At 35.7% G+C, this 72,089-nt stretch overlaps 2 protein-coding genes and 1 pseudogene across 14 annotated transcripts; all 3 read right to left on the bottom strand.

Moving 5' to 3' along the window:
- Nucleotides 1-32,780: 32,780 nt before the first annotated feature.
- On the bottom strand, nt 32,781-34,283 carry LOC112726895 (uncharacterized). Its single transcript, XM_025776450.2, has 2 exons — nt 34,035-34,283; nt 32,781-33,718 (listed from the first exon to the last, which is right to left on the bottom strand). Exon 2 carries the CDS (start codon nt 33,671-33,673, stop codon nt 33,017-33,019), a length of 657 nt encoding a protein of 218 aa, XP_025632235.1. The 5' UTR covers nt 33,674-33,718; nt 34,035-34,283; the 3' UTR covers nt 32,781-33,016.
- A 2,689-nt stretch (nt 34,284-36,972) lies between these two features.
- LOC112726893 (uncharacterized) lies at nt 36,973-41,602 on the bottom strand. 13 transcript variants are annotated; one of them, XM_025776449.3, is made up of 5 exons: nt 41,328-41,563; nt 40,984-41,052; nt 40,716-40,813; nt 38,449-39,676; nt 36,973-38,073 (listed from the first exon to the last, which is right to left on the bottom strand). In XM_025776449.3, the coding sequence occupies exons 4-5, from the start codon at nt 39,194-39,196 to the stop codon at nt 37,295-37,297; spliced, it is 1,527 nt and encodes a 508-aa protein (XP_025632234.1). In that variant the 5' UTR covers nt 39,197-39,676; nt 40,716-40,813; nt 40,984-41,052; nt 41,328-41,563; the 3' UTR covers nt 36,973-37,294. The 13 variants fall into 13 exon arrangements, with proteins under 13 accessions (XP_025632234.1, XP_072064939.1, XP_029146436.1 ...); XM_072208838.1 differs by having other exon boundaries at nt 36,973-39,676; nt 40,716-40,806; nt 40,980-41,052; nt 41,277-41,565; XM_029290603.2 differs by having other exon boundaries at nt 36,973-39,676; nt 40,980-41,061.
- Nucleotides 41,603-42,294: 692 nt separating this feature from the next.
- Nucleotides 42,295-49,680, bottom strand: LOC112726892 (uncharacterized; annotated as a pseudogene).
- Nucleotides 49,681-72,089: the final 22,409 nt, after the last annotated feature.

The following is a 72,089-nucleotide window of genomic DNA, read 5'->3' as shown; positions in this document are numbered from 1 at the left end:
GTCCAAATATAGTACTCGTTTATGCGAAAAATCAAATGTAAATTAATTAATAGATTATTTATGTACCTTATCAGTAATGGGTCTGTCAGGTATGAAATGTTCAAAATCTGATCTAGTTGCTCTGATTGTATCTGTTACCACAAGTTCTTTCCTGTATCAGTTAAAAACCAAAAACACATTAGATTGGTCCTCATTCATCGACAACACAGATAATATCAAATTAACTTATGATGGATCTAGCGAGGCTGAAAATGCATATGCACATGCCTTTATCTGATCTTCCAAAAGACGCATGGTTGGAGTTAGCATAAATTCACAATGCATTGACTACGAATGTTTGACACAAAAGTATTAGCAATACACAACTATATGATTAATTAGCAGTACTCATAAGAGACTATATAATTAAAGATTGGTGTCTAAATGGTAATTACGTCCGTAATGGAAAAGAAATAAACAGGTCTTCTATAGCCATTTGTGGATTGGCTCAGTGCATAAGACGCCTTGGATTTATTGGATAATTTGGACTCAATCTTTGGCTTTCTAATTCCGCCTGGGGTATTGAACGGTAATTTTTTCTGTGTCCCCATAGTGGTCTTACCCTAAAAAAAATAGATTCAATAAGTTCTTATTATCATATTAAGAATATAAGAGTAAAAAATACGAGTTGTTGTCCATTACTGCACATGCATTACCTTTGATATATTTTTCTTTTTTGTTGCGGCTCTTATAGTTGGGGATACTAGTTTGTCCATATTGATCTCAATTTTGAACGCATCATCGTGAATGAACGACCTCTTGTCCAGTTCGATAAGATCATCCTCATCGTATCGTCTGATATAGCAGTATGAATATCAATATCAGAACTCTTAGCCTTCAATCTATTTGAGAATGGACGTGTCTTTTGTACAGAACGCTTGGTCGGAGTCTTGAAATCATTGTTCAGACTGAGTTGTGAAATCATTGTCTCAATGTGGCTTACAGATTCAAGGATTTTATCAATCTGTTCGTCCCGAGCCATGTTTACAACTCATTGACTGCAAATATTTTAGGTAAAATAATGTCATATAAATGTAAAAATACAAAAAGAGGGAGGAAAAATGTTTATACTATATAGATTGTATGATATAATATAAATTGTATTATTGGTTGTCAAATTAAATTACCTCCATGCTACGGAGGACCTCTTCCACTTTACGAGACAATTCTTCACTTTTATTCAAATCCTTACTTTGAATAGCACCGTCATTGATAACTAGGTCATCCTGTAGAAAGAAAACATAAAAGATTAAATTACTCATAATACATTCTACTAAAATTTAAAAACTGATTACGTCTTACCTTAGCACTAGAAATTGTAGTTCCAATTTGATCACCAAGATCAACTGTGATAAAATCATAGTCTGTAGCCAATGACGTAATCTGTGTATTACATGCATCATTGAGGACTAAATCTTCGTTAGGAGAAATATCCATGATTATTATCAACCGAAGAATATTGTATGAGTAGATTTGATTGTAAGGCAAATACTTAAAATAATTTGTCAACGTATAATAAAATTAGTTGAATTGAGCACATATATATAAACCCAAAAAAGATAACCAAATTTTAATTCTATCTTTTATAAAATTTTTAAATTAAGTGAATAATCTTAAAACTGTTTAAGATATCTTATCTTTTGGTTAAAATCAAATACAAATAAAATTTTATCTTGATTTTTATTTACAATTTAACAAAGTAAATTTAATTTATTCATATGATTTTATCTTATCTAACATTATTTTTAAGTAGATAAATACTCAGATAATGATAATAATAAGATTAGAGCATCAGATTAATAATTAAATAAAAATAGTTTCAATACTGCTTGATAAGCATTATACGTAATCAAGCCCCCACCAATCGATTGAAATAATAATTATGGATACGTCAATCGATTGCACTTAGAAAACAATCGATTGAAATAGTAATTAAGTGTACTTCAATCGATTACAATAACAATACAATCGATTGAAAGTGAAATTTAGAATAATTCAATCGATTGCATTAAAATTCAATCGATTGAAACAGTAATTAACTGTACTCCAATCGATTACAATAACAAAACAATCGATTGGAACAGTCTTTAAGTGTACTTCAATCGATTGCACTAAAAAACAATCAATTGAATCAGCAATTGAGGGTACATCAATCGATTTCACTACCAAAACAATCGATTGAATCCAAACAAACACCTGATTGCAAGCATTCTTCAATCGATTAGTGTCAAGAACTGATTGCATCTTAATCTCAAGGATATAGTTAAACGTTTAAAAAAGATTTAGCTAAATTTAGTTCCAACAATTCAAACATACCTAGTACCTTTATGAACTCTCCATATGAATCATAAAAATGTACAAAAGTTCCACTGAATATTCAAGAACTCTACATGTGAATTAAGTTCCCAGATTTACATGCATAGATGAGATATTTTTGCTACTTTAGCTTCTTTGTATAATAAGAAAGTTAGATTGCAACATTAGTATTCACTAATCATCATGTTGGCACCACTGTTGCAATAGTAGCAGGCATCAATAAACTTTCACCATGGAAATAACTTGCAAAAACTTATGCTTCTGTTACATTTCATGAACCAGTGAGAAAGTTACAATCAATTCCAAAGTAAAATTCATAATATGATTTACAGGGATGAAATCATTTAAACTTGGCAAAATACTCAGTGAACAATAATACCTAGGACTCTCAAAAGTGAAATGACACATTTCATGTTACAGTGAAAATAACACCTAGATTTTGTCCTAGATTTTTTTGTAACTCAATAACATTAACTCTCATCCAAGCATCAATGGGGATCATAGGATCATGGGGAGTTCTAGATAACAATTTCTTCATGGTCCAGGCCTTGGGATGATGCCCCTTGGGTTTGTGATGCCTAGATTAGTGTATAGAAGATCAATTGCTTCTCCTTGACGATTGATAGCTTCAGTTTGCTTGTCTTGACGCTGCCTTATATCAGCAAAATGCTCTTCCACATATACTCTCATGCTTTGCAATTCATCCATCAAATCTCGCATTGTTGGCGAAGGAGGGGGTGGTGATGGGTGTTTCTGTGATTGTGCTTGCACCTCAGGGTCTTGTGGTTGTCCTTGGATCTGAGGTTCTTGGGCATCCGGATCTCTTCCCATCTGTCTTAGAATGCTGTCATCAATCTTGGCTACATTACTCAAGGAGACACTTTTCTCTTCACCCAAGTCAATTCCAAGCCAGGTGAAAATCTTGGTCCAATGGCAAGCATATCCTAAACCAACACTTGATTTTCCTTTCTGCATTTCAAGCATATGATGAACCATAAAATAAGACCAGTTTATCTCCTTTCCAGTCACCATATCCCAAAGCACTAGAATATCTTCGTTAAACAAAATTCCATTGTTATGTTTTCTTGTAATCAACATGTACGAAAACAAATTCATTAGTATACGCTGTTCATTACCCAAACTACTGCAACTTATATTACCTCTAGCATCCATATGTGGATTCTCATACTGTAGACTCTGCAAACCCACCATTATATTATATTCACCCCATTCCTTATCTGCCGCAATACCTCCAGTAAATTTTGTCCCATGATAAACTAAATTCCATTGTTCAGCTAATTGTTCCAAAGTAACTCTATAATGCCGTGACCCTAAATCAAACTCAATTAGCGGCATTGCCTCCTCACCAGTTTCATCAGGTTCAGGAACAACATAATTTAAAGTACTATAAACAGCCCTAACCAAGTGCGGGTAATAATCATCCTTAGTTTGTACAAAATCAGTCAAGTGTTGTGTTTGCAAAGCATTCCAGACTAAGTTATAATGTCTATCATGAATGAACTCGGCTGTTATGTACCTGGGAGGAACAATTGCCCTTGACTCAAACTTCTCCACATAGTTGTTCAGTACCCTTGGAGACGGCAGCCACCTTGCCATGTAATGTGATGAAGCAACTAGTCTGGCGGAAGCAGAGCTTTCTCCCTCAACCCTAGCTCTTTTGGCGTTCTTAGTTCTGGCCATTTTGGGGATATTGATTTGGTGGGTTTTGTAAGGATTTGAATGAGGATTAATAGTATGTATGTAGGACGGCGTGGATGTTAGTGAGATTAGAGAAGAAGAAGAGAGAAGAAGAAGAAGCTTTCTGGATTCGATGAGAGAGGAGAGAGGTGCAAAAATGGTGTTATGGTGTTTTAAAACATTATAGAAGAGTGAATACACATGGTTTGGGTTTAATAGATAGCAAATTTCAATTTTCAATCGATTGGATTACATTACCAATCGATTGAATGCCGAAAAAAACACATGTACATCACTTCCCAATCGATTGAATTTTCATACCAATCAATTTAATTGGAAGTCACGTACAAAATTCAATCGATTGGGTAACATAACCAATCGATTGAATTGTGAGACCTCAAGTTGCTAATACTCACTTCAATCGATTGAGTAACACACTCCAATCGATTGAATTTGGCATATCCATATTGTTTTGATGAATTCAATCGATTGGGTATCACAACCAATCGATTGAATTGTGAGACCTCAGGTTGTTTTGAAGCATTCAATCGATTGGGTAGTATAAACAACTGATTGAATTATAAAAAACTCACATTTTAGTCATCGTTCAATCGATTGGGTAATATGACCAATCGATTGATTTTTGCGAAAACCATGCTGCCTTGAAATTTTCAATTGATTGTTTTGTGATAACAACATGTAGTCCAATCGATTGAGTTATGGAAACCTGAAATTCAATCGATTGTTTTGATAATCCAATCGATTGATTTTCAGGGAAACACGATTTTATGGTTCATCACGAACGTCACGGATCAAATATAATCTTTTAATCGATTAGAATAACCAAAAAGTTTATTAGGATCAATGGAAGATTTAATTCGTTATTATTTTTATTCTTGATTGTTAATAAACATGATAGATTTATGATAAAATAATTATTTATAAAATAAAAATAGTTTTTATGATTAAATAAAATATACAGGGTTAATTTGTAATTAAAATTAAAAAAAGACTATTTAGCAGTTATTAAAAAAACTTAAAAAACATGTTTTGTTCTGGGACCATTTAATGGTCCAAACGTTCTGGGACCATCGAATCCAGTGCCATGTTAGCTATTTTCATTTGATGTTTGGTTAATTTTGACTTTTGACGAATAGAATAAATCATTCAAGATTATACATTAGTTTTCTTTCTTTCATAGTCAGATTTATCAATATTTAAATCTTTTAGGCTCAATTTTAATAGTTTAGTCTTTTAATTTCTCATACTTGAACATTTAAAAGATAATTATATTTTATTTTTTATTACAAAAAACTTGCCGAACAATTAGAGTGATTGACTATATATTTTAATTTGAAATTTTGAAAATGTACACTACAACATTTTAGGTTTGTGAGTACGATTTTTTTGGCCACGGTAAAAAACTGTAACTATAGAAAGTCTATGGTTACGATTTTTTACAATGACAAAAAAAAGTTATGGTCATAATTTTTTTAAAAAAGGTGATCATAGAGTACCTATGATCACGGTTTTTAATAAAAGAGTGGCCTAAAAGGGTCTATGATCACGGTTTACGGGGGTGACCTAAAGGAGTCTATAATCACAGTTTTTTAGAGTGACCAAAAAGGGTGATCTAAAGGGGTCTATGGTCACGATTTTTTGGGGTGATCTAAAGTGGTCTATGGCCACGATTTTGAGGAGTGACCTTAAATGTAGTCTATGGTCACGGTTTTTCAAAAAAGGGTGACCTAAAAGGGTCTATGGTCACAGTTTTAGGGGGTGACCTAAAGGGATCTATGGTCACGGTTTTAAGGGGTGCCTAAAAAAGTCTATGGTCACGATTTTACGAAAGGGTGGCCTAAAGGGGTCTATAGTCACGGTTTTGGGGGGTAACATGGTTTATGGTTACGGTTTTAGGGGGTGACCTAAAGGGTTCTATGGTCAGGGTTTTAGGAGTGACCTAAAAGAATCTATGGTTACGGTTTTACGAAAGGGTGACCCAAAGGGGTCTATGGTCACGATTTTTTGGAGTGACTAAAGGGGTCTATGGTCACGGTTTTGGGGGTGACCTTAAATGGTCTATGGTCACGATTTTTCAAAAAAAGGTGACCTAAAAGAGTCTACGGTCACGGCTTTAGAGAGTGACATAAAGGTATCTATGGTCACGACGCCGTATCGCTTAGAGAACATTCAGAAAGCATGCGAGTGCACCCCAGCCCCAGAGCCTCCTTTCTCTCTTCTCCTTCCTTCTCCCCAGTCCCCAAAGAAAAAGGAGGCCCTAGCCTTTACCACCGCCGCATCCGTCGCGCTCAACCCTAGCCTCTATTGTCACTGTCATTCTTCTCACTGCTGCCGTCCCTATGGTTTGGTTGTCTCTGTACTGTCCAATTGGTCGCCTCCAGCTCCTCTGTACACTCTCGAATCACAAGCTTCTCTGCGTCGTTCGTCACACATCGTGGGTCGTCATACTCGTCTCCCGTCGTTCGTCGTTACCCCGAATTTTTGAAAATTAAATAATAAATTATTTATAATTTATTATATTTAATTAAGATTATATTTTTAAGAGATTTTATATATAAATTAAGTATTTTTTTATTTATGATTTAAAGTTTTAGTAATTGAATAATAATAACGATTTTATATGCTTTAAGTTGAATAATTAGATTTTTAATTTTATTTTATAATTATAGAAAAAAAATAGTTTTTATTATCTCTAATAATTAAATTAGAGTATTTATTTAAAAATACATTTTAAGTTGATAATTAAATAGTATTTTTATAGATGTTATTATTGGATTAAATTTTATTTTAAATTAATATTCTATCTAAATCCTAATTCCTAAATCAAAACGTTAATTTAACCATAAATCCCAAAATTGAAACCATTAACCCTAATCTAACCCTAATTTCACTACCTCACTGCCACACTTCCCCTTTTTACCATCAACAGTCGGTATTACATGCAATGGATAAATTACACTTTATTTTGATTTGTGTTGTTTAGACAAAAAACATATCTAGCTTATAATATAACTTTTATGATATAGATGTCTTGAATTTCTCGTTTTTAGATTTATTTTGTAATTATCATCATTTTGGGATGTGATTATGCTTTAAAAAAAAAACAAATCTCTTAAAACAAAATAGGCTATGATCACGGCGAAAAACTGTTACCATAGATAAGACTATGGTCACGGTTTTAAGGTGCGGTGACCACCGTGACCATAAATTAACCTATGGTCACAGTAAAAATACGTGGTCTAAAGTGTCAGAATTTGAACACTACAACCGTGACCATAGATAAAAAAATCGTGACCATAAGTCTATGGTCTCGGCAGAATCAGCCACGATAAAAAAACGTGACTATAGGTTAAAAACCGTGACCATAGACCTATGGTCACTCTTTCATTAGCTATGGTCACGGTTTTTCACCGTAATCATAGACCTTTTTTTTTGTAGTGGTACAAATCCAACTTTAAAATTTTTTTATTATTATTCAAAGTATGTGAATTTCTACTAATCTTTTTATACGTTGATACCAAAATCAACCTCGAGGTGATAATTGCACTTCTGTTTTTATAATTTGTATGGCTGAGAAAAATTAAAATAAACAAAGTAGTATCAAATGTCAATTTTATTCTTTAGGCAAATTTTATAACCTAATAAGTTATGTTTAATAAATAGTAGTTTTGGAATAATAATAATAATAATAATAATAATAATAATAATAATAATAATAATAATAATAATAATAATAATAATATTTAGGAGACAATAAAAAATTAGTTTAAATAGTCTAAATTGTCTTATTTATCATTTATTAATTGTTGTTAGAATTAATAAATGATAAATAAGACAAATTAAACTATTTTTTATTGTCTCTCTAGTATTACCAAAATAAAAATTAGCCTAATTATTCAAATCAGTCTCTAAGGATATTAAAAGTGGATATTTTAATCCTAAAAAAATTAATACACAGATCAATCTCTAGTGTTTTTTCGTTGGACATAATAGTCTCTAGTCCATTTTCTGGCGTGACTCACTAACAGAAGACAAAATAGTCCTTGGTAGCTTTCTTCTTTCTCATCTTCTCCGCTGCCATCATCGTCTCTTCAACTCAGAAAATCATTCAGGCCAAAAGCATTGGTCATCCTAGTGACTACTGCGACAAAAATTACGTCTCCTCCACTTACTGTCGCCTGCTGCAATTTCGCCCAGTACTCCCTTGCTGGCTTTACCTCCTGCGGCACTTGCAACGCCCCTCCCGACTAGGATGCAACAACAACACCTACGGCCTCATATCAGACAACACCATCAGCCACATTGCCACCAGTTGCGAGCTCGCCGAAGACGTCGTGTCCGTTAGTGGTACAATCCACTAACGGCTTCAACCCAGGCCAAAACATCACCGTTTCGCACTTCCTCTTCTTCTGCGCTTTCACTTTCCTCCTCAAATTGGATTGTCCTACATCCGTCTCTTTCCATTGCAACCACCCTCTATTTTGGATTTCTCTATCATAGTTGTTAACAGAGATAATACTGTGTGCAAAGATGACGATGCCACCATGTATTTTTGGCTTGAATAATTTTTCAGATGAAGAGACGGTGATGGCGGTGGAGAAGAGAAGGAAGAAGAAAGCTACCAGGGACTGTTTTCTCCTCTTTTCTAGAGACTGTTTTGTTCTCCGTTAGTGAGTTACGCTGAAAAATGGACTGAAAACTGTTATGTTTGATAGAAAAAGACACTGGAGATTGATCTATGTATTAATTTTTTTAAAAACTAAAATGTCCTCTTCTAAAATTCTTGGAGATTGATTTGAGTATTTGGACAATTACTCTAAAAATTAAAATTCTCATAGTGACAACCATACCAAGTTCAGCATATGATTGTTGGGTCAAGGTGGGACCAAATTTCTGCGTAGATCAACGGGTTTGTATTACACTATTACTATTTTGATAAGCTTTTTTTTTTTGGGTAAGCTGGAGGCTAACTGTAACACCCTACCATTCTGAGCTTTACGCTTAAATCGTAAAGCAGAGGTGATGTGGTATTACGACCTCTAAAATAAAATGTGTACATATAATAGTAGAAAGATTATAATATACTAGGTGCCTTGAAGAATAGAGGGAATAAAAATCGCGGAATAAAAGCGCAACGCTCAAGAAATGAGTTAACTTGCGTGCTAAGAAAGCTATATCCATCAAACATAAGATTGTAAAAATAGGAATAGAGTGCCAAAGATACAAAATAGCAAGCTCCTAACTCAGCTCGCGAAGTTGTCAAACCCCAATTTGACGGTTTGTTTTGCCTTGAATTTAGAACATTTTGATAACCTTTGTCACATTTAGCCTAAGAATTAGCATGGTTTTGTTATCTCTTCCATGATTGTGCTTAAGTGTAAAAACATGCTTTTTAAGCCTTGTCTTGGTGAATTCTAGTTTCTGTTTGATTCCATACGATGCCTTGATGTGTTTGCTAGTAACCTCAGGTTGAAACTAGGCATGGATCAAAGGAAGCAAGGAAGGAAGCATACAAGTGGAGAGAAGCATAAAAAAGTCAAAGAAGCAAAGTCAGCCATGCACGTGCACGCGCACAAGGCGCTCGCGCGCACATTGCAGAACCGACCAGGGACGCGCACGCGTACCATGCGCGCACGCGCCGATGAAGGCACATGACCTCATTAATGCAACACGTGCCTGGCAATTTTGAGAGGTTTTCTGAACCCATTTTGGCGCCAAATTGCTAAAGGAAAGGAATAAAAGGATGAAGGATTAAGGGAGGAGAGAGATGGATGACTTAGGATCATTGATCACTTTAGAAGTTAGTTACCATTAGTTTAGTTTAGCTTTTTAGTTAGTTTCTAGAGAGAGAAGCTCTCCCTTCTCTCTAGGATTAGGATTAGGTTTAGGTTAATCTCTCTTCTTAGATCTAGGTTTAACTCATGCTTTGATTCACTTTTCATTTACCAATTCTTAATCTTCTCCTCTTCCTCTTTCTAGTTGTGTGCTTTAATAATTGTAATTCTTCATTTTGTTTTGGATATATTGTTGTTCCTTGGTTTTCTTTCAATAATGCAATTTGAGGTAATTCATGATAATTGTGATTTCCTTGATTGTTGTTGTTAATTCTTTACATTCAATTGTAGTTAGAATTCATTCTTGTTGTGATTGACTATACTTTTCTTTTGTGCCTTCCAAGTGTTTGATGAAATGCTTGGTTGGATTTTAGTGTAGATTTTGTTTCTCTTGGCCTAGGTAGAGTAATTAGTGACACTTGAGTTATCTAATTCCTTTGTTGATTGATAATTGGAGAGATTGCTAATTGATTTGAAAGCCTCCAAAGCTAGTCATTCCTTTAGGAGTTGATTAGGACTTGAGAAATCAAATTGATTCATCCACTTGACTTTCCTTTAATTAGTAAGGGTTAACTAAGTGGTAGCAATGAATAAATCTCATCACAATTGAAAAGGATAACTAGGATAGGACTTCTAATTTTCATACCTTGCCAAGAGCCTTTTATAGTTGTTAGTTTATTTTCATTGCCATTTACTTTTCATGCTTCTTATCCAAAACCCCAAAATAACCCATAACCGATAACAAGACACTTCATTGTACGTCCTAGGGAGAACGACCCGAGGTCCAATACTTCGGTTTATAAATTTTAGGGGTTTGTACTAGTGACAAACAACTTTTTGTATGAAAGGATTAGTGATTGGTTTAGAAACTATACTTGCAACGAGAATTCATTTGTGAAATTCTAAACCATCAAAAATCCATTCATCAAAAAATGGCGCCATTGCCGGGGATGAGCAATGGTGTTATGTTATTGGTTATTGTACATATGTGAATAGTGTAAATAGCTTGTCTTTTGCTTGTTTACTAGATTTTGTTAGCTTTATTTTTGTTTTTTCCCATAATGAATTCTCACTTTGGCTATGAGTTTGGCTCTAAGTGTGTTGTAGGAAATGTGGACTTTAATGGCAACATGTACCAAGGATGGAACACTCCAAGATGGGAGGAGCCTCAAGGAATTGATCACTCCTATTGGCATCAACCTCCGGACACTTATAGGTATAACCCTCATCCTAATGCATGTCAATTCAATGGCTATGGTGAATCACCTTGTGACTTCCAAGCACCACCACCATATGCCTATGAATCTCATCCTCAACATGAACCTCAACCATTCTCACAAGCCTTTCATCACCAAGCACCACCCTATGATCCATATCCATCATATAACCAATCATCCTTACCATATTTTTATGGCCATAATGAGCAAGAACCTCTAGAATCACCACAACCATGTCAAGACTACTCCCAAGAACCACCTCAATACTCATCATTTCCATACCCTTACCAAGAAGAACCACCTTCCTACTATGAACCCTCTCTCCAAAATAATGAACCTTCCTATTCACCCCAAGCCCCAGTAGACGATCCTCTCACTTTGTTACTCAAAGGACAAGAAGCCATGAAGCGGGATACACTTGAGTTTGTGACCAATTTGACCAAGGTGGTGCACACTTTAGCCCACCAATGCTTGAATACTCAAGGTACTTCCGTGACCACATGTGCAAAGTCAAAAGATGAACAAAGTATGAAGGTGAAATTGAAAAATTCGGTGGAGAAAGAGGAGTCAAATTTTGTATTGGAGCAACTAGAGGAACCTATAATCATTGACGAAAAGGAGGAAGTGGTTGAAGATTTAGGAGATGTTGAAAGTCCGAGGGAATGTAGCCTCATGGAGCACTCTTCCAAGGAGCTCGATATTAAAGTTGAAGAAGGTGCGCAACCTCCAAGGCATATCATCGTTGGAGACTTGGAAGAGGCTTATCAAGAGATGGATTCAATCATGGAAGAATTTCTCTCTACAATGGAATCCTCTCCCATTGGACATGGAATTGAAAGTATAAAAGAGTGTGCACAACCTCCCATACCCTTGGTGAGCAATGAGAAAGAGAGCTACCAAGAGGAGAACGTTGGCATGGTGTATATTGAAATTGAAGAATATGAAGAGGTTGATCAAGAGATGACCTCGTTCATCAATGAATTTCTATCCAAAATTGAATCGCCTCTCATTAAACAAGATGAAGTTCTTGAAGATAACACCAAGCCACGTAACAAAGAGGATGCGGCTGAAAGTGAGAAGAATTGTGAAGAGGTGGAAATACACAAAGAAGAGCAGAAGGAAGTAAACCTTGCATTGTCTAAGTATGGGGAAGACCCTCTTCCCAAGTCACCATCCAACACAACATTCAAGTGGGTAACATTCTTATCCATAAGCTTTACTTTCTCGCTTGAATATGGTTTGATTGAAACGGATGGACAACTTAGAGCTCTTTGTGGAATTAAAAGTAAGAATGAGTTGTGTAGTGGTTGCAAGTTAGGAATTAGGCTCATTGAGGTCAAAGCTTCAAGGTATAGGGATGATGGTGGGACAAGAATTACTTTATATGGATCTAGGAGGAAGCATTGGTGGAGTAAAGAGAATTCTATGAGTCAATCCCCTCTATGTCAACCGCTCATCCGACAAAACCATGATACTCAACTAACGGATGGGTGTGAAGACAAGATATGGGATCCCGGTTCGCTAAATGAAGACCAACTATGGGGACTCGTGTCTTGGGTAGAACTTTGCCCAAGTTTGGTGAATATGGTTGGAAATTCTGTCAACCAATTGAGAAGCAAAGATCCTTGGAGATTCAGGGATGAGTACAAACATAAGCCACCATGACAATGAGCCCCTCAAAATGTCCAACTTAAGGACTTAAACTAAAAGTGCTAGGTGGGAGACACCCCACCATGGTAAATTCTTTCCATTCCCTTTTAAATTTGCCTAATAAGTGATTTGAGTTACCATTGTAGGTAGATGTTTCATACAAATTTGTTTGTACAATTTAATTGTTAGCTTAGTCACATGCATGTTGTGTTTAGTAGTAGATGAATAATATCAAAAATTGCATTTTTGTGAATTGTGTGATGGTTGAGTGAATAAGAGTTGTGAACACTAAGGGGAGCACCCAGCAAGTTTTTCTTTCAAAAAAAAAAAAAAAAAAAAAAAGAGAGAGAGATAGAGATGAAGAAATGGGCATGGACGCGCGCGCGCAACGTGCGCGTACGCGTCCTGACGCGCATGCACCATAAGCCACATTCCAGAGAGTTGGGCCTCTCCTGGGCCAGCGTTGTGCCTCCGGCCCAACTCATTCCACGCTGACGCGCGCTACGTGCGTACGCGCACATACAGCTATGCGGAACTACACGCGTACGCGCACTTGCCGCGTCCGCGTCGATTCGCTAATGCAACTTCTGGGCCAATATCCAGAGAGTTGCGCTAAATTTGGGCCAACTTTAAGCCCCCAGCTCAACTCACCTCGCGCGGACGCGCACAGGCCGCGTGCGCGCAAATCTCGTGGCGCGACTTCCAGGCTATTCTCCAGAGAGTTAGGCCTGGGTTGGGCCAACTCTAAGCCCCTGGCCCAACTCCATGCACGCGTGCGCGCACGGTACGCGCACGCGTCCTTCCCTCTTTCGCTCACCCTCGCCTAAGCGCGTTGTACGCGCACGCGTAAGACCCCATTTTTCTTAATGGGCGCGGACGCGCAAGGTGCGCGCACGCGCCAATTCAAAAATCGGGATAACCCTACCTCACGAAGCACACTGCGCAGTCGCGCAAACCCACCCCCTCCAACGTTCCGGTTCTTCTCCTCGCCCCATCTGTGCTCGCAGCAGCAGCGCCGCCTCCGCCGCCGCGCCATCGTCATCGCCGGCGACTCGCCCTGCTCAACCTCACCTTCTCTTCCCCCTCACCCCCACCCATTCTCGCTCTCTCACTCTTCTCTCCCTCTCCCTCCTCTCAACCGCGCCGTGACTAACCCCTCCGCCGCCACCCCGTCCTTACTGCCGGCGGCTCGCTCCTCCCTCTCTGTTCTCCCTACACACCCTCATATCCTCCTTCCCTCTCGCCATCACCCCCTCCTCCCTTTCGGCTCTTCTCCCTCCGGCCAAACCACCGCGCCACCGCGCCACCGCGCCACCGTTCACGGCGGTGCCAGTCTGTCTCCGTTGCCCCGGCTCTATCGTGGTCCCCATTTCCATTTTCAGTTTTCCCGGCTCCCAGGTTCCTGCTCCATTTCTGCCATCTCTGTTTCTATTTTCCCTTTTTCTTTGATTCAATTATGTTAGTTCCTAGAGTTGCCTGTTAATTAGCTAAATTCCAATTTTGCATGTTAGGTTTAGTTAGAAATAATTGCGGTTAGGTAGCTAGGGCTGGACAGAGGATTTTAGGCCTGATAAGTGCTCCGTATGTGCTTACTTGCTGTTTATCTGTTTGAATGCTGTATGCTGGTTTTGGCTTGCTTTTTATGCACTTCTTGTTGCCTGATTGCTATACCACTGTTGCTGTGCTTCATTGATGCTGCCTTCTTACTGTTTGTGCTATTCTGTTATCCGGGAACGTCCAATTCTAAGCCGGAATGCTGCCCGATTTTTCAAGGAATTAGTTCATTTTGATCTTTATTTCAGTTTTGGGCGACTTTCCGTTTCCTTTTGACTTCCCGGATTTGCACAATCATTGTGAACATGAACCACAATCTCTAGTTCAATTGAGCCTATATATCATCATATCACTAATCCACTTTTCCTAACTCACTAATTTCTTTCACCATTTTACTTACCCTCACTTTTAACCCTCTTTAACAATTCTTTCATGACTATGATGATATTAGTGCCTTTTGCATATGAGGTGTTACCTTATGGTTTTGGTTCGGTCACTTATGCTTACTTGTTCAATTTTACATATTCAGTGCAACATCATGATTGCTCTTTGATAATGATATCCTGAACATGTCTTCTTTGTTACATGCTAAATGTTTCATATATTCTATCATATTCTTTTCAGGATGTCGGATAAAGGCAAAGCCGTAGCCACCACCTCTAAAAAGAGAAAACACTCTACCCCCTCCACTCCTTCCATCTACAAGAACTATGCTAGGAATCCATTACAGGACGAGGATAAGGAGAATCAGCTGTTACCTTCTACCAACCCGGGCAAATTCCCCAATCTCTACTGTGAGCTTCGGTTCTCTAGATATCGGACCACGAAGCTGAATGTTGAGAAGAAGTTGCTCCTACCTAATGATGTAAGACGAAGCATTAATGGCCGGATCCTTGAGTTAGGTATTGATTTTGTTGACCGGGACTTGGGTGACATCAATATCTCTTGGGTGAAGGAATTCTACTGCAACTTCTTCCGTCCGACCTTGGATTCGGTTCAGGTGCGGGGTAGAGAGATTCTGCTCACCGAGGCCGCCATTGGGGAGGCATTACATTGCCATCACATTCCGCTTGACCAGTGTACCCACCATCAGGCTGAGATAGCCATCCACACCATGACTTTTGATTATGAGGCGCTTCGGCGCGTGATTGGGATACCTGAGGCTTCTTGGGTTATGGATGCGGGCAACACCAAGCCAAAGGGGATGTTATTCACTCATTTGACCAGGGAGGCCAAGACTTGGCAGATGATCTTCGCCCACTACGTCCTGCCTACCACCCACTTTTCTGAGGTCCCCATGGAGATGCTTTTGCTGATAGGGTGTGTTATGGAGGGGAAGGATGTCTCCTTCCCTAGACTTATCCGACAGTGCATGTGGCGGGCGCATATTCGTGGCCTGCTTCCATTTCCTACATTGGTCACGAGTATGGCGGCCTTAGCTGATGTCCCATGGTCAGATGATGATGTGCGACCACCACCCGCTGATGCAGACGACAGGGAGGTTACTATCCCCTGGGGTGTTTGGGTGCACGAGCGGCCACCTGCTAGCCGCCGCTCTCGGGCTAGGGCTGTCATAGGGACACCTTCACCACCAGCCCCTGCAGCTGGCCCATCATCTTCTACAGCCGCAGCTCCTCCACCATCTACAGACCCTCCGGCAGCACCTGAGCCTACATATCTCCTGGTCCAGCGTCTCTTCCGGTTCCTAGAGCGAGAGCGACGCCATGTCAGACGCCGTTTGGATCGGATGGACCAGGCCCTTATCTCTCTGGGCGCCGAGCTACCTCCGCTTCCCGATTCTCCGGCCTCCGATGAGCAGGATCATCAGGAGGAGGACGCGGAGGCACCAGCTCAGCAGGATGCCCCGGACACTACAGAGCCGGCACATATGGAGGCACCACCTCAGACTCAGGAGGAGCCTGTTCCTCAGCCTGTTCCTCAGCCGGTCCCACAGCCACAGACAGAGCCAGAGCCTATCGTTGCACCTCCCACTGATCCTCCGGTTTAGCATCGAGGACGATGCTTGATTTTAAGTGTGGGGAGGGCACCGGTAGCATTATTTGGGAACCGGTGAACTCTTTTTCGGCCTAGTTATCTCATTTTGCACATTTTTGTATATATTTTGATGCATTTCTAGTTTGCTTTGGATACTTTTATTGCTTATTTTGGATTTTAGATATTTTGATGCTTTTGGATACTTTTAGATATTTTGGATGATAGATTCCATATTTTAGTTTGATTTTCCCTTATACATTTTTGCATATCTCCTTTTGTATATTCTCCTTTTAGTTTGTGGTTGTGATTAGAAATCATGTTTTAAGTAAAACTTAGTCACCCTTTTTGCATAAGAAATTGGTTTTGAGTGAAAAAAAGAAAAGGGTGAACTAAGGAAAATTTTTGAATTTTTCAATCACAACAATGCTTAGTCAAACATTGAGGTTTTTCAAGAAAGTTTAAATATAGGGCATTAACCCAATTGATTGAAAGAAAATTTTTGAAACTTGCTTGAAATTCATACCTTTTGAAGCATGTATTGAATTGAGAACACAAGCTTGTGAGACTTGAGCTTATTGATGTGGTTACATTTTATAACCACTTATTCTCCATTCTTGTGTGAAATTGTTCTCTTTCCATGATTGTGATCCTTAATTTGCTTGATTCTATATATCCGTTTATTTCTTGTGTTTGTGCATTTATATGATTGAGGCCATTATTTCATTTGCCACTTACCCAAATAGCCAACCTTTTACTCTCCATTGTTAGCCAATTTTGAGCCTATGCTTAACCAACTCATCCTTATTTTAGCTCATTACAAGCCCAAGGCGGAAAACCAATGAAAGTCCTTATTTGGATCTTTGATTAGCTTAGGCTAGTGAGAGTGTGTATTATTCAAGTTGGTGAGGCTTGGAAACATTGGACGGGATAAAAAGGGGCAATACACTTGTATGTTTAGGAATTGGGCACATACTCATGTATTAATCAAATATAGAGACCTTATGCATTGATGTTCTTGTATTTAGTTTGAAAGAAGAAAAAGAAAAAAATATATATAAGAAGAAAAAAAAAACAAAAAACAAAAAAAAATGAATGATGAAAAGAAAAGAAAAAAATGTATGTAAAAAAAAGAAAAAGAAAAAAGAAAAAAGCAATAAAGGGGACAAAATGCCCCAAAGTGAAGTCAATAAAAAGGAATCAATGCATAAGTGTGTGAAATGAAAAGAGAATGCATGAAGTATGTAAGAAAAAGTGAAGAATGGGTAGTTAGAATAGCTCGCATTTGTATAGGTCATTAATTAGGTTAGGTGGGAAAGTCTATGCTAATCAGAGACTCAAATCCTAGCCCACTTGACCATAAATGATCCTACCTTGACCCTAACCCCATTACAACCTAAATGAAAGACCTCATGATGAATGTATGCGCGCATTGAATAAATGTTGATTGTTAGAAGAAAATCAAATCTTGGAAAACATGATTAGAAGAGAATTGAGTGGATTAACCCTTAAACACTTGAGTGAATAGAGCGGATACACATCCGGTGAGGGTTCAAAAGTTCAATTACATGCATTTCACCTATATTATCTATATTCTTGCAAGTTCGAACTCCTTTTAATAATTCAATACAATTGTGGTTTGGACTTGGTCCTTATTACTTAGCTCTTGTACTTACACATGCTCTCTTGGGAATTGATTTGTTTGAACTAAGCATTTCCAATTGCCTTAGATAGTTGCATTTAGATAGGACTCATATAGTTTAGTTGCATTCAATAAATGCCATACCCCTTAGTTCCTTCTTACTTTAGCATGAGGACATGCCAAGGCTTAAGTGTGGGGAGGTTGACAAACCCCAATTTGACGGTTTGTTTTGCCTTGAATTTAGAACATTTTGATAACCTTTGTCACATTTAGCCTAAGAATTAGCATGGTTTTGTTATCTCTTCCATGATTGTGCTTAAGTGTAAAAACATGCTTTTTAAGCCTTGTCTTGGTGAATTCTAGTTTCTGCTTGATTCCATACGATGCCTTGATGTGTTTGCTAGTAACCTCAGGTTGAAACTAGGCATGGATCAAAGGAAGCAAGGAAGGAAGCATACAAGTGGAGAGAAGCATAAAAAAGTCAAAGAAGCAAAGTCAGTCATGCACGCGCACGCGCAGAAGGCGCTCGCGCGCACATTGCAGAACCGACCAGGGACGCGCACGCGTACCATGCGCGCACGCGCCGATGAAGGCACATGACCTCATTAATGCAACACGTGCCTGGCGATTTTGAGAGGTTTTCTGAACCCATTTTGGCGCCAAATTGCTAAAGGAAAGGAATAAAAGGATGAAGGATTAAGGGAGGAGAGAGATGGATGACTTAGGATCATTGATCACTTTAGAAGTTAGTTACCATTAGTTTAGTTTAGCTTTTTAGTTAGTTTCTAGAGAGAGAAGCTCTCCCTTCTCTCTAGGATTAGGATTAGGTTTAGGTTAATCTCTCTTCTTAGATCTAGGTTTAACTCATGCTTTGATTCACTTTTCATTTACCAATTCTTAATCTTCTCCTCTTCCTCTTTCTAGTTGTGTGCTTTAATAATTGTAATTCTTCATTTTGTTTTGGATATATTGTTGTTCCTTGGTTTTCTTTCAATAATGCAATTTGAGGTAATTCATGATAATTGTGATTTCCTTGATTGTTGTTGTTAATTCTTTACATTCAATTGTAGTTAGAATTCATTCTTGTTGTGATTGACTATACTTTTCTTTTGTGCCTTCCAAGTGTTTGATGAAATGCTTGGTTGGATTTTAGTGTAGATTTTGTTCCTCTTGGCCTAGGTAGAGTAATTAGTGACACTTGAGTTATCTAATTCCTTTGTTGATTGATAATTGGAGAGATTGCTAATTGATTTGAAAGCCTCCAAAGCTAGTCATTCCTTTAGGAGTTGATTAGGACTTGAGAAATCAAATTGATTCATCCACTTGACTTTCCTTTAATTAGTAAGGGTTAACTAAGTGGTAGCAATGAACAAATCTCATCACAATTGAAAATGATAACTAGGATAGGACTTCTAATTTTCATACCTTGCCAAGAGCCTTTTATAGTTGTTAGTTTATTTTTATTGCCATTTACTTTTCATGCTTCTTATCCAAAACCCCAAAATAACCCATAACCGATAACAAGACACTTCATTGTACGTCCTAGGGAGAACGACCCGAGGTCCAATACTTCGGTTTATAAATTTTAAGGGTTTGTACTAGTGACAAACAACTTTTTGTATGAAAGGATTAGTGATTGGTTTAGAAACTATACTTGCAACGAGAATTCATTTGTGAAATTCTAAACCATCAAAAATCCATTCATCAGAAGTCAAGGCTGGCCGGAAAATATATATATATATATATATATATATATATATATATATATATATATATATATATATATATATATATATATATATACATATCCAAAACCCAAATACACATAAACAAAATCATGCCTCTCCATAAACCTCTAAGAGGATCAAAAGAATAAGTTATGCGGAGAGAAAGCTAAGTACATATATATATACCACTGTACAACAACATAACCCAGTAACCACTTCGCTTCAGGAGCCCAGACGCCTAACGAGACGCCTTTCGACCTGCATCTAAAAAGCAACAACATAGTATGGAATGAGAACCGGAGGTTCTCAGTAAGGTAAAAGTGCCACACACATAATATATAAGGTCCTGGGAATGCCAGAGGCAATTCTAGAACGCCGACACTCGGATTATAGAGTTTAAAGTATTAAACAGAAGCCATAAAAGGTGGTTTTCTAAGAGTATCTAAACCTAACTTAACTTAACCTTAAATCTAAGTCCCATACTTCCATTCCTCCATACCTCCAACTCCATCATGCATTTTCACAGACAAATAGACAAATAAAGGCAAGTACAAGAAGGTTACAAATACTGCAGGTAACAAATACACATTTAACATGGCAAGTACATGTAGGCACACCCAATTAAAGCACAAGCAAGTAATTCAAGTAATATGCATATGATGCATGCCTGTCTTATCACTGATGAGGCTCATTTGTCGGTTATCCAGCCAACCCGACAAGTCTGAATTGAACTTAGACTGTCCCCCGACGTGCATCTCCAAGAGTCTATGCATAGCTTTATCTCAAATAATCAATATTTCTCAATGGGGGTAACATTCCCGGGAATTTATATAGTGTCCGGTCACACTTACGTCGTAGGGTCAACAGAGTATCGAGTTTTCAACCTGGTACACGTGGGGGCAAGCCACGGCACTTTATCAAGGGAATCTCGTATCTCAGATCATTCAAATTCATAAGCCATATAAATAATTCAATTATAATTCATCAACATCCACATCATTCTCAATCGCATCTCATTCAGCATCATACATCAATCATATTCAATCCTTATCCTTCATTATCACACCTCCTATTCCGTCCATCAATAGTTCCAATTCAAAACATAATTCATTCCTTTCTAAATAAATCAAACTTAAAACATACTCATTTTCTTAATAACTCAAAATCAAACTCTATAACCTTTGAATATAAATCTTTTCAAATAATCGTCTAAACAAAATCTCTAATTTTTATAAAATTTCGGCAGCATCTCCTCTAAAATTTGGACTTTGCCACTCTTTTCGGGTCCAAACCTGCATTCTTTTCAATTCAACATACCCTTCCTCATCATAATAACAATCACCACAATAAATCTATCTCAGATCAACAATTATACTCATACAATATTCAAATCCAACCACCAAAATTCAACTAAGAATCATAGTTCACAAATCCTAGGCTTTTAAAACAAAATACCTCAAATCAATAATTCACCAAAGCACCAGTTACTCAACAAGCGCAAAACCAACCATGTTCATCAACAGGATACTAAGTATTAAATATACACATGCAATCCAACTTATCCTATGGTCATCTAGCCTAAGTTTTCACAGAACATTATATATTAAATGCAAAAAATCTAAACCATACCTTATCCGATTCCCAAGTATTATTCCAAGACAATTTTCCTAAAAGAACACAACCCTCAAAACCTCAACTAATCCGCTTCCTCCAAGTTCCCGTATTCACAATTTCAGGCTCCAATTATTTATTTTCAACCTAATACGCATTCATAACACATATATATCCAATTTAGTACTCAAAGCTCAAATTCAATGAAATTAAAATAAAATTATCATATCCTCACCTTACCCAAGCTTCACATAAGCAAGAGTGAATGTTTTCCTCAAGCTAATTGGATCCTAAAACATTAGAAATCAAAGAAATTCAACATTCTCACTCAAAATTCGAAAATTGGGGGAAAGGAGTGGCTGGGTGCTTACCTATAAAATTGTTTCGGTAGAAACATAGAGCTCAATGCGGTGGACACGTAGCCGCAAACGGTGCGACAATCGGAGCTCGGACGGAGAAGTTACGGCGGGTTGAAGTTTGCCGTAAGGGTTGGAAGCGTTTCTTCGTTCTTCCCCCTTCCTCTGCTTGCTGCTACGTAACTAATGGGAGAAAGGGGAAAGTTTGGTTCACTTAATTCTCTTTTGGGGTGGTTTGGGCCCACGGGCCCGGTTCGGACTTGGTTCAATCCAATTTTGGACTGTTTTTTTCGAAATTAGTGTCAAAATTCTCGTTTCGATGAGCTCTATCCTAATTTAATATAATATTCACATTTCTAATCTTCCTTATTAAAAACTAATTTATTGACTAATTATCTACTGATTTAACTGGGGTTTACACTAACGGCTCAAGTTATCTAACATTCACTGTTCTGGGTAAGCATGCCCCACGACCATCTTCATCTAAAATAAGTTTAAGCCTACTTGGAGGCTGGTCCAAAAATATAAACCCTGCTTTCCAATCCCTTCCTTCCTTAGCCAAAGAGTCTGCGGCTCGATTTCCTTCTCTATAAGTGTAAGAAAATTTCAAGCTTCATTCTTTCTTTGTAAGATTGTAAATGTTTCTAATCAGTGCCTCCGAGTGATGTTTTACTTTTTTTGCATCCTGTAAAATCTGTATTGCTGCTTCAAAATCTGATTCTACCATAACTCTTCTTAATCCCAATTCCCATGCCATCTATAATTCATGAGTTATGTCCCATAATTCTGCTTGAAATGGATTACTGGCTCCAGCGCTGACTTTGAATCCTGCCACCCATCTCCCAAGATGGTCACGAATTAAGCCCCACACCCTGCTTTTGTTATTTCATAGTCTGCTGCTCCATCTGTATTGACTTTTGTCCAGTCTTCAGAAGACTATTTTGATAAACTTTGTTGCGCGTTGATATAAAAGATTCTCTCTCATTTTTTATCAGTTATTTTTAGTATCAAAAATAGAATATATAAAGTATAAAAAAGTACACACATATAACATTTCTAAAAAAAAAAAAAACTATGTGTTTGGGTTGAAAATATTCAGTTGTGACCCTATTCAGAAAATAACGCACTTATTAAGGCTTATCTTGAGGCTCAAAATATATCGCTTGTCCTGTGCCCACTCCTCTTAGGCTTTGTTTGGTGGAGAAAAGAAATAGAAAGAAAAGAAATTGAATAAAAAGAAATAAGAAGAAAAGAAATAAGAAGAAAAGAAATAGAAAGAAAAGAAATTGAGTAAAAAGAAATAAGAAGAAAAGAAATTGAGGTGAAATTTAATTTCTTTTAGTGTCTTTGGATGGAAAGAAAATAAGATGAAAAGATATTGAAAGATGATTAATTTATGTTGTTTGTTTGAAAGAAAAAGTAGAAGAAAAAAAATGAATAAAATTATATAATAACAATTTTATCCTTTATATGATATAGGCATGTTATTATGTTTATGATTATGTAATATATTTAACAATTTTATTAAATAATAATAACAAAATTTAATTATATTTTTAATACAACAAGTTAGGAATATAAAATTTTTAAATAAAGTATATAATAACAATAATAATAAAAATCATAAAATTAGGGTAACCTATTTAGATATAAATTTTATTTTTGTATACTACTCATCCCAACACATAAATTGGAGACAATTTCAAGAAGCAGACATACATAAATTAATAGTTATATGTTTATAGCTCCAAATATACTAACAAATAACATTATATCATCTGATTAATATATTATATCTTATATTGCATTAATAAATACATATCAAAGATTTCTTACATAATAACAAGCTAAGGTCAGTTAAAAATAAAATTTACACATGAAACTAACAAAGTTAACACTGGAACCTCCTTTATCAAGTCATTACTAATAGCATAGACTTCTTTGACTAAGTCATTACTACTAGCATAGTTAGCAATAGTTATAGTTATGAAAGTCACAAAATACAAAGACATGAGGTATTATCATTATAAGTCTTATTAAGTTATAGATATGTATGTTACCCACAAAATATAAAGGTACTAGTACCTTCCTTGATTCTAAAATTATATTTATGCCAATCTCAAAATATTAGCTACATTACTAGGACTATTGTTCCTAGACTGTACCAACTTCTTTCATCAATCCATATAATGTGGTAAGACGTACGTTAGCTGGAACACCAAAAAATTCTCTCTTAGCTATATCTTTTCTGCATAAAAAACGGTAACACCTCATGCGCAATTCTGGCATCACACCTAAATTCTCTAACTCAGTCTACACATCATTTTAAGAGTAAATTCAATGCCTGCTTTGCTCAAGAATCACAAGACCCTTTTTTGCTATATCAAACAAAATTATTTATTCCTATAATTATACATATCCATACCTTAAAACAAGGATAAAATCTATGATTGTGAAAGATCATTGGAGAAATAACGGTTGCAGATAGTTGTCAAAGAAATTCTTCTCCTAGTAAAATAATTGTCCGTAAAATAGCATGGAAGTGGTGGCTAATAGTTTCTCCAGACCGGTGGTAGAAAATTTTTATATGTTATTAAAATTTAACAAATATGAGTATTTTTTATATGTTATTTTTAATTCAATTTACTAATAAGAGTTAAAATTAATTTATATTTGACAATTTTAGACTAAAATTAATTTTAATAAAATAAATATTGTTTGGATAATATTAGTTAAAATCACTTTTAGATAGATAATTACTAAAAAAATATGATATTAAATTATAATATTATTTTTTTATATTTGTTATAATATCTTTTTATAACTTTTTAGTATATTTTTTTATATTATATGGTATTTTTTATAGTATCCTATTTTAGTATGTTATAATTATTTACTATTATAATAAAAATTAATATTTATTTATTTATTAACTTAAAAATAACATATAAAAATTGATAAGTTAAGTACTCTTTTTTATAATAAAATTTTTTATTAATATTTATATAGGTTGATTTCACATTAAATTTAATAGTCTAAACTCGATTTATAGATAGAACTCAATTTGTTAGTGAATCAAAATAGACTCATTCGGATTACTAGGGACGTCCCTTGCATGCATAATTCGAATCACCCTGATTCGAACTACCCTAAGACTACATGCATGCATAATTCGAATTGGCCTAATTCGAATTAGTGTTGGTTTGTCTAATTTGAATGAGGCTCATTCGAATTACATAAGAATGTGCTTTTGGGAGATTCACGTAATGTTTTTCAATTTGGTAGAATTGTGTAATTTGGGTCTCCATTTAGTTTAATTGTGCATTTTGTCCCCTCTTTCTACATGGTGCGGTGAGCATGAAAAAGAGAAATGGTAAAGGATCAAAGAACTTCAAAATAATCTGGATCTGGATCTTTCTTTCATTTTCTTACAATTTTCTTGATCGATTTCTCTAGGATTATTGACCGCAAATTCTCCGAATCATCATCGTTATCCTCATCATTCTTCTCTCTTTCATTCTTTTATTCTCTTCCTTCAAGACTCACATGATAGAATTCGATGAGAGTTGCATTATCTAGTTTGTAAGATCAGAATCAGGTAACAATGTTCTGATAAGAGAGTTTCAAAAAAATTTGAAGAATAATTTTTCGAATCAGAGACAGAAATGGCGTCAGAGATTCCACCAGTGTCATCTACAATCGACATTCAACAATTGGCGAGTTTGATCAACTAGCTCAACCTCATGCAAGCAAATCAAAATCACTCCAATCCGAATTGGGATCTAGAAAACGATCCATACTTTTTGCATCTAGGAAAAAATCCAAAAGCGACGTTAACTTCAATTGTGTTAGGACCAAACAACTATCAAAGCTGGAAAAGAGCTATATGGAGAGCATTAAAGTCCAAGAATAAGATTGGATTCATCGATGGTTCAATTCCAAAGCTGCCAAGGGAAGACTTGATGTCGGAAGCTTAGGCAAGGTGCAACACGTATATCGTGTCTTAGATCAATCACTCCTTAAGTTTGAAATTGCACAAAGTGTCATGTGGATTAACTCAGCCGAAAAGCTATGGAAAGAGTTAAAAGATAGATACTGCCAAAGAGATGTATACAGAATAGCTAAATTGGAAGAAAATGCATTTGCAAGCAGACAAGGTGACTTAATAGTGACAACCTACTACACCAAATTGAAGACAATTTGGGAAGAATTGGATAACTATCATTCAATACCAACATGTTTAAGATGTGTTGATGAGTGTTGGTGTGAAGTGAGCATCATGAGAAACTATAGTAAAGAATCAAGAGTGGTTATATTCTTGAGAGAATTGAGTGATCAATATTGCACATTGCGATCACAAATCATGCTGATAAAGCCTTTACCAAGAATAAAGTATGTTTTTTCTTCCTTGCTACAACAAGAGAGGTAGCTAAATGTGAATGAGCTAGTTGATAATAGTGCTCTCATGATGATGAGTTGAAGAACTAACAATGGAGGTCTAAGAATTTAGGCTGGAAATGCAACAGGCAGATGCAGAGGAAAAAGGGGAAGAGGCAATCATAGCAACACTAGAAGGGGTAACAGAAGCCAGAAGTAGTGTACATACTGTGACAAGAGTGGCCACTTGGTTGATGTCTGCTACAAAAAATATGGATTTCCTCCTCATCTCAAGACCAACCAGCCTCAACTTTCAATCTGGTTGCTGAAGAGAATGAATATGAAAACAACAACAACATCCAGAAGGAAGTGGATGGTAAGTCTGAGTTTAATCTCACTGTAAACCATAAGAAAGCATTGTTTGCACTCCTTAGCCAACAAGACACACAGCCAAGGCATAGCATCAACCAATTCAGCACCATCACTCTCCTATCAAACTCAGGTATATCTTACATAATGTCATTGTCAACATTTAGTCCAAAGTCTTGGGTTATCGACTCAGGTGCAACTAATCATGTTGCATTTTCTCACAAATCATTTTACAAACTTTACCACATAAAATCAGTACTAATCAACATGCCTAATGGCACAAACACCATAGCATCAGTAGCAGGAACAATTAGATTTTCTAACAATCTTTTTAAGTTTAAAGAACTAACAAAAAATTAATTGATGATGACTAAATATTATTGTTATTGTATGGTTAGTTTGTTCAAATTGTGCAGAAAATTAGTATAAATCCAACTGGTCCAACAACAAACTTCAAGTCCACATATACTCATGGCTCAAGGGAATATTTGTTACTTACACTAACAATTTTCCATCAGAAACAAAAGCAAGCATAAGGCCAAAATAAAGAAAAAGGAAAGAATCAAATTTGGCCCAAGGACAAGTAGATGGCCCAACTGGTGATCCAAATCCATACACTCTAGTTGGTTGCTAACTAAAGAAAGGAACCCCACTTTTATTTGAATCAAATTACCATACCACCGAACCAAACTCTCTCTTCTCCTTTTTCTCTCACCCACGTGAAGTTTGGAAAGAAAGCAAGAAAGAAGAAATCCGATTAGGAGTAAAAAATTGGGTTACCATTTTCAGACAAAGAAGAAGAAAGTCAAAGAAGCTAGGATTTCAAGAAAAGATCACATCTTAAGGCTACAGTAGATAAAGGTTCTCATTTGTGCTTCATCGAAGAAACTTATAGAAATCCTCCTTTTTGCATACACTGAATGAAAAATTTGATTTAAATGGAGGTTATGGAGCTTTGCAAGAAATCAATGGTCAAAAAAGAAATTTGGAGCCAAAGCATAAATGAAGGGCTCGGATTCAAGAAGCAATATAAAAAAGGATGAAAGAGAAGATGGAAGGTATGGATACATGTACTATTAAATCATCGCTACTACTCCATCTCTCTTTTGCGCCGCTGCTGCTGGTGATAATGGGAAAGAAGAAGTCAAACAAGTTGCTTACGATAAGTTTCAAGCTTTGGAAGCTTTACTGCTCTCTTAATGGGGTAAATGACCAAGTATTGGGCAAGGAGTGAGAGCACAAAGTTTGGGTTCCCATAACTTATAGAGCTATACCTTCTTCTCCTTCATAGTTCTCAATTGAATATTCTATTTCTCAGTTTAATCTTTCTTTGTTTCAATGAAAAAAGGCATTACAGTGAGGAATATAAGAAAAATACATTGAGTGAAAAAAGGCACAGAGAGTTAGACTTGGAGAAAAGCCAAATATTTATTTTAGAAAATCTTTTGTATGTACTTCTGTTTTGTTATCATGATCTTGAGGGGATTTCCTTACTAAGTTGGATGAGCACTTAGTGGTTGTAAATCTAGGATGAGTTCTTAGTCAAATATGGATTAGGTAGAAGTTGGGTTTGTTCGAGATAGGATTGGGTTGAATGTTAGAAAAATTGGTGAATGTAATTTTGGTTAAAAATAGTAAAATTTCATCATAGTTGTGATGGAGACTAGATATAAGCTACATTACACAAGGTAACTGAATCAGGACATATCGCTGTTACTTCTTTCACTTTGTTCTAATTCTGATTTTCTTCTCTAAGAAACGAAATTGTCTTTTGCTTTTCATAATCAGAAAAACTTCACAACATCTATTCCTTCACACAATTCTATTTTGTCTCCTCCATCGACAAGAGACAAATTAAAAGTATCTCCTTCTTTTCAACTCGAGGTGACTCAATAGATACTACAAGATTCATCCAGTTTGAAGAAAAAAGCAAGTAAAGTTAAAAGAAGCATAGCTTCAACCCTTTTTCTCTAAGCCACTGATATTCATCAATTAGTATCATATCTTGGTCTCAAAGAGATCAAACTTCACAACTTGGAGGAAAGATCCATATGGCCAACAACATGGGATTTAATACAGTGGCTTACACTCTGACAAAAGGGCAATTCAACAACAGACATCTATTCTTCAATGGAAAAAATTACAACTACTAGAAAGAAAGAATGAATATCTTTGTGCAGTCTGTAAATTACAACATCTGGAAGATAATCATGAATGATCCTTAAATTCCAACTAAAACAAGCGCTGATGGAGTTGTAACTCCTACAGAAGAAGTAGAATGGAATAATGACGACATAAAAAAGTTGGAACTTAATGCCAAAGCTGTCAACATGTTAAACTGTGCCATCAGCTTTGAGAAATACCTAAAGGTATCTAGATGCAAAACAGCAAAGAAAATATGGAATAAGCTCCAAGTTACTCATGAAGTCACTGAGCAAGTAAAAGAAACAATGATTGACATGCTGAGCAAGAAATATGAAATATTTGCTATGGAAGAAGGAGAATTCATAGATGAAATGTTCGAGAGATTCTCTATCATCATAAATAGCTTAGATGCTTTGGGAATTGCTTACTTCGAACAAGTGCTGGTGAGAAAAGTTCTGAAAAGCCTAATAAAGGAGTGAAACACTAAGGCTACTTTTATCCCCAAAAGCAGTAACCTGAACAAAATGATCTATGATGAGTTTAGAGAAAAGTTACTTGCTAACGAAATCACTTATATGAAAAATGATACAAAAAAGAAAGGAGTAGCTCTTAAGTATTGTGATGAATCATTTGAAGATGATTCCAGCAACTGTTTATCAGATGACGATATTGTATTTTTTGCTAGAAAATTTAGAAGGCTAATAAGACAAAGAGAAAGGAGCAGAACAGGCAGCTCAAAGGAACCAAAGAAAGACATCAACAAAGTTATCTGCCATAAATGCAAGGAAGCTGGATATTTCAAATATGATTGTCCCAAGATCAAGAGGGAAGACAAGACTAGGAAGGGCAAGAAAAAGATGCTCATCACCTCATGGGATTATCTGAAAAATGACTTTGAAGAAGATGAAGAATCTGATCACAACTCTCAAGCTTGTCTAATGACTGATCATAATCAAGATGATGAGGTAATCTATTTTGAACCCACTAATGATGAACTCCACCAAATAATTGATGATCTCACTAAAAAAATTAGAAAATTTTTTAATCAATGTTATGAATTTAAATCTGAAAATAACATTTTGAAGGCTGAAAATTTTTACCTTAAAAAAATTAAAAGAAGCCGAAAATACTGTTAATTATATAAAATTTTATTATTTTCATGTTTTAATAATTTATTAATTAATTTGTATTTATTTTATTATTATATACTATAAGTATTTATTAAAAAATATATTGTGACAAGTAAAGATTTTTTATTTTATTAATTTGTAAATATTTATTAAAAATTATATTTTATATTAGTATTTATGTATAATTAAAAATATAATTAATTTAAAAATAGGTGATAAAATTAAACTAAATTGAAAACATTTATTGAATGAAAGCCTTATATATTATCACTATATAATAATAATAATAATAGTATATGATATTAAAGTGTTAGTTAGTTCCCAGAGAGATGGAGAACGTGCTGGAGCACAGAAGATGCGTGGAGTGATGACCACAGTAGGAAAACATCGCTGGAGCATGGAAGACCCACAGACAGATTTCGAACGGAATTGATGTGAATCGGTCAATTCTGGACAGTCCAATTGCAGGTCCGGTCCGCACTCTCATCCAAACTGTTCAGACTATCAGTTCTAGTCGGATCCAGTTTTGATAGTTATGATATTTGTAACGTTTAACTTTTTTAATATTTTTGAGTTTTTCCTCTCACAGGGACATTGATTATTGCATCGTGTAAACTACTAAAATGATATCTGAAAGTTTATATTCCTAACAAAAATAATTCTAAAAGTTGTTAACAACAAATAAATCCCTAAAAGATTTAAAAATACGACAAAAAAAATTAATTATTAAATATATTAAATATATATTCTAAAAAAAGACTTTAAAAATTAATTTTTTATGTAATTTTTTGCAAGCATTACTAAAAAAATTAGTTCTTTTATCCTTAAATTTTAGTAATTTTATGTCAAGTGAATTTTTTCTTAAAAAAATATTTTATTGTGAATGATCACATTATTTTGAAAAATAAAAAAAAAAATCTAAAGATCAAATTTTGCTCCAAATTTTTTGTTGCACCTTTTAAATATTTATTTAAATATTGTTACAAAAATTCGGAACAAATAGATAAATTGTTTGCTAAATATAAAATTTTTTTGTCACTTATAAAAAATATAATATTTATTGGTTATATTTGTTGCATTTTCAAATTATTCAAGAATTAGTGTGTCGATAACATTTTTTAAGATCTTTTTGTCAGTGACGGAATCTTTTAGGAACCAAATCAGTAATTTTCTATTCTTGACTTATTGCTCTTATAAAAAACAACAGATTATTTTTCTTTTATTTTCTTTTTCTTTTTTAATGAAAAAATTTGTTTAGGTCTTAATATTAAGAGTTCTTCACAATAATACTATTATATGAATAGTGAAGTTAAATTAAAATACTTAAATAATGAGACTTCTTGAGTCAAACTTTTTTTGTGTTTTTAGGATCATCTAATGAGTTAAAATCATGAGAAACTCTTGGAGAAAAAAATAATTGAATACGATTTTTGTTTAGAGACATATAATTTATGAATTTAATAGAGATATATAAGTTATCACTTTTGTTTCATTTTTTTTGTATAAGCAGGAGTTAATTTAGATCTCTTTTCTTTCCTTGACAAAATTGAGAAAATATAAATAACCTTTGGTCCGAGAGAATAGGTGAATTAAGGAGAGTACATGAGTCAATAGAAGTAGATAATATACATCTCAAAAATAATCATATCTCTTGACTATATTGATGAATTCTAATATTTAAGCAAATGATTACTCTATTTTAGACCAAAAATAGTCATCAATAGTTACTAGGTTATAGCCAACGATATAAACTTAGTTTCTTTATTTGTTAATTTATTGTCCCTCTTTCTCATTTTTTTGTTCTCTTTCTCCTCCCTTTAGTGGGTGAAAATTTTCAGGAAAAAATCATGTAACAATATAGTAGGTATAAAAGAATTTGATTGAGAAAAGAATTTGACTATATTGTTTAGTTGATCTGTTTCTGCTTTCTTCCAATGTATGGTGGCTGGCTGCTGGAGCTTTGGTTCATTAGAGGCAGTTTCCAACCAGGTTCATAGTTGATCTGCTTCCCACAATATCACCCTTTTTACCTACTCTTTCAAAATATTAGCCGTGAAATACTATCTTTTGTGTTTATCTATTTCCATGGTTGTTATTCTTTGTGATTGTAAGAAATTAATTTGATACACTAACAAACTATTATTTTGTGCTGATTCAAAGGAACGACCTACTGCTGTCATATTATGTTGTCACTGTTCAATTTTACTGTTGTTTTTGTTAGAACTCTGCATTGCTATCCTTTGAAAGCTCTCTTGATAATTTAAATTTTTTTCTATCAATAAGTAGGTGACAACTGAGGAAGAAGGTTTTGTTTCAGTTCTCTATTTCTCTCTTTCTTCTTTTTAGCTTCTGCTCTTTAGTACTATTGATTTTTTATAAATTTTACTCTTTTGAGTTGTGAAGCATATTAATCTTTGAACTATAATGTGATTGTATTTAGTGGCATTGATGTTGTTGTTGGATGATTTACTTTTAAAATTAAATCTTTCTAAGAAACATTTATGTCATATGATGTGATATTGCACTAATTTTCGATAGATGGACTGTCCTGACCAACAAATTTTCTCATTCTGATACTAACAATGTAAAAGAATTTTACATGAACAACCTATCGTATATTACTATATCAACAAAAATTTCAAACATAAATATCCTTCAACAAATCAATATTTGCACAACTCACTTAAGGAGCAACAAAATTTAGAGGGCTGGGTGATTATGACTCATGGAATTTTCCATGTTTAATGAAGGGATTGTTTGTACACATGATGTATAGAATCCTGTCTAGACTCACACACACTCCATCGTTCAATCCAAATGAGATTCGTATGACCATATCTCATTAAATGGTGAATAAAACGAGACAACATAATGTTAGCTACATATGCTTATTATGCTCAAACCTAATGTGAGCTGTTAATGCTAAAATTCATGTGTCCATGGATAATATTAATGTGAGTAAATTCTATATATCCAAGTCTTGTTCCACAAGTCAATTACACACACTATATTAGATTAATAGATTTCATATATAGTGTTTCATAGAAAGATTGCCAAGAAAAACCAATTTTCTCGAATATGTATACATGTGAACATCAGCAGTAGGAAAACCACTTTTATTGACCTCCATGAGGAGTGATATGAAGGATAATTTTCAAGCATAAATCAAGTTCCAGATTAAGCTAAATTAACACACATTAACACAACCACTACCAAAAATTTTTGTGGTATCCTAGGATGACAATATGAACTTTTCAAACTTTCAGATAATTTGACAAAAAGATGGTGAACAATGGAAGAAATCTCTTTCCAAAGGAACAACAAAGATAATGTTACCTTCATTCCATGACAACTTTTGCACCAAGAGCTTTCAGTTTCTCTATAATCTGTTCTCCTTCTTCCTTTGAAACACCTTTCTTTATAATAGAAGGCGTTTTCTCCACTAACTCCTTTGCCTCCTTCAGGCCTAAATCAGTAAAGCCCCGGACCTCCTTGATGACTTTAATCTTGGAAGTTGCTTCATACGACTCTAATTTCAGTTCAAATACAGTTTTTTCCGGCTTCTTCTCCTCCTCTGCCGCAGCTGGTTCCGCTTTCATTGACGCAATTCCAGCAAGATTTGCAGTTCCTGGTTTCAAAAATCCCACGGTAGGTAGCTCCTTCATGCCCATCTTCTTCGTCATAATATGACCCAATTCCGCTGCTTCAGCTACGGTTAGAGATGCCATCTCATCAACAAGCCTGAAAACTCTCTCTGATGGAGGGTTGTGTCGAGCCGTAAGATCAAATGTTGCAGGATCAAAATCAGCCGGGAGACTTCGTTGCTCGATTTCCACCTCCTCAACATTCTCCTCCACCTCTTTTCGTGCAATTTGACCAAAATTTCTTGACAGTACATTTGACTTACTAGCATTAAGCCCTACTATAACCAACCCAAGAGGTTGTCTGCATAAACCTTGTGGTAAACAATGCCTTAATCTTAAAAGTGTTTCCATTCTTAGCTTTCACAGTGCAAACTTCTAATCCAGTTAACAAATATCCTGAAAATAGAGCACAACAAAAACAGAACATTTTATTCAAAGAATCTCCTTCTCTATCCATTTATCACAATCGGTTGACAACTCTAGAACCTTGTATTACTATCATAAACAATTGACATGCCACCGATACACTTGAATTATTTCATTTCTATCAGTAACATAATCACTCATGATAGTGATACATTGTGATATAATCTTTATTAATTGAAAAATGAAAGGTTAACCATGAAAACCGTTAGAGAAGTACTAAAATCGAGATGCTGGAATTATGGAAAATCAAAAGAGAAAGTAATTCAAGAGTACAGATCGTTCATACCTGCCCGTCGCGTCGCGGCACGGCGGAGGAGGAAACGAAGGTCATTCGGAGCACGGAGGAGGGGCGAATCTGATGGCGACGGTGAAGACACCGATGCGTTGGGTGTTGGAGAAAGAATAGATGGAAGATGACGGAGAGGGCGTTACACAAAGGGGAGCTTAGGACCTGAGAGCAACGGGATTGGGTTTCTGTTAGGTTTAGGAACAGTGAGTTGTAAAGGGTAAATTACCATTGCCACCCTATGAATTTAATTCATCTTAGAATGATAATAAATATTAAATAATAGAGTAAAGTATCGTTTTTGTCCCCAATATTTGGGGTAAGTCTTATTTGTATCCCTAACGTTTAAATCGTCCTATTTATATTCCTAACATTTATAGAAGTGATTTAATGTTATCCTACTATCAATTATACTAACAAATCAGATTATATTTTTCAATTATTCTCACTTGGATGCATTCATTCTCAATTAGGTCTCACTTGGATGTGTTCGATTTTAATATTATACATACTATTTGTATTTAGATTTAATTATGTCCCTAGAAAAGTGAATTATGTAAATGTTATAGGAATTAGTTTCAACTTTTGATGAGCTATTTTTCGGAGTAGATCATCGATTCTATCACAGATATTTGTATTCTAACTTCAAGAAGAGATTTTCAAAACTCAAACTAAAGCGTTCATAATGTGTAATTGACTGCAGAATAACATTGAATCACTTTTACAAACGTTAGGGATACAAATAGGACGATTTAAACGTTAGGGACACAAATAGAATTTACCCCAAACATTAACGACAAACAATATTTTACTCTAAATAATAATATGGCTATTGTTAAATATTGGTGTATTAATAAGATTAATCAAAATGTTAAGCGCCTTACACTCTAAATGCTCAAAATAATTCATACAAAATTTATGAATCAATTTAGTTTTTAAAATATTCATAGACTCATAAGACCATTGATTCTCGTTAATTTATCTCTAAAATTTGAAATTAATTTAAATTATCCTCTAAAATTTTAGTTTATCCAAATTGAATATCTAAATTTATAATGGTAACTTTAGTCCTGAACTCATTTTCATTAACGACATACCTTAACTTATCAAACGGAATAAAACAAAATAATATTGTTTTATATTGAGGTCTAATCTTTAACGAAATGATATTATTTCACACGAATGATGTTAAATATATTTCTTTTTTACTAGTGATGATCATAAAACGAAAATGTTTTTTAATATTTATTCGTAGCAAACAACATCATTTTGTTAAAGATTGGACACTATTATAAAACAATCTTAGTTTGTTTTATCCGGTACCAAATCAACTTATTGTTATAGGAGATGAGCTCAAAAGCTTATGTAAAATATGATTGTAAATTTGACCAATTTGAATCGATTCAAATTTTCAATTTAAATCTGAGTTCAAATTTCAAGAGTTAAATTGAGGATTAACTTCACCACTAATATAACTTAGATATCAAATTGTGTTGTGAAATCGTACATGTACCAAATCGATTCATACGTAATCAATAAATTTGAGCATTAACAAACTAGTTTTTCCCTTATATTATTAATTTGCTGACAAATTCATCTTATTTGTCAAGTTAAAAATTGATTTTAATTTTGGAATGAGAAATGTTGCCAATTGAGCTACAAGCTCATTAACCATCGCTAATGCTCATGGGGCTCCTCCAATCACTATTCACTAGCACCTAAAAGCAAGTCAAATAGAAGATTAAGTCTCAGTTTACTAGTAAACAAGCGGCAAATCAAATATTAAAGTCCAAACTTAGTACAAATTCAAACTACACTTTTTTTTTGTTTATCTATCTTGTGCCTTTACATGTTAAGTTTAATTATCAAAAGCTATGTCATACTTTTTAAGCACCCAGATAGCTACTTACTATGGAGACAGTAGAGGAAACCACACCTATTAGTTACAATAATATTAGTCAAGGCTTGAAATCATACTATAAATTCAAGAAAGTGCATCAAAGGACAAAGGATAATAATACATCAGAATCTGTGCCGTATAAATCAGTACGAGAAACGATCCAATGCCTATCACAGAAGGGAACAAAGTTCATAGAAGATGTCTTTGATATGAATGTTAAGAAACGGAAAGAAACTAATATTGATGCGAATTGAAGAACAATTTCAGTTCAAATGCACGAGCATTTTGTTCTTGAATTAACTTTGCAGATTAAGAACCAGTCAAAACTTTAGGATGAACTCAAATGCAGATATAAATCAGATGTGCTAGTATGTTTTTCCATAGAAGCTCACTCATATTAAATTTCAACCGATGACTGCACTGGAACATCATGTGTGGCTGCTACATGTAAACAAACCATAGAAAATAATTCATGAAATTGATTAATGATTCACCAACAGGGAGGTGCCCTGCTGTGTTTTCAGTGATTCAAAACAGAGGAAACCAAATGATTCTCAATAAACTAGTCAATACACAGCTTAATTCCACTACTAGTAAGATAATGATTGCAGAAAAAGAAAACATGCACATTGGTAAACCATACTTTGGTGAAACAACTTGATTTACAACTAAGCCCTTAATGATCAGTTTCTTGATACTCTTCCATCCCTGTGCACTTGATTGAAGTGATGTCCACGATTTCTTATCCCTTCTCCGTTACAAAACATTTAGAATCTGCTTCATCGGAACTTAGAAATTTCACACATTTTTATAGGCCCTTGTTTTAATTATGGAAATAAAACATAACAGATAGTATAATGAACATACACAGTTGGCAATCAAGATAGTTCACTATCTTCAACAGCACTAGTAAGTAATAAGCTCCTTTAATAACTCTGGATCAATTCAATATACCATGTGGAATTTTCATAGATAGACAAATTTCATATAAAACTACCATAACATTTTCAGAAATATATCAAACAATGAGGCAAGAGATTGGCAGATAGTCAAACGGTAATTTTTTACCAAACAAAAGAAAACTTAGAAGCAAATACATGAAAGAAGATATATGAGAAGCCATGTAAAACTTATCTGAATTTCGAAAAAACAAGAAACAAAAGATTCATATATTACCCAAGACTGGCTTACATTATCCCAGTATCCAAAACCTAATTTCAGTAACACAACAGCTGGACTTCTGACCCCAGGCACATTGATCTTCTTGTTTCTGATTCAAAGCCAAAATCACCATCCATGAACTGCCATCCTGTCAAAATTGTCAAACCAATATTCCACTGGCTCATTGAATCTACAGGTTCTACTTATGTTCCCCAATTTCATGATGTTGGTTACCATGAGAGGAGGGTTTATGGAGGCTACCAACAAGAGCAGCATAAGCTCTATCATCTGGTGTTAGTCCCATTCCCATCATTTCATCATACAACTTAAAAGCTTCATCTGCTCTTCCTTCCTTGGATAATCCTGAAATAACTGATGTATATGTTGCAATATTCCCGATTATACCCTTTGCTGACATTTCATTGAAAAGATTCAATGCCTCATCTACCCTTCCAGCAATACACTCCCCATGTATTAGTGATGTGTAAGTATATACATCTGGCAGTAATCCCTTTTCTACCATTTCAGATTTTAGCATGTGAGCTTGCTTCATCTTTTCGTTCTTGCTGTATGCATCTATAAGGGTATTGTACGTAACAACATTAGGTACCTCTCCCCTTTTCTCCATATCCCTAAATAACCACTCAGCTTCTGCAAGATTTCCTTCCTTACAATGTATCTCAATAAAAGTAGTGAAACTCACAACATTCGGAACCACTCCTTTCTCTAGCATTGTATTCAAAGTCCTCTTGGCTTCCTCATATCGATGCACTTTACATAGCCCACAAGCAATAATGTTGTATGTAAACACATCTGCTTCGATTTCCTTCCTTGCCATGATATCTTGCACCCTCAAAGCCTCATCTATCAAACCTCTTCTACAATAACCATCAATCATTGTATTAAATATTACTATATTTGGGTCAATGCCTTTACTTTGCATCTCTTCAAGCAATATTTCTGCAGCCTCCATTTGGCCTACCTTGCATACACCACAAAGTAAGGCCCCATAAGTATGTGCATTAGGAAGGATGCCTATCTGAGTCATCTCATCAAACAAAGCGGATGCCCTTTTAATGTTTCCTAACCTAGAATACCAATTTATCATCGTTGTATACACATGACTGTCCATTTCTAAATTTCGTTCATGCATTTCCTCGAATATCTTTTCAACTTCCCCTATATTTCCTAAACTCGCATACCACTGAATCAGAATACTATATGTAGCTAAACTATGAACAACTTGTTCCTTCTCCATTAATCTCAATATCTCATCTACACCCCTTTGATCCTTTCTTCTAACATAAGCATTTAACAATGTATTATAAGTGAACACAGTGGGTTTCACAATACCTTTACCAGCCATCTCAGCCATCAACTCCTTAGCTTTCTCAACCTCTCCTCCCCTACACAGAACATCAACCACAAGTGTCAGAGACTGAACCCTAATTTGAATCCTACCCGACTCGAGCATTCGATGAAAGAACCTACGACACAAATCCAGCTCACCACATTTCTTCAAAGCAAGCAAGAGTACAAAACAAGACCTCTCCTCTATCCCCAACCCCATCATCTTGGCATAATCAAAGACTCTAAATGCCTCTTCAAACAACCTGTTATCAGAACACACTCTGAACAGCATATCAAACAGCTTCTCTGCAAAATGTGGATCAAGTTCACCAACCAAAGAAACAACCCCTGGAATGGGGCAACAAAGCTTACCATCAATAACAACAGAGCTCAGAATGCTCTTCATGGTGGCAAATTTTCGAGCCTCAAAAAGTCTGGAAAGGAGAATCACATGGGCCTTAATATCAAGTATATGAGTAATATTAAAGTTTCTACTTCTAAGGAAGTTGAAAAATGACAACAAAGAATGAGGAGGGAGATCGGGGTTCGAAAGAACATGGTATGTAACATTGGGAGTGATGCATGAGATCATGGACTGCAGTTCTCTATCGGGTCTAAAATAATTGGTGGTATTCGAAATTAGGAGGTTTTGGGTTATCTTATTGACAAGTTCAAGTTGAAGCTTTTGTTGGTCTGAAGGAAAAGACAAACCTTTGTTGAAAAGTCTCAAAAGAGTCTTCTGAGAAGACATTGAATTAAACCACAAAAAAAAAAAATTATTGAAATTGTTGCAATGAATGGATTAAAATGGTTTTATAGAGAGATGAAGTTTTGTTTTACTGGAATCAAAGAAGCTTTTGAGATTGTGGGTTGTAAATTTGCTTCATTCTTACTCCGATAGGATCCCAAACAGGAAGAACACATATTACTTGATAGGGGTGTACATGAGCCGAGTATAAACAGGTTTGTTCTAATCCAGATCCGGCAATACGGCCCTAAATATTCATCAGATCTATTTTTAAGACTCTAACCCAAACACTAGGTCCGATGAAACCCCATCACTTTTGGGCCACAATTATACCAGGTGAAAACCAGGTCTAGATGAAATCTCATCACTTCGTGGCAGGAGCAGCGGCAGGGTCATATATGGTCTATGTCCATAGCTTTGTTTTCCTCATTGATTTGTGCAATACAACTAGGTTTTCCTTCTCCCATTAGTCTTCATCTAAGCCTGCCAAGCAAGGCAAGAACAAAAAAAAATTGACCAATTTATAGATGCCAAGACCAATAACAATTAAAGGAAAATCTGGTGGAAGAGTAGAAATAGAGTGAAACTTTTAAAAAATGAACTACATAATTTTACCTTCCGACAAAACATACTTTAAAAATGTTCATTGCCCTCTAATCTCTATCACGTCCTCTTTTCTTATTGGGCTCAAATTAAGAATATAATTAGAAGCCATTCAAGCAAAGCAAAGCAACACAAATTTACTAGTACATTATATCAATAAACTAGTTATCATAACCGAACCAGTAATCGAACCATTCAGAGTACTGGGTCACTGGTTCAACCAGTGGGTCATGGTTGAACTGGTTGACCCGGTATCACTTAAATAAAAATATAAAATCATAAAAAAAAGTTCAAATTAAAATTTGAAATACATATTACTACTGACACTTTAACAATAATCAAGTCTCAATTCCTAAAAATAACTAATACAAAAATAGACATTAAATCCAAAGGACATACCCATTGTTGCTTATGCATTCCTTCACTTAATTTGAAACACACTTGGTAAACTCAATTACCACTCAAAAATTATGATGTAAACAAGTACAGACTTTGATATAACAATACAATACAGAAAAAAATCAACAATGATATTAAATAAATAATCAAAAGGCATGGTGATATAAACAAGTAAAAGGACTTTGATACAACAAAACAAACACTCCATAATAGCATTCTCTTCCACAGAATTATGATCCGCAAGTTTATATTGGTCACTTCCAAACTTAGAAATTCAATGTTTCTTCTCTTATTATATCCACATAGATTTACACACAACTTATAAACATCACAAACTTTTCCTCTTTTCATTATCTAATAAATCTAGATATTGCCAATCTTGACATGATCATCACCACTGATGAATTCACAGGCAACCTTGACCATGATAAAAATTCCCTTGACCCAATCATCTTCCTACTTATCACTATTGATAAGCTCAAAACAATGCACACAGCAGCAGCCAAAGTAAGCAACACACCTGAATAATTCCCCCCTGAACAGCTTTGGAGAACAATATGAGAACCATCCTTTCCATCAATATCACCATGAGAGTTATTCATCTTCATAACCTACTATCTAATCAGTATAACTAATCATCAATTTATCAAATAAGCATCAATTCATCTAAACCAATTAGCATCAATTTATCTAAAACTACATTAAAACTGAAAAATACTAAGCATAAAAAAATTAATAGAGATTAAAGACTAACTGAAAAAAAAAACAATAAAACAAAAATCACCTACAGAAGCAGAAGTAGAAGTTGAGTCAGGAAAGGAGCAGCTTCGGAGTTCTGAGCTTCAGAACAGCCACACCTAAATCAACTTCATCATTACAATTACAGGCTAAGATTCTCTAAACAGGAACACTTTATTCTTAAGACATAAACCTAAAAAAATTAGTTAAAATTATGGTATCAACCCTTCAACAGTACCATTAATTTGATCAGAAAATTGATTAAACTTCAGTTACCGCAAAATGACAAATTAATTAATTAGGTAAAAAGAATGCAAGAATCTGTGAAGTGTGGAGTGCGAACCACGGAAGACAGGGCCAAAGGAAAAACAGGGGAATGCAGCCAGGGACTCACCGCAGCTGCTTGGCGACGGAACCGGCGAGAAGGAGACGACGTCCGAACCAGGGCTGGCAATTGCTGGTTGCTTCTGTTTCTTCTTGCTGAGCCGGCGACGACGAGACCAAGGAGGGCGGCGACACGCGAACTACGGCGGAACGCCAGCGACTGTGAATGAAGACAATGAGAGAGTTTGAGAGTCAGGGTGTCGCTGGTCGGCTGGTGTGAGTGAGAGCTTGAGAGGCGGATGTGATGTGTGAATTAGGGATTTGGGGCAGTTTAGAGAGTGGCTCGACCCAAACAGGTGACCGGGTGACTGAGATTTTGATCGAACCGGCCGAGGCGAACCGGGTTTGTTTACTATGCAATAAATAATTCTAGACTAACTGGTTTACTTGTTATCATCATCATACAATAAAACACATTGCATTATGCCATTAACTTCAATAACCAACCTTTTAACTTGGAAAGAGCTTAATCTCAATTTGCTCAGCAATACAACGTAGATAAAAAGACCAGATTAGACACTTAGCAGGTAAATACAACATCATCTAAAACTTTATTTTACTTAGAGTTAAATGTTTTAAATAATTGCAGAGTCAAAGTAAAGTGAGAATTTTAAGATGGATGAAGGTAAACTTTTTAGAAAGGATTAAATATTACAAATTAGATTTAAGTATTATTAAATTTTATTTCTAAAATAAATCAATTATAATGTGGAAATTAATATTTATATTTAATGCCTATTAAATTTATGCCTTTCATGGCTCGTATTGATGTGACAATATGGAATAAACAGAAAGTGAAGGAAAAGTTACCAATCGCGCTATTTAATTTTGAATTGATATAGTTGCCAATTGAGCTACAATCTCAAACCATCACTACTGCTCGTGAGGATAATCACTATTCACTAGCACCTAAAACCAAGTCAAATAGAGGAGTAATTCTCAGTTTTACTAGCAGATATTGTATGAAATGCAACTAGTGAAACAGAAATTTTAAGACTAGAATTAAAAGCACTACCATTTACATCACTTTGGCTATTAGCCTATTACCATGGGCAGCCAAACATACATAACCCTATTGGCCACCCAAAAAAATTGACATCTTAGACTAAAGATTGCCCTTACAACATTCTTTTCCAGGACACTTCCTCAGAATACTTTTGTTATACTGACAAAAAAATCTAGTCAAATTACCTTTCCAGAATGCACTGCTAGAAATAACCTAAGTCAGTGAATAACCCCAAAACAGATAACCTACTTAAGACTACAAATGGAACATAGAAGTCAACTGGCTTGGTTTGACAGAACTATCACCTCAGTACTACTGCAAGAAGTACTGCCAGCACCCACAGAAGCACAGTTAAGAGCTACGCTAGAAGCAGTGTTTGGAGTACACAGGGTCGGAGCATTGCCCTGCGGATTTTGATCGACCTGCAAGTCGTGCTCCGGTAGCCCTGGTGATCCCTTTGTCAGATGTTCGTCGTTTGGATTTCTGTCTGTATCAGCGGGAAAGGAATCGGCCTTAACATCTGTGGATGGCTTACTATTATCATCAACACAATCCACAAACTTCTCACATAAATCAGAAGATACAGGAAAGGATTGGCAATCTTCTGTATCTGTCTGGTGCTTAGGTGGTTCAGTTGGGTGTACTTCGGCTTCATCAGAGCCTGGTGTGGTTACCACTTTGGAGTTTGTTTCGCAATTATCGGGACAATCTTCAGTGATGTCCTTTGACTGAAGGTGCACCGAGTCATTGGTTGTAGGAACTGCTTCACCAGAGTGACAACCATCTCTAAGACATTCTGTTTCCTCATAAGTATTGCAGCAGTTGTTTGATTGACCATCTAAATCTACTTGCTTCTCATCATCGTTCAGCTCGACGCAATCAAGACTAGTATTCTTACGTGTACCGGCGTCTTCAGTTCCATCATCAGGGGGATTTGCAGTGCTTATGTCTTCCACTGGCAAATTTTCATGGCAAACAACTTGGCATGTGATATCTTCTGGACATTTATCATGAAGTTTAGTGTTGCCATTATTGTTGGGTAAGTTATTCAATGAACCCTCAGGAAGAAGACTGCCAGATTCAGTAGGCATGGTTTTATCCATCATCTGGTCATCATTAGAACAAGGGATGTCGGCAGAATTGTTCATTGACTGAGATCCAAATGATTCTGCCCCTTCACAATTATTTGCCACCTCGCCTTCTGTATGATCTTTCAGAAGATTGGAAGCTGCAAGAAATTGCATGGAGCAATTAACAATGTTGAAATTTTCAGAGTATGAAAGAAGAGCAATGGCCATCTCAAATCATACATGAGGACCCGCAACATACCTTCTGCAGTAATCACAGTTTCCTCAGCAAACTTATGCTTCAACATCTTCTTCTGCAGCATATCTACATGAGGGAATATCAACAGACTCATGCTCTTTATTATTTTCTTGTTTTCCAATTCAAGCGGCTCAAACCCAAAAACAGAAGTCCAAGTTTCTCTCATTTCTGAGATAGCTGGTATGACCAATAATTCAACATTTAAAGAGCTAAGTGCCTGAAAATAATCATAGAAACGGAGGATTTTAAGTCATCAAAGTGAGAAGAAGGTCCAAAGAAAACTTGATGAAATGAAAGAACAAAAGGATTTCACTCTACAAAAGCACACATAATAATTTACTAACATAACGTATCATCTATCAAAGTGAAACATTATTCTGCCCAGAGAATGGCCATTTAATGTTGGCCCTTAAGGGCTGAAAGCTCCTTTTTACTTCGCCAAATTGTCAATATGGAAATAGAAGTGAACTTTTTAGACTAGTAACACTTGCTAGTGTTAAATGGTACATATTGCTTTCTTTTCAAGATACAGTGTAAGCAAAGGACTCCATTTATTTGCAACACCGCCAGTGTTCAGAGACTGAACGTAGAGCATCTACTAAGATTTACTTCATTTTCTCCACTTTCTATGAATAAAGCAAAAGGAAATAATAGCATCCCCAACATAAATTCTGTTACCTAGCTACCCTTACCTCAGCAGAATTCATGCCTTTCGCATTCTTTCTCTCAGTCATACTTCAGCACTTACATGTAGGGTCTCTAATGCTTGGCTCACCCCACCCCCCCCCCCCTTTTTCTTCTTCTAAATAATGAGCAAGGCTCTTGATTAAATTCTCTGCAACCAAACCTAGGGATAAAAATATAACAGTTTCAAACTTACACATTCAATGCCATTTAGAAGCCGGCGGCACATCCCTTGTCGCCTATACATAAAACGGGTCCCAATAAATGGCATCTCTGCTAGTTGATTTCCATGAATCCTATTTGATAAATAAAAAAAGTAAGTCATCAGAATATAAAGTAAGCTTTCTTCCACTGGCCAAAAGGGAACTTCACAATGTATGGTGGAATACATAAAGAAGATTAAATAATTAGTTGTTTTCACCACCGAAAATATATTAATTCCATACCAAGGCCTCGCTGCATACATACTGGCCATTGTCCAGTTATAAACAGTGAAAGCATTCATAAAATTCAAGCATATATTTACCTGATAGTTGCAGTAGCAACGATTTCATCCCCTCGCTCGAGAATTGCAGTAATGAATCCACTATAGTTCAGACGTTTGAAGTTTGACCTGACAAAGGTAAAAGAATAAAACTAAAATATATGATATTATGAATGATATGATACCAATCCATCCAAGGAAAAGCAGGCACACACAACTTAAGGAGAATTCGGTTGCAAAACACAACCACCTAGGCCCACCCCAAGAAAGGCCATTAAAATGACAGAGAAGTGGTCATGTAACCTTACCCACAATTATATAGAATGCCATGGATCAGATTAATCCCGCTTCTCTCATCAATGTATGGCATGAAGCACTCATCCATTACCGATAATGCAACAGCCAGCTTGGAATTACATTCAATTATCTCAGGTTTTGTCTGAGAAACATCAAGGGCAACATCTGATCTCCGAATTAAAGTCAAAGAAAATCCATCTTCAATTTCACGCTTAACCCCAAGAAGCATTTCAAGCCTCTCTGATAACTGGAAGAGAAGACAGTAAAACAGATTAACTTGATTAAAATAATAATAAATGTCAACAGATGACAAATTCCTTCAATAAGGATACCTAGAAACGAGGGCTAATAACTGAAATGAAAACTATAGGTCTTTGTAAATCAGAAAGGAAAGGATAGCCTATAGAGTACTCTAATTCAAACACAACCAATTGCAACTGCAGAGTGAGACATATTGCCTGCTCACAGACTTGTGGGCTGTAAACCACACTCACAAGAACATGCATCATCTCTGTTTATCAATGAACCTATCATATAAAACCTAGCTTTGTTCCCCATAAATGTTCCATTTCTCAAATTTTACTGAAATAAAATCTAAGCAAATATGTAGTCTCTTGCAAGGTACTTTTCTACATGAATCAGGCAAATTCAATGTAAATAGAATAATCAAAGTAAAATCTATTGGAAGACATAGATTTTACAACTAAAAAAAGTTGAATACTGTGTATCTCTCAGTTTAACGAAAACAGTAAAACCCCAAAGAAGCAAGTTACAGATAATGCTACTTACTCATGCCAAAATAATAGGATTTACATCAAAAGCTGAGTTGTAATACAAAATAATCCGATCCGCATTAAAGAGGCTAGCAAAAAAACTATTTACATAGCAGCAACTACTTTAAGTCAAAAGCTAAGCAAAACTCCAGTTACTAACTACTACATAATAATAACCTAGCATCAACCAAGCAGACTAACTAAAACTTACACATAGCGACCAAGATTCTAATGCATTAAAAACTAGATCATACCTCTTGGCATCTGTTTCCACAAAAGGAGGCATCTCTGGAATCATCAGGCTTGGCACCATTTTCTTCTGCACAGTCTCTGTGGTCTACAAAAGATTAAAAAAACTTATTCATTTCTTACAGGGAAATAAAACATTTCATCTTGGGAAATGATTATCACAATTAACAAAGGGATATATGTATGCATAGTAAATACATTTTGCTTCACATAAACGGCATGTGAGTAAGGTTGACATAGCAGAACCATCTTTTTCATCTGTCTGATTTGAACTACCACCAACCGACCCGCAAAATTTGCAACAACAATATACACAGTGCCAGTCACCGGATGGGAACTTCTGCAAGCAAAAGAAAGACATAAACTTTATTTTTCTATCTAAACATTAAAGTGAACTATCTGCCATATGCAAATATTTCATGGACACATCCGAAAACTAGAGAGTATTAGACATAATAACCAGAGTTCCTCATCACTTCATGATGGGCACCACAAATTCTGAAGGCATATCCAACACAAGTTTGCCAGCAATGAAATTGAGAATTTGATATATTTGATCTTTCTTAGGTACTAAGCAATCCAAGGTATAAAAAAAATGTTCTTCAATGCTAAACCATAACCGACTGGCAAGCATAGTTCATGCAAATACACCAATACATCAACCAGAACAAGTTGATTGAGAGAGAAAGGAACAGAGAGACAGAGAAATAACATAAAAGAAGGAAATAAGAAGACACTGAAGTCGAGAAAACCAACAAAATTTGCACCAAGTTGGCTGGAATCCAACTTCTTTTTCTGAAATCAGAAAATGGCCAGACAGAAAGGGGAAAAATGGATTGATACATGAATATGAATTATTTATCCTGATAAAAAATTCAATAGAAATAGTACTGTTAAGAGATATTATATTAAAATAAATTAAACAAAAATGTCCACAAAAAAAGCATCAAGATACATACGTTTATATCCAAGCAACTCTGGTGGAAGGTTGATGGGCAACCATCACAGCAGATCAAGTCTCCCCCATCTCCACAGACACCACATGTGTCATCATTTGGATCCTCGCCAGCAACATCAACAAAATGAAAACCTTTACGTTCACACTCATCCTGTTTATTCCATGAATCTAGTAGGCATTGCAAGAGGGAAGTTCCTCCCTCTATGTGTATATTTTTAAGTGGATCAGAGTGTTTGATTCCTGCATGAGCTTCAAAATCTGAAATCGTTATGACTTCATTACAGCAACCGCAATGAATGCCATCTCCTGTGATCTTACCGTCCAATAACACATTGTTCTCTCCAAGTTGCATATAATGAACCTTCCCATCTTGCAGAATTGTTCCCAAATCTATCATCCATGCAAGTACAGTTCGTTTTCCGCAGTATGGTACATATCCATTAACTTCTGAATCTATATCAACCTCAGCATTGCGAACCAATGGAGCACCTCGCTTCTTGCTTTGTGTTTTATGTCTCTTATGATCCCTGACCAGACCTGACACTTTATTAGGCAACATAACATCTGTGTCATCGTCCTCTGTCCATTTCCTTTTCATTTTCCGCTTCGCAGATTTACCCATGCCTGCATGCGAACCTGCTTTTCCTTTCTTCCACTTTTTACCCTTCACCCCATTTTGCATCTTTTTATTTTTACTTCCTCTTTGCTTTTTCATTACCTTGGTCAGCATTTGGAAATCCGCTTCAGGTATTGGTGTAAATTCAAAACCTGGCCCATATACCGTTCCTTCACCATCAGCAGCTTCGTAATGTTGTTTAAGCCTATTGTAAGCCAAGGTGATAGACCAGTGTGTCTTACCATCTAGACTAACATACACGGCATCCTTGTATTCCCTTCCATTCCTAGGTCTATAATCAACTGTCCAGCCAGCAGCTAAAATCTGCTCCATAATCTTTTCCCTGACTAACTGCTTTTCTTCCTTCCTTCCTTCCTTCCGCATTTTTTTCTTCCTTCCATCCTTTCCTAGTTCTTGCTTTCTTCCTTCCATTATTTCTCCGCTTATTCCCTCACAAACCCCATTGCTCTCAGTTTCCAAAAACTTCCCTAATTTATCATCCTTCACAGGAGAAATTCCCTTCGTTTCTAGCTCTTTCTGAGAAGATCTCCTTGAGCTCCAATAAGCAATCCCATTTGCTTTGGCACCAACCGTTGCAGTTAAACCTTTTTTACCTTTTCGACGGCGCACATTGACTTTTCTATCATGCACCATTATTGGGAGATGGTTTTGTCCATGAACCTTGGGGGTCTACCCCTCTTCCTTGGAGACTGCTCAACTAGCTTATCCGGATCTTCCACCTTCACTTTAGGAGGCCTCCCGCGCTTCCGCTTCTTCTTTCTGCCATTCACATCCTTCTTCAGCTCAACCTTCTCATTCCCACAACTCACCATACCTAACTCGTCTGATTCTTCCAACTTTACTTTCCGAGGCCTCCCACGCTTCCGTTTCTTCTCCAGCCCAACCCCCTTATTCGCACAACCATTAGGAACAAAATCATCATCATCTTCACTATCCTTCTTGACTGTTACCCTCCTAAGACCACCATGTCCCCCGCCTCTCCCTGAAACAACTACACCACCACTATTCCCTCCACTGCAAGGTTTTTCATTTTCTGGCCTCTTTGTCCTGGAACGCAACACTCGACCACCTATAGTTACAGACTCTGTCAACTCTTCTCTCTCACTCTCTACCATCCTTTCAACACCACCATCTTCACAGCCCTCATTGCCCCCACCCTCAACTGATTCAGCATCCCCTTTCCCACTAGTACTAGCACCCAAATCAGCATCACATTCTTCCTTCGCATCTCTTTCAACGACATTATCCTCCTTCTCCGCAACCACTGACCCTAACACCTCCCCACCAACCTGCGAACCTTCACCACCTAAATCGAAAGGAACACTCTTTACACCATCACCCCCGCCAGCACAAACATTCCCCAATCGAGTCTGAGATCTTAAACCCTCTCTCATTTCTCAACACAAAAATCCCTAATTCCACAAACACCTAACAGTTACACTTGCAGTACACTGAAAGCAAACCCAGTTAACACACCAAAAACCCATTCAAATCAAAACCCACACAAAAACAAAGGTCTCATAGTGCAGAAGGTAACCAATTCCCCTGCAAGAACCACAGTGTATTTCACAATAAGGGTTTCCTTCTCAACAAAAACGAAACAAAAAAAAAAAAAGAGAACTTTACAGAAAAAAGAAAAGAAAATTCAAAAGGAGAAGTATCAGTCAGATCAGCATCGAAACGCAGTGAGAGGTTCGAAGCTTACCAATGCAGAGAGGAATCGGAAGAGAAGGAAGCCTAAGAGTACACGCGACGAATCGGAGGTATAAGAAGAAGAAGAAGAAGAGGCATGGCGTTTTGGAATTTGAGGTTTTAGAGTGAGAAAGCATAGAAAGAGACAAAGAAAAAACAGAGAAAATATAACGAGAAAAATTGAAAAATTGAGAGTGAAAAAAATGTGTAATTTGGTAAGAAGAGAGAGAGAGAGAGAGAGAAAGAGGAGAAGACCCTGAACGAATACGGTTTATAGGGCGGTCTTAAGTCTTAACTCTTAAAATGTTAATTCTTAATTGTCTTTTTTTTTAATTAATTTTTTTATTAATATTTTTTATTTATTTCTTTATTTGCTTTTTTAAACTTTATTTTAGTTTTTTTTTTTATAATGATGAGTACTGAATACGTTATTATAGACATAGACAATAGAATACAATTTGAATATTTTGGTTATATCCAGTGTATTTAAAAATTGGATTTTTTGTCTTTTTAATATAAAACTTTCTACTTAAGCTCTTTAAAATAATATAGTTTAGACCGTTGAGGCGTTTATTATCAAATATCAAATTGTTAAATTTTCAAATCGAAAGTTCTTAAATTCTGTGACATGTGTAGAAAATATTTTACAAATGGTTAATTATGTATGCATTTAACAAACATTTATTATATATTATATAGAATTTAATTTTGATATATTTTTAATATAAAATAATTATATATGTATATAATTATATAATATTATATTAATAAAAATATAGTCACCAAAAAATATTAATAAAAATATCTATTTTTTATATTAATTATATAAATAATCATAAAAAATAACAGATGTGATTAAATAATTATATAAAATATTTTAGTATTAGTATACTAAATACAAAATTAGTCATTATATTGTGTATATATGCATATATTATTTTATATATTTTTAATATATATTTAATATTTTAATTGTATTTATATAAATAATTAATTTAAAAATATTTTTTATATGCACATAATATGATCGTTATCTATAATAGTAAAATCTTTTATAATTACAGTTTAGTCTAGATGGCCAACAAAATTAAGTTGGGTATTCTTAGTTATTGGATTCTCTTTAAATTTATTAGTAATTTGTGAGTTTTAAGTTTAAGAAAATAAGAGCCTTGTAAGAAATGTGTAACTATATATGGAGTATCGGACAAGTATTACTGTCTTTTTGAGTTAATATTGGGACAATTTTAAATTATGATTTTTAAGGCATAAACTAGATTTTGTAGAGACATATCTAATTGTCCTCATTCACTTTAATAGCCTTAATGTATGAAAACATTTGTAACTCTTTAAAAAAAAATAATAATTTTGTTTTATATGTTTAACTTTTTTTTTAAGTATATATTCAAATTTATTTTTAAAAGATTATTTGTTTTTTAAATTAGTTCTTAAATTTTTTTTTTAATTAAATCTATTCTTCAAAAATTATAAGTTAATCACATCAGTCTTTTTGTTATTTTATTTGTTAATAAAGTCAAAATCTACTAATGTGATACATTAAGTGATACTACAGTATATATCTAAGAGTCTTAATTCGCTGTTAATATAATAAATTTATGATATTAGATCAAATCAAAACCTAATTAAAAAAATATTGAGATATTAGAATCCTTCAATTTGGGGTTGATTTGATTTAATTTTATAAATTTATCATGTTAACCGCTAATTAAAACTACTAAATGTGTATTGTGATATCACTTAACGTATCACATCAATAAATTGTGATATTGTTAGCAATAAAAGTAACGACAAAAATAATATAACTAAATTAAAATCTTTGAAAGACGAATTTAATTAAAAAAATATTTAATAGAGCCAATTTAAAAAATTAATATTTTTTAAGAATTAATTTAATTATTTATTCAATTTTTTCCTCTTAAATATTCTTCAAGTTAATTTCTACTAAATTTTTAATAACTCCAAAAATAATAATAATAAAAAAAAGATATCTAATTGATGTGACATGGAGTAAGAATAGAATACAAAATGATAAGGAATAATCTTTTACATCATTTTCTTCTTAATAATTAGCAATAAGAAACGTGCTTTTTGGACTTTCAACTCAACTTTCAATTTTCAGATATTTGGTTCTAGGAGTCATGGTTTTCTTATTTTGCTATTTCCATGTAAAACTTTCAGATATGTCCAAATTCTCCAACCAAAACCCTTTCCTTATTTTCTGACTGTGGCCCTTCATTTAAGGCTCTGCCCTCTATTCAAAGGTGTTCCTCTTCTTTACCTTGTTTGTTTCATACTTTTATTTATTTATTTATTTTTTCATTTTTATGATGATTGAACTTGTCCTTTGCCTTACTTATTTTACTTTGGATACTTTTGTTATGATGTTGAGATTTCGGTTTACTCATTATTTTCAACCAAAACATTATTATATTATTTTACACGTGATATGATTACTTTTTCTCTTTTATATAGTATTAAATAATTTTTTTTATTTTATTTTTGAATTTTAATGTTATGAATAGTCCACAAATTCTTTATAATCTCATTAAATAGGACTTATAGAATGACGTAGGTACACAAAGGGGAAGCTATAAATAAATAAATAATTAATTGATTAACTAACATATATATATATATAGGGGCAAGTCTAACTGACATAACTAAAATCTAATATACATAACTAAGTCAATAATTAACACTCTATTTTAATATTTGTCACTCCCTTATTCAAACAGAGGCGACATAGATTGTTGTCAAAATAAAAGAATTTGGAGATAGAGATTGGTTAGTTGATTAAGATATCAATAAAGTCATTTATGCACTATATTATTTAATAAAATTATTCTCATGACATAACTTCTTACCCCCTTTTTATTTAATTAATTCATTTATTTTACCACTCCCTCCCAATTCCTTATAATTGAGAAAAACAATGAATATAAACTAAATTATTTTCATAATTATTCTAGTAAAATAAACAATATCTTTAAAATGGAATGTTATTTCAGTAGAAGTAACCAACAATCAACATGAAAAATCAGATAATTTTAGCAATAAAATTATTGTAGCTAAATTGTACAATAATCAAAGTTGGTTATCTAAACACTAACTTTATAGTTGCCTTTGATGTGCAAAATTCTCAAAAGGTGGATTACAGCACCAACTGCTTCCTCTCATCTCACTCAAGCTCCCATGTATTCTTTAAATAAATATCTATACTCAAATGTCATGAACACAAAAAAAAATAAATAAATAAATAAAATAGGCTTTCTAACCTATTAATTATATTATACGTATACTAAAATTAGTCACAAAAATCAGCTATTAATATAAATATATATTAAAATATAAAATATACATTAGCTAAATAATATATATATATAATAATTAATTTTAATAACTAATTTTAATATATAAATAGTATTTTTGTTAATACATCATGAGACTCACATTTAAGTTAAGTATTAGAAGTCTTATAGATATTAGTGTTCCAATGTATTTGTTGGGCTTTTATATATATATATATATAACATAATAAATACAAAAAAATTATTATAATTTAATGGTTGAAAAATTGATAAAAAAAAAAAATAACTTAAAGGGACTAAATTCGACTGACTTACAATTATTTTGAAATAATCAATCATCTTTATATAACGGGTTTTTGCCATTTTCTTACCATGTCTTGAGTAGGTTGATTTTTTTTGTTTTGGAATATATGAGTTTGTAGTGTTCTATTATGGAATATGAGGGTGCTATACTATAATGTGGGACAGCTTTTTGTAATTTTTATTGTGAACAATTCAGACCGTGCGAATTATTTGTGAAGTAAAATGTAAGTGGCAAATCGGATGGTCCGATTTGCAAAGAGAAAAAATTTAAATTTTGGAAGGTGCAAATCAGACCGTCCGTGTTGTTTTTTTTTTAATAATAGAAAAGTAATTCGCAGAGTCTGAACTGATTATTATAAGTTTTTTTTTAACGAATTTAAATAATTCGTAGGGTCCAATTTGGTATGAAAATTTCGGTTCGTCCGATTTGTTCTTAACTGATCCCACAAGTTCGTAAAGCTCACACGGTCTCCATACCCCCGTCCTACCCCAATCCCTTCTCCATAATAAAAATAAAAAGCGTCCCGAGTACTTCACTATTTTTGTTGCTAAGAACACCACTTGGGATCTCCTGGCTGGCTTGCATCTATTTCATCTTTTGTTTTCTTTTTCTCCATCTTTACTGGTATTTTTTCTTAGAAAAATTGGTTATCAAATCAATTATTTATATAAAACATATATTAAAATATAAAATATATATTAAAATAAATTAAATAATATATATTTATTTTATTTTTATTTTTTTAATAAATTAATATATTTATTTATATATAAATATATAATAATTAATTTAATAACTATTTTTTTGTGTCTATAGTATTTCCTTTTTTGTACATATGTATATAGTATTTTTTCAAAAAAAGAAAGTAGGCTGAATTTCCCCTAAGCCCAAACCAAACAGAACCCAACAAAAAAAAAAGATTTTGCATAGTAAACAAATACGTATTTGTTCCATACCAAAAAAAAAAAAAAAGGATTTCTTGTTTTTCTACTTTTGGTAATATCATACATAGACTATACTTAAAGGGTTCTCCCATGTCTCTACTCTCTACCGAGACCTAAACCCTGGAATGTGTAATTTATGACTTATGAGGTTCATAAAATTACCCAATTTTTTTCATCACAGTATTTCTTTATTCGACAAGTTAAGGACTAATCTATGGCGAATGTAAGTTCTATTTAAGGGTTTGTCATTAACCAACAAATTGCTATATGTATAAGACGAGATTCAAATTCCAATCTTTGTTTAAACAGACTAGTAAACTAACCAAACTTGGTTCAATTGCCAGTTGGTCACTAGCATCAAGGCCTCCACACAATGAACAAATAAGTGTTTTCTTTTTATTTTTTTTGTTACTCTTTTTCTGAGTCTAGGTAATGTGAAGGCTGAAGGCCCAGACGAGAGTTAGACCACAAAACAAGGTATAGAGGCCGAGTAAGCATTAGACAAAAACAAGAGGGATATATGATCCTTTATCAACAATAAAAGAATAAAGCATATACAAAATAAAAAGATAAAACAAATATAGTTCTAGTTAAATGCATGAATTTTGATCACAAAAAAATGCATGAATTTATTTCTTCAATATTATTAAAGGAAGAAAGATGATCAACCATCTATGAAGAGAGAATCATAAGCAACCATGGTACAACAAGTTTCAAAGTCCAACAAGTGTTTACAAGAAATAGATTTAGGACTTTAGATATCTTATTAAGAATAAAAACTAATTATCTCTCATGTTTTCCAAAATGATTTTTGCATAACTTATTTGAGAAATTTCAAGGAATTTATTGAAATCAAGTTTTCATATGATAAGAAAGTGCAAAAACATTTTTTGTGCACTAGGATCGATCTTCATATGAAAACAATTGAAAAACATGTTTTGATATTGTTTTGAATTTAATTTTGATGCACTGATAGGTGCATCCAATCATGTAATACCACATCATAAAAAATAACTATTATTTTCATTAACCACATAAATGATCATCCAAAAAGAAAGAAGTAATTGTACGATTATGTAAAATATTTTACATTATCAGTGCATCAAAATTAAACTCTATTATTTTTGCTCTTCATGTTGGTTTTGTTGTTAATGATAATCGATTTTTGTGTTATTGGAGGATCGGTCCTATGATCTTGATGTTTCAATGTTAAAACTCAAATTCAACAGAATCAATCCTTATACAAACGCAGGATCAATCTTCTGTACTTAATACTTGTAAAACACAAAGATCTTACAAGATCTTGACCAAGAAGTTTGATTGTCTATAAATAAGAGTCTTGTGATGTGTTTTAGAAATACATATATACTATTTTAGAAATAACAGGTGATTGATTTCTAAACTATACTCCCAAATGTTTTATTCAGTCAAAGATCTTCCACTACTTTCTTTTAGAATTGGATGTCTCTCTCTTGAATGAAAGCAATTTGACCTTATATCAAAATACAGAAAAGATTTTATGTAGGCAGCAAAGATAGCAAAACTAGGAGTTATTATTAGATCCCAAAAAAATAAGGGGGTTGGATGAACAAAACTTCTTGAGTTGGATAGCACACATAATAAATAAATAAATAAAATGAAATAAAAATGAAAATTTCCCACATGACATGTTGATCATAACATTGAACTACTTAATTGTTGACAACTACCTAAGCATGACTTGGTGCTTTCATCACATGGGAGAGAGGCTGGGTTGGCATGGTTTGTTGATAAAGTTTGATCAAAGACCTCAGTCTAAATCCTAAGTTTTACATCCATTTAATCCTTGGGAGTATTTGGTTATATATTATTTTCAGACTAAAAAGGGGGTAAAGCAAAAATTTAAAATTGTTCCCATGTCATATAATATAACTTCCATCGTTTTAAAACAGAATACATAATAGACATGTTTAAAAAAAAAAAAGAGAGAAAATAATAGAGTTATATATTTTTCCTGTTTTATTATCGAAATTCATTTTAATGTACTATCAGTATAAATCAGTTTTACGCGTGCATTCAATTACAAAATGTCACGTTAGAAAAAAATTATTTTTGACGTTGACTGCTTGAATGGTCATTCATAAAAACGAATGTGATTAGATAATATGTGTAAAATATTTTACTGTATCAAAATTAAACACGTTATTATCTTTAATATTTTTGTCTCTCTGTAAAAAAAATATTTCTGTTTCAACATAAAAAGCAAATATTATATTTCAAGCGTGTTAGATATACACTAAAATCAGTTATTAGTATAAGATATATGTTAAAATACAAAATACACATTAAAAATGATTTAACCAATGCATGTATTTATAGTTTTGTACATAAATACATAGTGACTGATTTTAGTGTAGTGACTGATTTTAATGTATAAATATCATTTTTGAATAGGTTTACATAGGCTCGATTTATTTGAAGTTCTTTAAAGTTTGTTTTTATCTTTTCTTATAAAAATTAAATTGAAAAACTTATTTAGGGTTGAATCACTTGACTAATTAAAGTTAAGAGTTATGTAAATGCTCCTATAATTACAAAGAAATTAAAATGAGGGCAACAAGACAAAAGGTCATAAAGTTAGTTCCCTTGTTTATGCTTTAGAGTTTAAGCCTCTTTATCAATAAAAAAGGATTCTAAACAGTAACTCTAAGACCATATAGGAAAGATGAATTAACCTGGATTTTCAAGCAATGTTTTGTCGGACACATACCCTTTTTAATTCTAATTTGCTTTAATCATTCCATTTATATCTGTGTTCTTTTGTTTTTAAGCATAACTTTTTATATATATGGTTGAATTTTTCATGTAGTATTACATATATTATTACCTTTTGGCTTTTGCTGAAATTAACTATAGAATGATTCTCTTTTGCTGAATTAATTATAGAGTGCATATAGGTACAATAATCAATTTGAATTGTAGTGTTAAAGTGAATAATGTTCTAGACCCACATATTTTCAGGCCTATTAATGAAGATCCATGGAATGATATTGACAAGGATTTTTCATAGCAAAGGTTAGTGTCTTCCCTTGAGACTTGAAAATGATCCTCCTTTTGTTTTTTTTTTTCTAGTCTGTGGGCATTCCTATGTTTCACAATCCACACTAAGATTTTAATGTGCGAATAAAATCACATTGTTTATAACATGCTGAAAAAATAATTCCATAATATTAAAAATTTATTTTGTGTTTAAAATTTTATTTAAATAACATATATCATATTTAAATACTTAAATACACTATTAAAATATTATGTGTATTCACACTAAGTCTGATCGTCTGACTATGTTCTATTCTGTCTTCATTTTAAAAACACCTCTCGATGTTTAAGTCTGACCATACTCCACTCTGTCTCCATTTAACTAGCTCTGTTCCACATAATAAAAGTAGAAGACCTTTTAGGTTCATGGCAACTTGACTCTTTCACTCAGGTTTTAAAGACTTGGTGAGGGATAATTAGAAGATCACTAATACTTGGTCTAATTGTGTTGACGACTTTCAGAAAGTACTCAGAATTTGGAACACTAATATTTTTGGGGACATCTTAAAGAGGAAAAGTACTATTATTCGTAAACTTCAAGGTATTGCTGCTAGTCCAAATAGAAAAAATTTCCGAATAATCTTAAAGCTAATCTTTGGAAGGAATATAAAGAAATTCTCACGCAGGAGGAATTATTGTGATAGAAATACTAAGTATTTCCATGGTATCACTATGGCGCGTAGGAGGAGGAACAAAATCACTTCTCGATTTGGGTAATTGGATTACTGATAGAAATTCTCTAGAAAGAATGGCTACTTCTTACTATATTAATTTATATAAAGATGATAACCATGATTTTTCCTTTATCATTAATCAGGTTTTTTCTTCTCTTGATAATAATGATCTGAACCTTATTGGTGGTTCCATATCTCCCGAAGAAGTAAAGGACTCTCTCGTTAGTATGAATGGTCTCAAAGTTTCAGGAAGGGATAGTATACATGCGGTCTTCTATCAAAGTAGGTGGGATTTGGTGGGGACTGATTTGTACAGATTGGTTGAAGACATCTTCTCTCACCCTCATAAGGTAGGAGAGATAAACGAGACATTAGTTACTTTGATTCCAAAAGTTGAACTTGTTTCCTCTCTCAAACAAATGAGGCCTATCAATTTGTGTAATATTTCTCTAAGTTGCTAGCCAGGTGTAACACTCTAATTAGCCTAAACTTTACCTCGCGTCGTAAAGCAAAAGTTAATCAGAGATTACGACAGTTCTAAGCTCATACATAATATATATATATATATATATATAAAGAATAGGATAATCTAGAAGCCCGATGAAGGATATAGCTCAAAAACATAATTTACAAAGTGCAAAACGTACTAACGAAGCTACTATCTTAAAGCATAAGATATAGATAGGATATATCAAAAGATAAGTATATAATATCATAGGAAACTAGTCACGACTCGCGGAGTTTAAGCCGGCTAGCCATATACATATAATACATGAGACCAGATAGTAAAACAGCTTATACAAGTTTTGTTCTCTCAAATACAAGCCTCTAGGCCAAACAAAATACAAAAGTGAGAGACATATACATAATAAATCAAAAAGACTCCAAGAGGTATCCAGATCCTCCGCTCCTGTCACCAATAAAACAACTCACCGTGGTTATCTGAAAATAATAACAAAAATATGGTATGAGAACCGGAGGTTCTCAGTATGGTAACAGTGCCCAGTGATGTAGGATATAAGACCCTAGGACACCAAAGGCATTCCTAGACTCCATATCCATCACAAGAATTCAAGGTTAAAGCATTCTAAATCGAATAAGCATAATATGTAAAACCTTAACAAAATTTAAGCCGTAGCACCATAAAAGGTAATCTATCTTAGGGGATTTCTACTCTAATCAACCACCGCTGTCCGACAGCCTTCACCAACCGATCCGCCATGCGATCCCATCGCCACCGCCTTCCGAACCTCCTCAATCCCAGTAAAAGCACAAGTATATACAGTACAAGTAAAACACAAGTAGAGGCATATATAGCAATTAATACAAATAGCAATTAGACATGTTATACAGATAGAGAAAACAATATCAAGTTGGCAAAGCATACAAACAGGTAGAAAATGCATATGATGAATGCCTGCCCTACTGACTGTGATATCACATTGTCGGTTCAACTGCCAACCCGACGCATCTCCATGGAGATATTTCCCTTTGGATTCATGGTGTGGGAACCCCCGAGATATAATGCTCGGATCACTATCCAGGGTTTTGCGCCTGTACGCTCTGATAATCCAAAGGGATGCGAGCGGGATCTATTGCCACGGACCTCACATCTAAGCGCAAGCGGGACGAACCACCGCCCTTACGCCGCCGCCGCTACCTCGACAGGCAGGATCCAACCTCGGCCCCTACCAGGCGCATAGCGTCTCATAATCTCAATGAAAAGTAGTGCATTGGTTTTCAAAAACATTTTCAATACAAGATGGATCCATCACTTCATTCAGAGCCCTCGACTCTTTTCAATCACTGTTCATTTACATTTCAGTTCTGAACTCAATGGTTCCTTAATCCTCATCTCATTCATCAACCATTCACCACATAATATTAAACCACCTTCAGTACGCCAGAAATCTAAGCCTCCGTTTTCTAAATTTTTTTCCCATTAATATCGTCTAAGACCCTTAAAATCCTTTCCCATTTTCAAGTATCCAAAAATATGCCAAGAAGTCTTAAAAATGTGTTATAGAAGCTTACAACCTTGTTAGGGAGGTAGAATAGTTGAAAACCAAGCAAAATTTGAGAAACAGGGCGTGTGCGTCCGCACAGGGGTGTGCGTGCGCACGCCCAGGAAAAATTTTAAAAGTGTGCGTACCCACAGGTACCAAAACTTTCAAAATCTGTTCACTCACACAACCTGTGCCAGTGCCCCCAACAGACTGGCCTCCCCAACGTGTGCGTCTGCACAGGTTGAAATTCTTCCTTAGATATGTGCGCGCACAAGCTGTGCTAGTGTTGCAAACAGAACGCATTTCCCTGCCTGTGCATTGATGAGCGGATATTTTATACGCTTTTTGGGGATAATTTCATATAGTTTAGAGTATGTTTTAGTTAGTTTTTAGTCTATTTCTAGTAGTTTTTAGGAAAAATTCATATTTCTGGACTTTACTATGAGTTGTGTGTTTTTCTGTAATTTCAGGTAATTTTCTGGCTGAAATTGAAGGAGCTGAGCAAAAATCTGATTCAGGCTGAAAAAGGACTGCTAATGCTGTTGGATTCTGACCTCCCTGCACTCAAATTGGATTTTCTGGAGCTACAGAACTCGAAATGGCATGCTTCCAATTGCATTGGAAAGTAGACATCCAGGGCTTTCCAGCAATATATAATAGTCCATACTTTGCACAAGGATAGACGACGTAAACTGGCGTTCAACGCCAGTTCTCTGCCCAATTCTGGCGTCCAGCGCCAGAAAAGGATCAAAAACTGGAGTTGAACGCCCAAACTGGCATAAAAACTGGCGTTCAACTCCACAAATGGCCTCTGCACGTGACTCACTCAAATCTCAGCCCCAGCACACACCAAGTGGGCCCCAGAAGTGGACCTCTGCATCATCCATCATAGTCCACTCATATTTTGTAACCCTAGGCTACTAGTTTAGTATTTAAACAACTTTTAGAAACTTATTCTGTATCTCATGACATTTCAGATCTAAACTTTGTATTCTCTGACGGCATGAGTCTCTAAACCCTATTGTTGGGGGTGAGGAGCTCTGCTGTGTCTCGATGAATTAATGCAAGTATTTCTGTTTTCCATTCAAACACGCTTGTTCCTATCTAAGATGTTCATTCGCGCTTAACTGTGATGAAGGTGATGATCTGTGACATTCATCACCTTCCTCAACCCACGAACGTGTGCCTGACAACCACCTCCGTTCTATATCCGATTGAATGAGTGTCTCTTAGATTCTTTAATCAGAATCTCCGTGGTATAAGCTAGAACTGATGGCGGCATTCATGAGAATCCGGAAAGTCTAAGCCTTGTCTGTGGCATTCCGAGTAGGATTCAAGGATTGAATGACTGTGACGAGCTTCAAACTCCTGAAGGCTGGGCGTTAGTGACAGATGCAAAAGGATAGTAAATCCTATTCCAACCGGATCGAGAACCAACCGGTGATTAGCCGTGCTGTGACAGAGCGCGTGAGCGTAGTTTTCACTGGAAGGATGGAAGGTAGCCATTGACAACGGTGATCCACCAACCCACAGCTTGCCATAGGAGGCCATAGGAGGACGTGCGTGCATGAACAAGAAGATAGAGGAAAGCAGAGATTCAGAAGACAAAGCATCTCCAAAACTCCAACATATTCTCCATTACTGCATAACAAGTAACCTTTAATTTATGCTCTCTTGGTTATTCACAATTCAACTGATAAACATAATTGACTTCCTGACTAAGATTTACAAGATAACCATAGATTGCTTCAAACCAACAATCTCCGTGGGATTCGACCCTTACTCACGTGAGGTATTACTTGGACGACCCAGTGCACTTGCTGGTTAGTGGTACGCGTTGTGAAAAGTGTGATTCACAATTTGTGCACCAAGTTTTTGGCGCCGTTGCCGGGGATTGTTCGTGTTTGAACAACTGATGGATTATTTTGTTGCTTAGATTAGGAAAAATCTTTTTTTTTTTGGTTTAGAGTCTTTTATTATTTATCCCTTGTTAAAACACTTTAAATTTATAGCTCAGTTAATTAGAACGTGGTGTTTATGTTCATGATAATTGGCTATCATATTTTTTAAAAAAAAAAAAAACTTTTTTTTAAAAATAATTTTTCTATTAAATCCTGTGCCAAACTTTAAGTTTGGTGTTTTCTTGTTGATTTCCCTTTGATTTTCGAAAATTTTGGTTTGGTTTTCTAAAAATTTTAAGTTTGGTGTTCTTCCTTCATGTTCTTGTGTTCTTGTGAGTCTTCAAAGTGTTCTTGAGTTTTCCTTGTATCTTGATCTTAAAATTTTTAAGTTTGGTGTTCCTTGGTGTTTTCCCTCCAAATTTTTCGAAAACAAGGAGCATTAGATCTAAAAATTTTAAATCTTGTGCTATCTTATTGTTTTTCTCTCTCCTCACTAAATTCAAAAATATCTTTTCAAAATATCTCTTCTAAATTCCTAACTTCTTATCTTTTCAAAATTTGTTTCAACTAACTAACTAACTTTTTGTTTGTTTCTTAACTTTTTCAAAACTACCTAACTAACTCTCCCTCTCTCTAATTTTCGAAAATATCTTCCCTCTTTTTCAAAAATTTCTATTTTTTTACTAATTAATTTTATTTTTTTTACGAAAAAAAAAATTTCTTTTATTATTTCAAAATTCAAATCCTTTTTAGTTATTTTATTTTATTTAAGTATTCACTTCTTATAAAATAAAATAAATAAAAAGGTAAATCAGTCCAAGTTATATCCATAGATCCATCATGGACATAACTGGAAATGAACAGTCCAGGAGGACTCTGGGGTCATATTCTAACCCCTCTACTGCTTCATATGGGAGTAGCATATGCATACCCTCCATTGGAGTTAGTAGCTTTGAGTTGAATCCTCAGCTCATTATCATGGTGCAGCAAAGTTGCCAGTATTCCGGTCTTCCACAGGAAGAACCTACAGAGTTTCTGGCACAATTTTTACAAATTGCTGACACAGTACATGATAAGGAAATAAATCAGGATGTCTACAGACTATTACTGTTTCCATTTGCTGTAAAAGATCAAGCCAAGAGGTGGTTAAATAACCAACCTAAGGCCAGCATAAGAACATGGAAACAGCTGACAGAAAAATTCCTGAATCAATATTTCCCTCCAAAAAGGATGACACAGCTAAGGCTGGACATCCAAGGCTTTAAACAAGGAGATAATGAATCTCTTTATGATGCCTGGGAGAGATACAGAGAGATGCTACGAAAATGCCCCTCTGAAATGTTTTCAGAGTGGGTTCAGTTAGACATCTTCTACTATGGGCTTGCAGAAGGAGCTCAGATGTCTTTAGATTACTCAGCTGGTGGATCTATCCATATGAGAAAGACAATTGAAGAAGCTCAAGAGCTCATTGATACAGTTGCCAGGAATCAGCATCTGTATCTAAGCAGCAACCCTTCCATGAATGAAGAGGTTAAAACAGTAACTGCTGAATTCAGTACCGTAAAACAAGCTGCTGAATTCAATCAGCAATTAGATTTTCTAACAAAGCAGCTAGCTGAATTCAAAGACAGGTTACAGGAGACAAGGATAGCTAATATACATAAGGAAGAACAGTTTAAGCAAACAAAGCAGCAGCTATCAAAGCAAATAGCAGAAGAATGCCAAGCAGTTCAATTAAGAAGTGGGAAGACATTAAATACCCCACCTCAAGGCATCAAAAATTCAAGAAATGAGCAACCCACCAAAGATTCCCCTGAGGACAGTAAGAGCCCAGGGAAAAATAATTCTGGCACTAAAACGCCAGAAAATGGGTGGAAGGCTGGCGCTGAACGCCCAGACCATGCCCAAAACTGGCGTTCAGCGCCAGAAACAAGGCAAGGTTGGCGTTCAACGCCAGAAATGGGCAAGAATCTGGCGTTGAACGCCCAAATGGGGCAGAAGCCAGCGTTGAACGCCCAAAATGGGCACATTTCTGGCGTTCAGGCGCCAGGAACAGACAGTGAGTTGGCGTCTGACGTCACTCCAGCTTCTGACTCTGGTACGCAATTGCCAGTGAGGGATCAGACACACACAAGTGCTGATAACAACCCCTCTAAAAAGGCTTCTTTAACCACTAAGGTTGAGGAATATAAAGCCAAGATACCTTATCCTCAAAAACTCCGGAAAGAGGAGCAGGATAAGCAATTTGCTCGCTTTGCAGATTATCTAAGGACTCTTGAAATAAAGATTCCATTTGCAGAGGCACTTGAGCAAATACCTTCTTATGCCAAGTTCATGAAAGAGATCTTGAGTCATAAAAAGGAGTGGAGAGAAACAGAAAGAGTTCTCCTCACTGAAGAATGCAGTGCAGTCATTCTGAAAAGCTTTCCTGAAAAGCTTAAAGACCCTGGGAGTTTTCTGATACCATGCATATTAGAAGGTGATTGCACCAAGACAGCTCTATGCGATCTTGGGGCGAGCATTAACCTGATACCTGCATCCACTATCAGGAAGCTTGGCTTAACTGAAGAAGTTAAACCAACCCGGATATGTCTCCAACTTGCTGATGGTTCCACTAAATACCCATCAGGCGTGATTGAGGACATGATTGTCAGAGTTGGGCCATTCGCCTTTCCCACTGACTTTGTTGTGCTGGAAATGGAGGAGCACAAGAGTGCTACTCTCATTCTAGGAAGACCCTTCCTAGCAACTGGACGATCCCTCATTGACGTCCAGCAGGGGGAAATAACCCTGAGAGTCAACGATGACGAGTTCAAGTTGAACGCTGTCAAAGCCATGCAGCATCCAGACACATCAACAGACTGCATGAAAGTTGACCTTATTGACTCTTTGGTAGAAGAGATCAACATGGCTGAGAGTCTCGAATCAGAGTTGGAAAACATCTTTAAAGATGTTCAGCCTGATTTGGAGGATTCAGGGGACATGAAAGAGCCTCTGAACTTTCTTCTAAAAGAGGAAAAACCTCCTAAACCAGAACTCAAGCCACTGCCACCATCCTTGAAATATGCATTTCTAGGAGAAGGTGACACTTTTCCAGTGATCATAAGCTCTGCTTTAAATTCACAGGAAGAGGAAGCACTTATTCAAGTGCTAAGGACACACAAGACAGCTCTTGGGTGGTCCATAGGTGACCTTAAGGGCATAAGTCCAGCTAGATGCATGCACAAAATCCTATTGGAAGATAATACCAAACCAGTGGTTCAACCACAGAGGCGGCTAAATCCAGCCATGAAGGAAGTGGTGCAGAAAGAGGTCACCAAATTACTAGAGGCTGGGATTATTTATCCCATTTCTGATAGCCCCTGGGTGAGCCCTGTTCAAGTTGTCCCAAAAAAGGGAGGCATGACAGTGATTCATAATGAAAAAAATGAACTGGTTCCTACAAGAACAGTTACAGGGTGGCGCATGTGTATTGACTACAGAAGGCTCAATACAGCCACCAGAAAGGATCATTTTCCTTTACCATTCATAGACCAGATGCTAGAGAGACTAGCAGGTCATGATTATTACTGCTTTTTGGATGGCTACTCAGGCTATAACCAGATTGCAGTAGATCCCCAGGATCAAGAGAAAACAGCATTCACATGTCCATCCGGAGTGTTTGCTTATAGAAGGATGCCCTTTGGGCTATGCAATGCACCTGCAACCTTCCAGAGATGCATGCTCTCTATTTTCTCTGATATGGTGGAAAAATTTCTGGAAGTCTTCATGGATGACTTCTCAGTATATGGAGACTCATTCAGCTCCTGTCTTGACCACCTAAAACTTGTTCTGAAAAGATGCCAAGAAACCAACCTAGTTTTAAACTGGAAAAAGTGTCACTTCATGGTGACTGAAGGAATTGTTCTTGGGCATAAAATCTCAAACAAGGGAATAGAGGTGGATCAAGCAAAAATAGAGGTAATTGAAAAATTACCACCACCTGCCAATGTTAAGGCAATCAGAAGCTTTCTGGGGCATGTAGGATTCTATAGGAGGTTTATAAAGGATTTTTCAAAAATCGCAAAACCTCTAAGCAATCTGCTAGCTGCTGACACGCCATTTGTGTTTGACACAGCATGCCTGCAGGCGTTTGAAACGCTGAAAACTAAGCTGGTCACTGCACCAGTCATTTCTGCACCAGACTGGACATTGCCATTTGAGTTAATGTATGATGCCAGTGATCATGCCATTGGTGCAGTATTGGGACAGAGGCATGACAAGCTTCTGCATGTCATTTATTATGCCAGTCGCGTTCTAAATGATGCCCAGAAAAATTACACAACCACAGAAAAAGAACTACTTGCAGTGGTTTACGCCATTGACAAGTTCAGATCATACTTAGTAGGATCAAAAGTGATTGTGTATACTGACCATGCTGCTCTTAAATATCTACTCACAAAGCAGGATTCAAAACCCAGGCTCATCAGATGGGTATTGCTTCTGCAAGAGTTTGATATAGAAATAAGAGACAGAAAAGGGACAGAGAACCAAGTGGCTGATCATCTGTCCCGGATAGAGCCAGTGAAAGGGACGTCCCTCCCCTTTCTTGAGATCTCTGAGACGTTCCCTGATGAGCATCTATTTGCCATTCAGGAAGCACCATGGTTTGCCGATATTGCAAACTATAAAGCTGCAAGGTTCATACCCAAGGAGTACAATAGAATACAAAAGAAGAAATTAGTTACTGATGCAAAGTACTACTTGTGGGATGAACCCTATCTCTTTAAGAGATGTGCAGACGGAATTATCCGTAGGTGTGTCCCCAAAGAGGAAGCACAGAGAATCCTATGGCATTGCCACGGATCTCAATATGGAGGCCATTTCGGAGGTGAGCGAACAGCCACCAAGGTCCTCCAATGTGGCTTCTATTGGCCCACACTCTATAAAGATTCCCGAGAGTTTGTACGTAATTGTGACAGTTGCCAAAGAGCTGGTAACCTGCCTCATGGTTACGCCATGCCTCAACAAGGGATCTTGGAAATAGAGTTGTTTGATGTATGCGGAATTGACTTCATGGGACCTTTCCCACCATCATACTCAAACACTTATATTCTGGTGGCAGTTGACTATGTATCAAAATGGGTTGAGGCCATCGCCACACCCTCCAATGATACTAAAACAGTGCTGAAATTCCTCCAGAAACATATCTTTAGCAGGTTTGGTGTCCCTAGAGTGTTAATCAGCGATGGGGGCACTCACTTCTGCAACAAATAGCTTTACTCTGCCATGGTTCGGTATGGAATTCGCCACAAAGTGGCCACTCCATATCATCCACAAACCAATGGGCAAGCTGAAGTCTCTAACATAGAATTAAAGAGAATCCTGGAACGGACAGTAAATACCCGTAGAAAGGATTGGGCAAGGAGCTTGGATGATGCTCTGTGGGCTTACAGAACAGCATTCAAGACCCCTATAGGGACCTCTCCATACCAACTCGTGTATGGTAAGGCATGCCACTTGCCCGTGGAACTGGAACATAAGGCCTACTGGGCAACCAGATTCCTAAACCTTGATGCCAAATTAGTAGGAGAAAAACGACTGCTCCAGCTAAATGAGCTAGAGGAATTCAGATTCACAGCTTTCGAAAATGCCAAGCTTTATAAAGAAAAATAAAAAAATGGCATGACAGAAAGCTATCATCTAGAATCTTTGAACCAGGACAGAAGGTCTTGTTGTTTAACTCTAGACTCAGGCTATTCCCCGGGAAACTGAAATCCCGGTGGAGAGGACCATACGTGATTACAAGTGTGTCACCATATGGTTATGTGGAGCTTCGAGATATTGATTCTGATAAGAAGTTCATTGTCAATGGACAGAGAGTCAAGCATTATCTTGAAGGCAACATTGAGCAAGAATGCTCAAGGCTGAAGCTAGATTAAAAGCTCAGTAAGGTCCAGCTAAAGACAATAAAGAAGCGCTTGCTGGGAGGCAACCCAGCCATGGGGCATCAATCCTCTAAGCATTTTTGCCCTATTTTTATTTTTATTTGTTTATATAAAGTTCACTGACACTAAGGTACAGAATCATTTGTATAAGTTTACAGGGCTACAGAAGGAATTTGCACACAAAACAGAGAAAGGGAGCTCAATGACAAGAAAACGCCAGTAAAGGGGCATTTTGGGCGTTCAGCGCCCAAAATGGGCATCCACTGGGTGCTGAACGCCAGTAATGGCAGCAATTGGGCGTTCAATGCCAGAAATGGCCACCCACTGGGCGTTGAACGCCAGGAATGGCAGCAACTGGGCGCTGAACGCCCAGGAGATCAGCATTTGGGCGCTGAACGCCCAAAACAGGCAGTGTTTGGGCGTTCAAACGCCAGGAGGACAGGGAGGAGCCAAATCCAGTAATCCCACACGTATTTCCATTTTAATTTAAAATTTTATGGTTCAATACATGATTTTATTTACATAAACATGTTAAGAACCCTGATTTTTAAAAATCCTACTTTCAAAATAGTAAATGTATCTTAATCCATAAGCACACACCCTCTTTGCAAATTCAATCCAACTCTTTTCAAATCTTTTCCAAAAACAAATCTATCTTTTTCACTCTAAAATCTTTTCAATATCTTTTTCATATTATCTTTTTCAAAATCCAGAGTTATCTTTTTCAAAAATCTATCATATCTTTTCAAAATTAAACTCTATCTTCTATCTTATCTTTTTTAACTCAATCTTTTTATCTTATCTCTTCCAATTTTTCGAAAACCCACCCCCACCCCTTTAAATTGGGTTCGGCCTCCCCCCTCCTTCATCAACAAGTGCTACTCAATCTCCTTCTATCCCTCTCCTTTCTTTTCTTTTGCTTGAGGACAAGCAAACCTCTAAGTTTGGTGTGTTTTTTCCGAAATCACTAAGATCATGGCTCCCAAAGGGAAACAATACACTCCTAGAGGCAAGAAAGAGAGCGTTCCAAAACCACTTTGGAATCAAGGGAAGTTCTTATCTAAAGAACATTCAGACCATTATCTTAAAGTAATGGGTCTGAGATCAGTGATCCCGGAAGTTAGATTCGATCTGAAAGAAGATGAATATCCGGAGATCCAGGAGAAAATTCGAATCAGGAACTGGGAAGTCCTAGCTAATCCTGAAACAAAAGTAGGAAGGAATATGGTCCAGGAGTTCTATGCTAATATGTGGCAGACTGACAAGCAAAGACTATCTGGAACAGCTTGCTACGAATTTCGGACCATGGTCAGGGGAAAGATTGTTCATACCACCCCTGACAAGATCAGAGAGATATTAAAGCTACCTCAGCTAAAGGATGATCCAGACTCCTTCAACAGGAGGATGATGAGAGTAGACATTGGCCTGGATAAGATTCTAGAGGACATATGTATCCCTGGAGCCAGGTGGACCACCAACACAAAGGGCGCCCCAAATCAACTCAAGAGAGAAGATCTCAAACCAGTTGCCAGAGGATGGCTGGATTTCATTGGGCGTTCTCTGTTGCCCACAAGCAACCGTTCTGAAGTCACAGTTAAAAGAGCAGTGATGATTCATTGCATCATGACTGGGAAGGAAGTGGAGGTTCATCAGCTGATTTCAACTGAGCTCTATAAGATTGCTAACAAAAATTCGAAAGAGGCCAGGTTGGCTTATCCAAGCGTGATTTCTCTGCTCTGCAAGGACGCTGGAGTCAAGATGGGAATAACTGAATATATCCTAATTGAAAAGTCAATCACCAAAGCATCAATGGAGAGACAACAAGCACAGGAGGATCTTAGCAAGAAGAGAGCACAGGAATTCCTCCCAGAAATTCCTCAAGCGGAGTATTGGGAATATCTTGAGATGTCTGTCACCAAGCTACAGGAAGCTATGGAGCAAATAATAAAACAACAGAAGGAACACAGTCAAATGCTGACCCATATGCTTAAAGAACAAGAGGAGCAGGGACGTGACTTAAGGGAACTGAAGCGCCAAAAGTCTTCTGTAATACCAAGCCTCCCAAGGATCAGAGGAACCCCCATACCCCCAGAATAAAGGTTGTTAATTTCCAATTTCTGCCTTAACTCTGTGACAGTGTCCTTATAAAAGTGCCTTAGAAGTCATATAGTAGTAATTAGTATCTATTTTGATTTTATCTCCAATTAAGCTATAGTTTATTTTTCTCATCATCATTGAACATGAATAAAGTAGTAGATCTTTTGAATAAGAAGCAATAAAATTTCGAGTTTAAATAAAACAAATTCTAATTGGTTACATGTGGTGGCAATGCTTTCTGTCTTCTGAATGAATGCTTGAACAGTGCATATGTCTTTTGAATTTGTTGTTTAAGACTGTTAAATATGTTGGCTCTTGAAAGAATAATGAACATGAGACATGTTATTGATAATCTGAAAAATCATAAAAATGATTCTTGAAGCAAGAAAAAGCAGCAAAGAACAAAGCTTGCAAAAAAAAAAAAAAAGCAAGCAGAAAAAGCCAATAACCCTTAAAACCAAAAGGCAAGGGCAAATAAAAGGATCCCAAGGCTTTGAGCATCAGTGGATAGGAGGGCCTAAAGGACTAAAATCCTGGTCTAAGCGGCTAAACCAAGCTGTCCCTAACCATGTACTTGTGGCGTGCAGGTGTCAAGTGAAAACTTGAGACTGAGCGGTTAAAGTCAAGGTCCAAAGCAAAAAGAAGAGTGTGCTTAAGAACTCTGGACACCTCTAATTGGGGACTTTAGCAAAGCTGAGTCACAATCTGAAAAGGTTCACCCAGTTATGTGTCTGTGGCATTTATGTATCCGGTAGTAATACTGGAAAACAAAGTGCTTAGGGCCACGGCCAAGACTCATAAAGAAGCTGTGTTCAAGAATCATCACAATGAACTAAGAGAATCAATAACACTATCTAAATTCTGAGTTCCTATAGATGCCAATCACTCTGAGCTTCAATGAATAAAGTGAGATGCCAAAACTGTTCAGAAGCAAAAAGCTACTAGTCCCGCTCATCTAATTAGAATCTGAGCTTCACTCAAAAACTCTGAGATATTATTGCTTCTCAACCTATTAGTCTTCTATTTTATTTGTCTAGTTGCTTGAGGACAAGCAACAGTTTAAGTTTGGTGTTGTGATGAGCGGATATTTTATACGCTTTTTGGGGATAATTTCATATAGTTTAGAGTATGTTTTAGTTAGTTTTTAGTCTATTTCTAGTAGTTTTTAGGAAAAATTCATATTTCTGGACTTTACTTTGAGTTGTGTATTTTTCTGTAATTTCAGGTAATTTTCTGGCTGAAATTGAAGGAGCTGAGCAAAAATCTAATTCAGGCTGAAAAAGGACTGCTAATGCTGTTGGATTCTGACCTCCCTGAACTCAAATTGGATTTTCTGGAGCTACAGAACTCGAAATGGCATGCTTCCAATTGCATTGGAAAGTAGACATCCAGGGCTTTCCAGAAATATATAATAGTTCATACTTTGCACAAGGATAGACGACGTAAACTGGCGTTCAACGCCAGTTCTCTGCCCAATTCTGGCGTCCAGCGCCAGAAAAGGATCAAAAACTGGAGTTGAACGCCCAAACTGGCATAAAAACTGGCGTTCAACTCCACAAATGGCCTCTGCACGTGACTCACTCAAATCTCAGCCCCAGCACACACCAAGTGGGCCCCAGAAGTGGACCTCTGCATCATCCATCATAGTCCACTCATATTTTGTAACCCTAGGCTACTAGTTTAGTATTTAAACAACTTTTAGAAACTTATTCTGTATCTCATGACATTTCAGATCTAAACTTTGTATTCTCTGACGGCATGAGTCTCTAAACCCCATTGTTGGGGGTGAGGAGCTCTGCTGTGTCTCGATGAATTAATGCAAGTATTTCTGTTTTCCATTCAAACACGCTTGTTCCTATCTAAGATGTTCATTCGCGCTTAACTGTGATGAAGGTGATGATCTGTGACATTCATCACCTTCCTCAACCCACGAACGTGTGCCTGACAACCACCTCCGTTCTATATCCGATTGAATGAGTGTCTCTTAGATTCTTTAATCAGAATCTCCGTGGTATAAGCTAGAACTGATGGCGGCATTCATGAGAATCCGGAAAGTCTAAGCCTTGTCTGTGGCATTCCGAGTAGGATTCAAGGATTGAATGACTGTGACGAGCTTCAAACTCCTGAAGGCTGGGCGTTAGTGACAGATGCAAAAGGATAGTAAATCCTATTCCAACCGGATCGAGAACCAATCGGTGATTAGCCGTGCTGTGACAGAGCGCGTGAGCGTAGTTTTCACTGGAAGGATGGAAGGTAGCCATTGACAACGGTGATCCACCAACCCACAGCTTGCCATAGGAGGACGTGCGTGCATGAACAAGAAGACAGAGGAAAGCAGAGATTCAGAAGACAAAGCATCTCCAAAACTCCAACATATTCTCCATTACTGCATAACAAGTAACCTTTAAT

The sequence above is a fragment of the Arachis hypogaea genome, chromosome 12 (assembly GCF_003086295.3).
Source record: "Arachis hypogaea cultivar Tifrunner chromosome 12, arahy.Tifrunner.gnm2.J5K5, whole genome shotgun sequence".
In the NCBI taxonomy this organism is placed as follows: Eukaryota; Viridiplantae; Streptophyta; class Magnoliopsida; order Fabales; family Fabaceae; genus Arachis; species Arachis hypogaea.
Note: the sequence above shows the minus strand (reverse complement) of the source record. Positions and strands in the feature narration are given on the sequence as shown.

Coding starts and splice junctions, on each gene's coding strand:
- LOC112726895 (XM_025776450.2), bottom strand. CDS start 33,673: ATGGAAACACTTTTAAGATTAAGGCATTGTTTACCACAAGGTTTATGC.
- LOC112726893 (XM_072208838.1), bottom strand. CDS start 39,196: ATGTCTTCTCAGAAGACTCTTTTGAGACTTTTCAACAAAGGTTTGTCT.